The 71811-nt window shown below is 44.4% G+C and overlaps 1 protein-coding gene across 3 annotated transcripts; it reads left to right on the forward strand.

Annotated features, from left to right (window-relative positions):
• Window positions 1-9015: 9015 nt before the first annotated feature.
• EHF (ETS homologous factor) lies at window positions 9016-51260 on the forward strand. Of its 3 annotated transcripts, none has more exons than XM_077863562.1 (9): window positions 9016-9189; window positions 30329-30428; window positions 34232-34477; window positions 36745-36807; window positions 39748-39816; window positions 39934-40002; window positions 45076-45135; window positions 46595-46790; window positions 46880-51260. In XM_077863562.1, the coding sequence occupies exons 2-9, from the start codon at window positions 30332-30334 to the stop codon at window positions 46977-46979; spliced, it is 900 nt and encodes a 299-aa protein (XP_077719688.1). In that variant the 5' UTR covers window positions 9016-9189; window positions 30329-30331; the 3' UTR covers window positions 46980-51260. The 3 variants fall into 3 exon arrangements, with proteins under 3 accessions (XP_077719688.1, XP_077719687.1, XP_077719689.1); XM_077863561.1 differs by having other exon boundaries at window positions 9021-9189; window positions 45073-45135; XM_077863563.1 differs by lacking the exon at window positions 9016-9189 and adding an exon at window positions 31933-32079 and having other exon boundaries at window positions 45073-45135.
• The last annotated feature ends 20551 nt before the right edge of the window (window positions 51261-71811 follow it).

Below are 71811 nucleotides of genomic sequence, written 5' to 3' on the forward strand. Positions count from 1 at the left end.
AAACACGCTGACATCCTGCTTCATTAGAATCTACATTCTGTGATGGCAGGGGTTGTGCCTTCCTGCCCCCCCCCCCCCATATGGCTTCATCCCTATCACTAGCTCAAAGCCTGGTACATGAGAGAAGTTCAATAAACATTTGTTCATTGTCAGCTATTGAATGGTTCCAAATACAGCCCTTCCTCAGTGCAAGGTGGGGTTACATCCCAACAAACCCATTGGAAATGGAAAAAAATCATGAGGTCAGTAATGCACTTGAGAAGTCTGACCTACCAAACATCCTAACTTAGCCTCACCCACCTTAAATGTGCTCAGAACATTTCCATGAGCCCACAGTGGGGGCAAAATCATCTAACAAAAGGCCTATTTTGTAATAAAGTGTGGGACATTTCATGCCATTTCTTGAATACTGTACTGAAAGTTAAAGACAGAACGGTCATGTGGGTACAGAAGTGTTGTGAGTGTATTGGTTGGACTCTTGTGATCCTGTCGTTGATGGGGAGCCGTGGCTGCCCTGCCCAGCATCACTAGACAGGATGGGACCACATATCACTAGCCTGGAAGAGATCCGAATCCAGAATTTGAAGTGTGGTTTCTATTGAATGTGTAGCACTTCTGCATTACCATGAAGTTGAAAAATCATTGAGTCGAACCATGGGAAGTTGGGGACCATCTGTACAAGCAGACTGTCCCTGGAGATTTAAATCCTAGTTTAGCAGTTGTAGGAGACCAAAGGGAGGAAATAGGTTGCATCCCAGCAGGCAAAGATGGGGAAGGGATGGTCCAAGTGGAGGAACAAGCAGGAAGCTGGGGAGCACGTGATGCATGCGCAGGAAAGATGTGGGTCCACCACGTCTGGGATGCACCCCGAGAGGTATAGTCGGGGGCCAGCGGACTTAAGGCATTGGTGGGAACCAAGTGGTGGAGGGCCAGTAAGTGGTGTGCCCTCAGGGAAGCAGGATGTGTCCATCCTGAAGCCCCTGTTTCTCCGATTTCCATCACGTAACATTTTCTGAACACTATTTTTGCCATGTCTTCCTATTTATTCCTTCCTATTTATTCACTTAATAATTTTCATATTGACTTATACCGCTTATACTTTACTAAGTTTGTTCTTGCGTCAAAAACATATAACCCTTAAAATAAAAATTATTATTTGCACTTGAAGTCATCTTGCTTACTACCCTCTCTGTAAGGCAGACTGCTCTCTGAGGAACACCTCCAGGGAGCGGAGATTTCTGCAAGAGGGAAGGATCTAGTGACTTTCTGGGAAGGCTGCAAACACAAAGAATGGGAACGTGTGTCTAAAACTCTGGTACATTCATAACAAAAATGGTAAGAAATATTACCAAGGTGAGTCTGTGGGGCATCTTCCAGTCTGTCTAAGGGCATCAGGATAAAACATGCAGAAATTGCTCTTTCCCTCCTGATCTCATCTCACCCTATTTCCTAGCAGCTCAGCCCTACCGCCTAATGCTGGCTTCCAGCAGCTCTGCGGGGAATGGAGGACTGCAGTAAGAGGAACGAATGATGCACTCTGAGTGAGGCTGTGGGCCGTGTAGCCACCCGTGGTGGGGCTGGACGCCTCTTGATTGTATCCACGTTAACACAATGTTGTGGCTTCCTGGACTTGTCTTACCTGTTTGTTCAAAGAATGTTACCCCCGGCCAAGGCTCAAGTTCGCAGAGCATTGACCCATTCCTTAACCAGCCTATTTTCCCCAGCTGTGCATTCAACTTCCAAGTTAAGGTGACCTGCCACGCTGGAAAGAAAAGGATCAGCAAAAATCAGACATTTGCCAAGGGTACCCCTCCTCCACCACAGCCACACACAATTGTGAGATCTAGAGTTGGACTCCCTGAGGCTTTCTGCTCTGGTGGCTCTGGCAGCCTGGACACCCACAAACTGGTGAGGCTGGGGACTGTGAGCCTTGGGCAGACTTTGATGTCTTTTGAGAAGAAAATCCATCCACAGTAAACTTTGCTGTTGATGGAGAATGTTCCTAGCAAGACTGACGTTCTCATGCAGTCATCTTGTCAGGGGTGGCTCCCGCCCCTCACCCTCCATATCCCCTTCTTTCTACCATAATAGAACCCAACGGCTTCCATGTTTTCCACTGTAAGGAAGTGTGTAGACCGTGGCTGGTTCTTCTCAAAGCAGGGCTGTCCTCTCCGACAGAGCAGTTTTCAGAGGAGCCAACATTGCAGTTTTGGGGTTAAGTTTGCAGAGAAGGAGTTCCTTATTTCAGTTTTACTGTACACCCACCTACAGAATAATTTTTGGTTCTCAGAATTTCAGAGCCATTAACCTCAAACCTTAAATCTGTATTCTCATAAAACTTTCCTGGGGCACTGTCATAAAAGAAACTAGGACTAGTCAAAATATGACTGTTTGGTATATTGTCCTTGTCCAGGAAGACAGATTGACTAATTTCAAGCCCTGAGCTCACATGTAGTTGCTAAGAATGGGGGTGGGGGAGAGATAGGGGAGAAAAACCATAGATATGCCATGATACATGAGGGAAAATTTCATCTGGACTTTCCCCAAATATGGAATTATTTCTGAATAATTATTCAGGGCTTCTTTCTTGACATTCCACCAATGTGCAGGTGCACATGTTTTGAATGGACTGAATGGATAATGTATTTATGCAAATGAGGTTTTTTGCACAGTCCTAATGGATGTGCTTGTCAACTCTCAGATATCATTTCCAGGAGGTGTCTAGATGCATTCTTTCCAGAGGCATGAGCAGACTCAGAATTCCTAATGTCTATCCGGAAGGCACTTAGGAGCAAAATCTAGTTGATTAGCATTCATGTTACCTTGAGACTCTCTCAACTGCTTATGAAAAAAAGGGATGGAAGAAACTAGGAATTGATGGCAATTTGCACCTTCAATTAGATTCCACTCAACTTTCATACTTAATGCTGTCATCATCACTCTTTGATCTGTGCCTCTGCCATTTCTGGATCCAGATGCCTACGGGCTTCTCACTGTGGTATTTAGCCTTCCCTGTGCTATTAAGCCTGGTGGGTGGCAGGATGACCTTTGTGTCAAAAGATTCTCATGATTTCCCAGGCGAGACCAAGTCACAACTTTTCCAATGGGTTTCCCCTCAACTCTTACTCTGAGCGCTTAGCTTTTCAAGTATTTGGTACCGAAGGGCGGGGGCTGAGGACTTTCATAATAAGATCCAGACCTGTTTGCTAATTTCATGCTTCTCCCATCTCAACGTTACTATCTCATCCTTCCAAGAAATAGTCACATTTCCAATTGCTTTTCAGAATGGAGCTTGGTTTTCCAAGCCTACGTTAGGTATTATAGTCCAAATTTCAGCAAGTTGTTAAGCTTCTCTTTTTTGGTAGAGGGTTGTGGTTAGGAGGTCTCGTTTTTGGAATGACGCGGACTTTGGTTCTGAGCTCCAGCCTTTGGCTTCACTGTGTGACCTGGGTCAGATTACTTCTGAGGCTTATGAGGTTTAATTGCCTCATCTGTAAAGTAAGAATAGTAATAGCACCTTTCTGATGGAATTTTGAGGGGATTAAATAAGCAGATGCAAATTAAATTCTTGGCCTAGAGACCAGGACATGGCTAAAGCTTCATAAATGTGAGTAGTCATTATTCCTCTCTGTTCTTCCTATGAGGTTTCCAATATCACCCCCTTCTCCTCTTTTGTCTTTTGAAACATGGAGGGTTAGTGTCCTGACCACTGTATGCAACCTCATGTGTCCCTAAGGGGATCACTTAAGATTGAAGTTTCATTCTTAGAGGAGATAATAAACATTTCCTGAGAGCTCACCAAGTGCCAGACACTCTGCTAATGCTTTGTACAACTTCTCATTTAACTCCCTACAGCTCCCTGAGAAGTCAACATTCCCATAGGACAGATGGGGAAGCTGAGATCTAAGGTTGACATAGATGTTGCAAGGTTGTCCTGGTTCCCAAATCCATGTCCTCTCTATCATACCAGGCTGCTCCTGAGAAAGCTGAGCTATCTTGTTTTATTAGGGTGAGAGAATAGGTTCTGAGCACCCCAAAATGCTGAGCACGTTCCAAAAATGACGTGTTCTCCTAAATACTTAGGCATGTAGATGGCTATTTTACACATTTTCTCCTTGGATCTAAGAGTCTGCTGTCTCTTGTAGTCCCTGGGTGAAAGGGACCAGGCGCCAAGATCTTCACCCAAAGTCAGCTCCATTAGAATGTTCTTTTAGATGATAGGAACCCAGTCTTCTGGCTTATCATTAGTGCAATAATATGGGAGCCCACAAAATATAATGAGAACATGAGGATCAAAAAATTGATTATTTTATCTGCTGTCACCCAACCCTGCAGGTGTTACTTTGGTGGGCATGAGGAGAGACTCCTGAGCTGTGAAGGTGGTTCTGATGCTCCATTGGCTTAGGGCAAGGAAAAGAGTCAGAAGGAGGATCTAGCAGAGAAAGCTGTGTGCTGCCAGTGGATGCCAGGAAGGGCAATGGACTGGGGAGACGTCAGCTGTGTCATCCCCAATCCATACACGACAGCATCTATTCATTCTGTTTTCTGTCTGAGGGCTCCAGGAGCATGGGAAACAAGTTCTTATGCCAAAACAATACATAAAAACACCTGCTATAATTACAAGAAACTTCCCAAGACAAAAAAGAAGACACTGGCTGCAAACAGATTGCCTGGAAGTGGCCAACTTCTACCTGGTCCTCCTTCCTCCCCTGAGACTAAGAAATGTGCCTTCTTGGAGACCCTGATGAGAATACTGTTTCGACACTCAAAGCAGTTTGGTTCGAGAACCAAAGTGCTTATCTCAACATTGAGGTTGGCACTGAGTGTAGAGCTGTTTGTGAGGAAAGATAAGGTAAGAAAGAGCGTGATAACATATAGGTGAAGGAACAGAGCAGGGTGACTTAAGTTAGGCAAGAATGAGTGTTTTGAGAATAATTAAATATGAAGGGGGAGTTCTGAAAACTCATAGTCCGTGCATAGCTAAGACTGGTGACTTATTCGGATGCCCGAAGATGTCTTTCTCTCTTTCTCTTTCTGTGTACACATACATGCGTATATGAAATGGGTCATTTTTTTCCAGAAATGGTAAGCCACCCTCTCCCACTCCAACATGGGGGTTGTCCCCCACCTGAGTGGTTCAATGGTATGTGCCATTGGTGGAGGATTTGCTCAGCATGTAGGCACAGATGTGATGGCAAAAGGCATGATCAGAGGTGCCATGCAAATCTGTTAGGATAGCTGCGAGCATCAGACCTCCCAGAGAGAACTCAGGAGCTACCTTCAGAGTCCGTGCAGCTTCTCCTCAGGATTTTAGAAACATGGCTTTTATTTTTTTTTTAATTTTTATTTATTCATGATAGGCACACAGTGAGAGAGAGAGAGAGGCAGAGACACAGGCAGAGGGAGAAGCAGGCTCCATGCACCGGGAGCCTGACGTGGGATTCGATCCCGGATCTCCAGGATCGCGCCCTGGGCCAAAGGCAGGCGCCAAACCGCTGTGCCACCCAGGGATCCCGAAAACATGGCTTTTAGAGGGGAGTAGGGTAAGAGGCAAGATAATATTTATTAATCCTCGTTCATTATTTGACCCGAGTCACAGTGATCGATGATAATGTTTTACTCTATATAACCTCCCCTCCACCACCAGACAGTTCTCATTCCTGTCAGGCCTACCTACTGTAATATTCTTGTGTGGGTCTCACTAAATAGTTGTCAATCTGCCCTGGAGGTAACTCCATGTCATGAAGAGGGAATGATAGACAGAAACATATACAAACACACACTTGCTTTCAAAAATAAATATAGGGCCTCTAGTTAAAAGGCACTGTGTAAAGTAAGCAAGCATCCTCTTTCTTGCAAAGCAAGCACGTAACTCTCATTAACCTTGTAACCACAGCCTGTGTTGGTATTAAGACTCAGACCCCTTAGGGCTTGATACTTGGCTTAAAGAGATTCTTTGTCTTGGCCTTGATTTAGGAAGTAAGGTCTCTTGGGGTTCTTTGGTTCTATGTCTACTAGAAAAGGTGGAGTCTTCTAGTAGACAACCCAACTGAACTCAGGGTCCCCGGGCTATTACACACCATGTGGTCTAGTTTGCTCTGCCTTCCTTTTCCTCTGTGGGAATGAGCATCAAGACTTGATTCAAGTGTCTTTGTGCGGATCTGGGACAGGGATAGGGCTTTGGCCTGCAGGGAAGACCAAGAAGAGTAATTGGGTCTGTAGAGCTGGGTTTTTTTCCAGTATTATCTTGATCTTGACCTCAGGGCAACCTGCATTGCCCGGGAACACAGAATGGAAGTAATCTGCTAGGATTGGAGGTCTGACATGGTAATGAGACCCTTGCCTGATTCATCCTCAAGAAGGTTGACTTTTAGGAAACAACTGATGTATCCATATAAAGGTTCCGGTGCACTTGATGTTTTTGTGGTTATATTTTTAAATTTCATATCCATGAGAGACATGCTTGAAGTATTTGAGACTCTTGCAACAGAATATCTCAGCACTAAATCCAACTTGTAAAAATAAAATAAAATAAATCCAACTTGTAGTGTTCTCATTTAAAAATTAGGGCTTCCATCCATATCATCTATCTATCTATCAATCTACCTTTCTATCTATCATCTATCATTCTAATTTGATGCAAGTGTTACCTTGTTGAAGTTAACCATAGGGTGAAAGACCTTATACTCTGAAGGAATTTCTCTACAGATTTAACATGCTAAAAAATATAGTTGTGTATCTGTCTTTTGGGGTTTTTTGGAGAGGGGAGGTGTTGTTTTTGTTTTTCTTCTAGAAGGTTCAAGAAAGACCCAGGTTAAGAAAAGAACCAATACTTAACAAGAATCCACTAAGTGCAGACACACTGTTAGGTACTTTATATGCATGAAGACTCCACAAATAAAGTAGCTCATGATTGTGAGGTGACCTCTTTCCATCCCCTTCCACCACCACCATCCCCAATGACTCGTGTTAGGAATGCCTGAATGGCGCAGTCCTTTGGCCTAAATTAGGCAGGGGAAGAGAGGATGAAGGAATGGAGATATAACCAGAAATCTTCAGCTAGAAATGAAAGATACTATAAATTATAAATGGTTGGGACTGGACCAATGAACTTCCTCACTTTTGGGGTTGCCTTTGAAGTATACTACCTCTTGACCACACAAACCCTAGCTGCCACCTGCCTTGCCGCTGCCTCAGGTCAATCTCAGGCAAAATTGCAAAGAAGCCCAAGTTTACTTCTGGGAGTCACAGTGGCATTAATAACAGCCCACACCACCCCACCCCCAACACACATATGCAGGAGAACACACACACACACACACACGCACATGCACACGTACACATGGGCACGCACAAATACCCTGGAGTGGGTGGAGGTGCTACTTTAGATTGCTCTTGATTCATCTCTCAAGCAAAACGTCACCAGTCTGTTCCCTCAGGGCCCTGCTCTCAGATCTGGAGCCGATAGACTAATTGGGGCTAATGTGATAATGCGCAATAATGACATTTACTGTTTTTATCAGACATTTGCATTTTAACAGAGCCCTTGGGAAATACACAGCTTGACAATAGGAGAGGGTGGCAATGTTTGGCGAAGGCTCAGAGGCAAAGGGGCTTTTTGGGGCTGCCTAAATTGCGCTCCCCAAACCTTCCAAACCTCCGAGAGACCTGCTTGAGTTCCAAGACCCTCCCCAATGCACCCCTGCTCTCCCACCAAGTTTTTCCACACATTCAAAAACCTCTGCATTCATGTTACATAAACTAGGAACACAGGCAAGAAAGGAATGTTACCACCACTCACTCACCATTCCACCTGAGTAGGAACAACCACTTGCTTTTTAGTCTATTGAGTCTTTGCCCCCACACACACTTTCTCTTTTATACAAGGAACTTCTTGGTTTTGATCACAAAATCTTTGTTTCTTTGCCAAAACTCAATTTCCCTTTTCTTTCCCACAGAGGGGAGTTCTGATGAGTTAAAGAAGTCTGCTTGGATGCTTAGCTCATGCCAGGCCAGTATCCAGGAAGACCCGAGAAAGAAAGTTAATGGTTAGGGGATGGTATTTTCCTTGCCAGGAGCCATCTCTCACCCACATGGTGGGATGTGTTTGTGACCCAGTGAAGCTGGCCCTTGGCTCAAGGGGGCTGGGGGTTGCAAGAGCACTTGAAATCCATAGATATTCTCTGGGATTCTACTTTGTTCTTGTCCACGCCGTGTTGTTTTATTTCCAGTTTCAGCATCTTGGTCTTTTTCTTTCTAGCTGCTTCCTACAGGGAGTGTCGACATAAAAAAGACCATGTAAGTGTCAAGAAGGAATAAAGAACCTGGATAATCCGCCAACCAGATAGTCAGCCCTTGCATTGTTGAGAGTTGTCTGCTCCACCTGAACTACACTGAGTGGACCCTCCCCCTCAGGACTCTCCCTTCCCAAAGCTCTTATCTGGGGGGACAGATTGGCTCTTTGAAATCCATTGAGATTGCCAAGGGTCACTGTCAAAGAGGCAGTCATGGCACCTGGGGAGAGCCCCTTCAGAACCTGGTACCTGGAACCATGGCCAGGGCACAGATCTTGATGCCAAAGTAGAGTCGACTAACTACAGATTAGTACACGAGACAGGTGTTTAGGAGGTTCCCCACTCCCCGATACCACCATTTCCTCCATATGCGAGCCTCCAGAGCCTCCGTTTAGTTTGCTTTTACGTGTCTTTGGGGAGATGGTGTCTTTGGGGAGCTGGCATGGCACTTTTCACCTGAAACAGCCTCTAAGCTGAAAAGAACAGTCACCACCAAATCAATTCCTCATCCATTAACAGGTCGTCTCTCTGTTCTTGAGACACAGGCATAACCTGGTTAGACCTGTTTTGTTTGAACACTAACGTGTGAGTTGGCCAAATGCAAATGAGCCAATGTTTGTAATCCTTTATTTTATTTTTTTAAAGAGCCCGGCAGCCAATCAGAAGAGGGGGAAGTGACTTAGGGAATTCCCGGTTGGTGGCTTATTGCTTAACATCCTACAAAATGATTTAAAATTATTGTCATATGCATTTATCTTCACTCTGATGAGGGCTCAGACGTGATAACACCCCTGCTTCCCTATCCCCGTGGGAGCTGGTGTGCGCGCTGCCTGCTGCCTCCCCTCCATTAGCCAGAGCTATTGGATTTCCCACCCAGAATCTTTAGGTAAATGAGGTAAGTCCTTATTTTTAAACCTTCTTTTGAATCTGGAATTCAAACACCTGAGTGGAAAGAGAAGCCTGCCTTGAATCAGAGAGATGAAAATAAAACAGACTCCCGGAGGCAGCTGGCAGGAAGTGCAGCTCACCCCACCTGTGCTTACCTCACTGGGTCCTATTAGAATTTTATTTTGGAAGGCAGCTGGGCTTCTTCGGATATGATCTGTGAATTCGCTGCATTCAGTCTGGACTTCCAACCACTGTGAATTTAAAAGCCCCCTGGTTTCCCTCTATCTGTGTGACAAAGCCATTTCCCTGGGTTGAATTCTGAAAGAAGAAAGCAGCTAGGGATAGTTGCCCCTGATAAAACTCAGTGAAAAGTGGGTTAGCTGTTGGGGCTCAGAGCACATGTTCTCGCTTTCTAGCGATGTCTGCTATTGGTAATTTTTCTGACTCACTGGTTGGAGGGAAAGGCAGATTTGACTTTGGTATAATCTCTCGTTGGGAAATGGCTGGAAACAGGCAATGGCGTATGCACCCACACTGGAAAAATGGCCAGGCAGCCCAAGTAGGGAGAGCTGCACACCTAAAAATGGGTCTGTCCAGGAAAAAAAAAATGACAAAGAATTTTGCTATATTGCAACGGGGACAGATTCACCTTTCGTCTGTGCCATCATGAGATACTAAGACCAGACAGGCAGATGTGAATCAGCCCCGTCTAATGCCTTCCAAAGCGGGGGCTCTTTTAATTTCATTTGGACACTGTAGAGAAGTGTTGGCCTCTGTGTGGGTAGAACTGGGAACAGTGTGGAATTAATCTTGTTGGTAAATAATAACATCAGTCAGGAAAGTCACATTTTCCACCATCTCTGTCTTTGAGCAGATTTAGTCTACCCCCAGGGTTGTGGAAGCATGTGTCTGTTTAAGATGAAGTGGATGACTCGGCACCTACAGTCACAGGTGTCTCTGCTAGTTATCTGCACTGACCTCAGTAAAGGGGAGAAAGTGAGGGTTTGGATTGAGAACTTTCCAATGGAAGGACTAATTCAGGAATTGGTTTTGCAGGTATGGGGGTGAGAATGTGTTCAGACAGAGCCTTTCTCTGTGTAAAAGGATGGTCAGGGATCACGAGTGGCCATGTGCTAATGCCACTGAGGTCAGGGGACACGTTGATTTGCAATAGGAAAGATGAAGTCGTTAGGGAGCACTTCATAGGTAAGAGGTGCCACCAGAAAATGTCTCTGAAAAGATCTCAAGAATAGTTTTAACATCTGTCTTTGGAGTTTGTTCAAGGCTTCCCTTGTCCTCTTTTTGAGATCTGGAATTCTGAGGTTATGAAAGAAGTCATCCATCCCATGTTCTTATAACCCACGCTTGTGTGGAATCTATCGTTTCTACACCAACTGCTAATGGCTGATGGCGATAGATTTGAAAATCCACGGGAACCTGAAATGAGGGTCATCGAGGAGTCTGTGATCACTTTTGAAAAAAAACAGCAAATGTAATGGAGACAATCCGTCTCCACATTTCTGAAGTATTTTACAGAGGCATTTTAAAAGAAAAAAACTTGGAGGGAGGACCTGCTGTAGGTTCTCTTGTGTTGCTGTTCAGGGTGGCAGCACTAGTCAGGCCCCTTCTAGGGTGACTGTGGGCAGGGCAATGATTTGATTCAGGCCACATATGTACGGAAGAGCTCAAATTCAATTATCTTTGTGTTAAAAAGCATCTATTTGTTAAATTCAAACATTTTTTTAAATTTCTTTTTCCATTTTTTGATATATTGTGAGTTCTCTCCCCCAAATGGAAATGTCTTGGGTCTTTCAGGACCTCTGAGAAGCCCTAAATTCACACTTATGTTTCTGTGTTTATGCTCCCATTAAATCACCTCTTCCAATGTCTTTTTGACCCCTTGAGAGGCTGAGACAAAAAGGAAACTGAGAGGTTAGTCAATTAGCTAATTGGAAACTGGAAGGAACCGTATCAGGTCCTAAGTCAGCATGTGAGTGCTTTGGGCCAAAGTTCACTTCTAGGACGTCGAATTTAACTTTCTAGAATCTTGTAATGTTTTATGTCCTCCTCTTCCTCCCACTACCTCCCAAGTTAGGGGATTTTAGCACCAAGCTGTATGCTTTAGACCACCTTCCTTGTCTGAAAGTCCAGTGGGAGAGCTCTGCTCAATGGGAGAGCAGCAGGCACAGGCAGAGAGGTTTATAGAAATCATTAAAAAGCCATTCAGTCTGTTTCCCTTTCGCCAGATGGAGGCATCTCTATGCCCTTTCCATCAGATGTGATTTTGAGAGACCTCTGGGAGACGGGGTGGGGTGGGGTGGATACCAAGAATGCCACGGCAGAAACTGCTAAGGAGTTGGAGGAGTGGTGCCATGGTTTTAAGAAACCAAATATGAGCCTGGAACTTGATATTTGGTGACACCTTTTTGCAGCTGTTTCAGCCCATTTCTCTTGTTTGAGATCTTTCTGGCAAAACTGAAATGACAGTCGTTTCTGTTGTGGATGGGGCTCTGATCAGAGGGATGGAGTCCACTGTGAGCTCTGTGTTTCGAGACTATGCATTTTCACCCTGGCTTTGTTACTGGGTAACTGATGGAGTGCAGAGGCTTTCAGCTTGAGTAAACCGAGGCTGCGGTAGGGGACTGTCATCTGAAGACAGAGGGAGGACAGCAGTCATGTCTTGCCAGTGTTCTCTTAAATCTGTTGCTGAATAATTGAAGATATGGGGACTATGATAAACTGTATTTAGTGCTTTCTTGTCTACTTTCTAGTAATATGATTTTTAAATAATATGATTTGCTTTATGGTGTAGGTGATGGGCTCTTGTTAGAAATAGGTGACTATTATGTTTGTTTCAATTCAGGGGGGTTTGATTTTATTTTATTGTTGATTGATTGATTGATTGATTTTTAAGATCTTATTTATTTGACAGAATACAAGCAGGGAGAGCAGCAGGTGGAGGGAGAGGGAGACACAGGCTCCCTGCAGAGCAGGAAGCCTGATGTGGGGCTCGATCCCAGGACTCTGGGATCATGATCTGAGCCAAAGGCAGACACTTAGGTGACTGAGCCACCCAGGTGCCCTCGATGGAATTTTGAAGGACCAAACTATTGGGCTGTGCAGAGACAAATAGTGTAGTGGGGAGAATGGCTCCCACAGTAGCTACTATTAGGATGGGACGTACGTTCAAGCTAAATGGCATTGATATCAGGAAGCTGAGATGCGTTGGAGTGGAAATTTCCATGGATCCCTTAGAGTTATTTGATAAAAAAATCCATTGGGCTTCAGAGGGGGAATAAAAGGAGATTTCTTCAAGAATCTTCCCTGAAGAATTTCAGACTTACATTTTTGAATGATTAGAGCACAGTGTGCACAAGGCAGTACACAGGACCAGCAGTCAGGAGACCTGGTTTTCTAGCCCTGGCAAAGCTGTGTGCACACAGCAGCACATTCCACCTCTCTGGGCTTTAGTTTCTTCATATAGACAAAGGGGTTTGAACCCGATTATCTTTAAGATCTGTTTCTGCCTTCAGATTCTGATGACTGGGAGAAAGCAGGTAAGCCTAGAGGTCAGCAGGTTTAGCTGGAGTCTACAACAGCTGAGTAGGGGTAGGGGCTACCCTCCTAAGGATGAGCCAGGAAAGAAGATCCATAGGAGCCCTTCCATGGCTTTCTTAAGGTCTTTGGAACTTGGCTCAAGGCATATGTCTGGTGGAGATACTAAGACCGGCTTCCTGGAGTCTTTATTAAGGGTATTGGCGTCTGTCCCATGACAACATCTCATCTTTATCAATTTGTCTCATGTGTCCAGAGTTGGTGGGAGTGTAGAAGTGGAAGAAACCAACTGTTTTGTGACCACAGGGAGCAGTCGGGTGTACACAAGCCGGCACTCTAATGACATCTTCTGTAAAACACCCAAAGCATGCTAAAAAGATTTAGGCACCAGTGGAATCTACTCCATTTGTGGGGTACTAATCACCTTGCTTCACTGATTGTCGGTGGATTATTGGGTAGTTGGATGGCTATGGACTCACTTCTCCTCGAGGAAGAACCAAGACGTAATCAGGAGAGCAAGGCTGGCCCAGCCATTGGGCAGCCAACCTGGAGACATGGTGTTGTCAGAGGGCTTCGGCCTGAATCTAGAGCAACCAGAGCTTGCAACAGAGTCAAACAGAGTGGCCCATTTAAAGAGGCTCCAGGGGGTTTAATTGGCCTTGTTTTAAAAGAGACATCCTGGAAAATACTCCTTTGAAAATTGATTTCGCTCACTCCTAACTACACTCTGTCTTTGGTTTGTTTTATGGGCTGGGCCCCTTGTTCTGGTTCATTGGACTCATGTTATCTCTTCTCTTCCAATCTTCCTGCACACCCTGGCCCCTACAGCCTCCTTCCCTGCCTTTCTTAGAAGCATCTTCATCATTATTAAGAGTGTCTGCCTATTTTAAAATATGGCCAGCATAGGTGCGCATATAAAACATGTTTTCTGTGCTTGCATTGGCAGCACATATACTAAAAGAAAAAAAAAACATGTTTTCTAAGGAAAACAAAGCCAAAAATAAAAAGGAACCTACATGCCTACTATAATATTTTGATTATTACATTAATAGACCACCTCATTAACCCCATTATTTTAACATAGCTACTTATTTTTACTTTTGAATGACCTCATCTAAATGTACACTTCTTTTGAAGTTGTTGTGATTGTGATAACCTTAAAATTCATCTTTTCTCACTTCCCCCTCACTCTATGTCATAGACACACAATAAGGAATCTTGGGGGCTGGGCCCTCATTGGCCCAACTATGGATAAGAGAAATTTCCGTCACTCTGTCAGCCCTTTATCAGCTTGATACAAACTTCTTCTAAAAGTCTTTTGGATCTTTTTTGGAATAAAAAGAGGACCTTCTACTTTTTGTACATGACAATGGAGCTTGGAGACCATGGATGTCTTGTAGAGATTATTTTGGGATCCCTCTTGGGAACCTTTGAAAGTACTCCCTCAGTAGGGCGAATGATATATTCTAGTGGATGAGGTTAGTGAGGTCTGGAAGGTGAAGATTATTTCCGGTGCTGCCTTCGTGGGGACTACTCATCAGACTTGTTCTATCTTTGCAGTGGGCTTTAGATTTGGTCCCAAGTTCCGTCAAATATTCACTTAGAAACTCAGACAGCACTTAGCTCTCCTTTGACCCATCTTAACTCCCACCAACTAGAAGGCTGTGGGTTAAACAACGTTGATGAACAGTAGACTTTGGCCGCTGGTGTGTCTGAATGAGCAGGAGGCTGTGAGTTTTTTGTTGCCTGGAAGCAGCTGGAATGTGGTACAGAGAATATCAGGTTTAGTGTCAGAGTACCTGGGTTCTGATTTGACTCTGTCACTGAGTAGCTGAGTGAGTTTGGGTGAGCTATATAAGCTCTAACTGTAAGTTTCCTCATCTGGAAAATGAGGTTAATAGCATCTGCACATGGCTGTTGTCAGGATTAAATTAAACCAAAAAAATCTGAAAACACCTGGACAAATGCTTGTGAGTAAACAATTAGTAATTTATCGAATGGAAATTGAGGGTAAGTCCTCAACATGGGTGTTCTCAGAGAGTCTCAACTGGATCGGATTGGATGAATAATTCTGGAATTTTGTTTTTCAAAGCGATCAACATTGGTTCTGCACTGTGACCTAGGGGAAAATATGCAATAAGGTTTTCACTGGGGAAGGTGGGCAGCAGGGACATGGGATGAACTATGTTAATGAAGGACCTTGAAATTGAGCTTGTCTTGAGCTGGCTTCAAACCACAACTTATAGGAGTTCCAAGGAAGACCTGGTGTGGGCACACAGCATGTTCCTATCCATGTGTCTTGATGCCTGGCATGTCAGGGGCCTCCAGAAGAAACTGATTCCCCTCCAGGCAGGTCACTTGACTAACCACCACATCATATACCATTGCCCACCCCCTAAAACTCTTGATAGTGTCTTCAGATGTATACCGACTACTACCCTAGGCATTCTAGGGTTTTCAAAAAAATTGCCAAGACACCATGGGGTCAGCCTCTTGGTAAATTGTTCAAATGACACTCGTAGTCATGTGGAAGTGGTTTCTAGAAGCTATTTGAGTTGACCAGGCAGTCCTTGCTGTTAATAAAACAGCAAGACTAACCTGGGATCCAAGAGGCTCCTGAAGTCCATGGAAAAAATTCAGGGAGTTTGTGAAATTGGGTGTGTAAAAGAATGATGCTTTTATTCTTAATAATATGGCTAAAATTTAACATTTTCTCTCAATGTAAATGTAGGCAAGACTCTCCAGTAGCATTAGCTGTGACTGTCACCAAGAGAAATTAATAGACATTTTCATATCATGTTACACCAGTTGCCAATGTCTCAAAATATCCATGTTCATCACTACTTTGACCTCATGGAGGTCATTCGACCTGCGCTAGATGTTCTTATTTAATGTGTTAGTCAAGAAGCACATATATTATTATGATGTCACACATTAATTTTAAAAAGTATACTGAGAATTGTATTTCAATATAAATTTCCTTTCTAATCTTGTTATTTTAATTTGTCATTTGAAAGCATTATTTTGAGAAGGGATCCACAGGTCTCACCAGACTGCAAAATGGGTCCATGTATATAAATGAAAGGTTCCTAGCCTTTCTTTGCTTGGGGCCAATGAAATGATTTCTGAATGACATTGGCTAATAGACGGTCTCCGTCAAAACAGAAGCATGTATGTTCTTCCCACACTCATTGCTTTTGCCTGTGGTGGCTCTGGAGTTGCGGAGGGACTTTGGCATAATGAAGATAATGATTGATAATAATTAATAATGATAATAGTAATAACAGCTAGCATTTGTTGGATGCCTGCTGTAAGCCAGGTGTTATTATAGACATGTTCAATGTCATATTTTGTTTAATACTATCAACGACTTCAGGAGGTCATTCATGGCGCAAAGACAAAGATTTCCCCCCGCTCCCCACGGTGATAGAGCATTGCTGCAGGTGAAGGCAAAGGGTGGGACTGACCCCTGGACAGGGCCAGGGTCTTGGGTACACAGTGCTCCACACTTGGAAGGGCCTTGGGCATGGTTTAATGCTCTGCCATTATGGTCTTGAAATTCTCAATAGCTTTTGAAAATGAGGCCTCACGTTTTCCTTTTGCACTGAGCCCTGCAAATTCTGTAGCTTGGTCGGTCTCTAGATGTGATGAAGTTGTTGTGAGATGTGACGACTCCTGATACTGGAAGCTGGGAATCTGCTTGGAGATCCCCCTTACTCATCTAGCTGACCTTTGGTGGAAAGCTTAGGCCTGTCAAAGAGGGATGCTGTAGTTTCTGAGTTGGTGAGTTTTATGATTTTTTTTTTTTTTAATGTCAAAGGTTTCCTTCCTCCAAATCAACTGGAGGAATAGCCGAATAACTGGTTGGAAGGTACCTGATTCCTTGGAAAATCTTTCTGGTAGGGAACTGCTTATCTCGCTGTTGGGTTTTTTCATTTTTTATTTTCCAGGGGGACTTACTACACAGACAGGGAGCTAGGAGAAGCAGAGCAAAGCGTGTTCTGGAAGGGAAAATGAGACCAGGTGTGCCGAGAGTCTATCATTCTTGCAGGGAGGTGATATGAATGAACTTTGTTTTCTTGTCTAATGTCATTTAGTGATTATCTGTGCAAAAAGAAGACCCTGCTTCTTCTAAAGAGGAGATCCTCTAAACTGTGAGGAAATTCAGATAGAAGTTGCCTCTCATGTCCAAAGATGATCATGGAATAAATCTTAGAGGTTCTGTCTGCATTTTGCAGCTATGTTTTTACAAATTGTTCCAGGGTCATGGACGTGGTAAAAGAAGGAGGAACTTTCCTGGATTTATTTATCAAAGTGATGGAATTCAGGCTCCCAATGACACACCCACAGTCTCTCTCTCGTCGGTGTGATGTCTACAACACAGCAGGTCTATCATCAGGATCCATGTGTGATGGCTCAGGCATCAGGTGCTCTGCCAAAGGAGCCATAATTTCCCCTTAACTTCTCAATGTTTTTTTTTTTTTCCTTGTTATTGTTACTGCTCTTTTATCATTGCTAATAAGTCTGAGGTGGCTTCAAGCAGCCAAGCCCAACCCCTGAGTCAATCCAGGGTTTTCAATAAGAAGCCAAACTAAAGTTTTGACAGATGGGTTGGAGTGGCCATGAACTGCTGCTTCTGTAGCATCAGGACTGATGGCCACTAAAGGGGAATTTTATAGTTGGGCACAAGGAAGACTGGTGTGCCTCCTATTCACACTTAGGGAAAAAAAATCTGGGAGCCATCCTTCTTAAAGGATCCCAATTTCTAAAACAAAAGTGTGGTGTTTTAAAAGATATCCTCTTCTGCTTCAGAAATACAAGGATCCGGGACGCCTGGGTGGCTCAGAGGTTGAACGTCCTGCCTTTGTCCCTCAGGGTGGGATCCTGGGTCCGGGGATCCAGGGATCCTTCTTCTCCCTCTGCCTGTGTCTCTGCCTCTATCTCCGTGTCTCTCATGAATAAATAAATAAAATCTTAAAAAAAAAAGAAAGAAATACAAGGATCCATTTTCAGTTACAGAGAATTATTTTGCATATCCTGTCATTTCTTGCCCCCCCCCCACTCCACCCCTGCCAACTCCCCAGTTTATCTATTGTAACATATCCAGTCCATTTACTAGTCCTGTGCCCCTGGGTCAGTGGCTTAACCTCTTGTGCCTCCCCACCTATAAAATAGGGATAATATTAGTATCAATCCAGGGGTTATGGCAAGGATTAAATGAGATCATTTATGTAAAGCCTAGCTCAATTCCTAGCACAATGGGAATGTACGATAAATAGAAACTATCATTGCTGTCATAGTTTTGATTGTTGTTTTGTAATTAGTCTGTGAGATTCCATTTAGTGGCTATTGATCTTTCTTTGCTGGAGCGTCTTGGTTTTTCCTGGAAAGAAACTTGAATCTCGAAAATGGTCAAATCCATTGTTGCAGTCCATCCCATCCCTCCCTGGCTCCAATCCCCACCTCTTACCTCTCTCCACCCTTCCCACATTCCTGCACAGTTGGCCTTATTTATTTTTCAGTCAACTGAGGGTGTTGTTAAATCTTTTATTTTTCTGGCTGCCCGGTTTGGTTCCGAGGCACTCCACTCCCTGCCCTGCTCATGACAAGAATGCTGGGGAATGCTCAGCCAGCCATGTCCCTCCCCTGTCGGAACACCCTGTTCTTAATGCTCCTTGAGAAGCAGCATTTCTGAGGCCTCCCCTGACTGCCGTGACTCCCCCATCAAGCCAATGGTTTGGTGATAATTGAGAGCCAATGGCTGAGAGAAAGCCAAGGGAAGGTGGTAATCTAGGGGAACGTTACACATTGCCCATGTCCCATGCTTTCTTCTCAGGGCTTGAAAAGAGATATTGAGAGGCTTTCCCTGATTGTGCGTGTTGAAGACTGGGTGATGATGCCATTGCTTAATTAGTGTTGTTGTGATCTGTGTTTGAGTGATTTGTTTAGCTCTTTGTGACCCTTTCTGGCTTGAGCTCATCATGTGATATCGACAAACTAATGAGAAAGGGAGTGCAATGATGCTTGAATTAATGCAGAAATCACACCCTGAACATCTCAGGTCCTTTCTACCTGGGACGTGGGACCTCAAGTCACTTGGCAGAACATGAGTGAGTCTACACAGCCCATCTTTGAGGTAGGTATGGCTAGCCTCACTTTTCCTGTGGAAAAACTGGTCCAGGAACCAGAGGTTTTCCAATTCTTCTTGTTGCCCAGGGCTGGACGTAGGAAGCCTGTGGGAGAGGCTGGACTGAGACTCGGCACGCTTGAGTCTCTGCTTTAGGTTACCTGTAGACCACACCTACTCCCTGAGCCATGTTGACTTTCAGAAGTCAACCATTGGGAAGAGTGTGGTTTGGGTTTCGACCGTATCCTGGCAGCCCCTTCTCTGCTCCTGTTAATCTGATTCATGATCTTAACCTGGGCTGACTGGAGGCTGGCCATGTCATTCTGCAGATCTCGGACACCCCTCAGTGCCCTCACACAGCCAGCCAATGGAAAAGTACAGTGTCTTCTGGCTTCTTGGCCCTGCCAGCTCTGGCCGGTCTATTTGATACCTCCTTTTCTTCAGAGGGAGTGGGGAGGCAGCATCCAAACTGAAAGCACAGGTTTTTCTTTGGTTTTTATAGGAAAAACAAATTGGCATGAATGCTCAGTCAAACCAGCTCAGGCTGTTTGGGCAGATGCCTTTCTTTGCTTTTTTCTGTTTATTTTCCAACAAATCAATGCTTAACTGCGTTGTTATTGGAGCAGAGCAACAGGTGCAAAAAAATAACTCTGCTGCCAACTCAAATGAAAAGGTAGGGCTTATACCCTCTGGGAGGTATTCAGAAGATAACAGAAGACCCTGCCAGCAACTGAATTAACAGCTCTGTTTACGGTGGGTTTTATGTTAACAACCTGCTCCTCACCCTCCCACACATAAACACGCCATTGTCTCAGGGAGAGACAATCAACCATCCAGACAACTTACTACTTTATTCTGTCCTGAGTGGAGATTGGTTTTGGCTGAGGTTGCTTTGTGAAACTCGGGGGCATTATCCTGTCTGCCAACTCGATGTCTTAGTAAGGGTTTTCTGTGAAGGCAAGAGCATGGGGTTGCCGGGCAGAAGGGGATAGGTCCTGCTTTCAAACATAGTCACAGTTCTTTCCAAGATTGGTTGTTTCCAAAGGCCAACAGGCTGCCTGGCTCCCTCTGCACTGGCTTCACTAAATCCCCAACAGGAGATGGGGAATGAGCTCAGACGACTCTGGAAAGAGCTATCGTTGTTTTGGAAGCTGTGTCTTTGCTGAATAGTCCATCAGGGCAGGGCAGCATCTGTGTTGCATTCATCATTGTGTCCCCAGCACCTAACAGAGTGCCCAGCTCTAGTACACATTCAATAAATATATGTTAACTGGAGAGGATGAATAAATATTTATATTAGCAAGACAAGCACTTCTTGATGACCATTTCTCTCCACTGAAGGCTAAGACATCAATTTTCTTGAGTATGTGGCTTAAAATCTGGGGTGGTTAAGTCATCTTTTGAAGGCTTAAGATGGGGGTGGGATTGGGTAAGGGGTGACTCAGCCAGCCACGAGATTCTCTGGATGGAAAGGATTGTCGTAAAAATCCTTGGCAAATGCTGTGTTCTGAGGCCAGATTTGTTTGTTCAGCATTCAGAGACTCATACTTGTGAGCAGTTGAGCATTGTTGAATTTCACAATTTGGTGGTACTGAGCAGTAGGAACTGCTTTATTTCAAGTTGATAAATAATTTGGTGACAGTCTCCACAGACGGTTTGGAGCTTGAGTTCTCTGGATTGAATGTGTTGTCTTTGACTTTATAAGGATTTCCATTCATAGATGTTTCCTTCAAAGTTAATATCTCTTGGAGTCAGTTATCTTAGTTTGAAAACCAAGGGAAGGCAAGTAGGTAAAGCTCTCAACCATGAGAGTGCTTAAGGGTTGGTTAAGGGAGGTTCTTTAAAATGAAGATTCTGGTTCACAGGTTTGGGGTGGGACCCCAGAAAACTTGAAGTTTAACCCCTCCAGGTGATGATGATGATACAGGTAGTCTATAGATTGAACTTTGAGAAGCACCTGTATGGCTTCTTCAGCTTGGTTGGAAAATAAGCACCCTAGGAGTAGTCCCTTATGTGCCAGCCTCCACACCGGTGCCTTTCCAAAGACCTACAGAGCCCTATGGTTGTAATAGGAAGTGAGGCCTCTTTTTCTTCCACTATTCACTTCCTCTCTATTTTAGGATTATTTGGTTTTAGAAAAGAGAAAGGGGATTAGCAGGGAGACAGACACTGATGTGGGGAAAATGGTGAATTTGTCACCTTATTGCCAAACAGAGGTCCAGAATGGCCCTGTGGGATGCAGCCAGGTTCCTACTTCAGCTGTCAATGGAGAGGGACAATGGGGCTCTTCCTGGTGTCACCATAGGGGAAGATAGGGGAATAGGGCAACACCCATGCTAAGGAAGAGGACAAGAATAAAATCTCTGAGGCTTTCTGTCATAGGTCTGAATAAACTTATGTCTCCTAACCCTGACTCTACTACAAAGTTTTCTTTAAATTTCAATCCAACGTGAGTGTCAGAGAGATTTCTTAAAGATCCATGGTGTCCATAGATCTGTAGGTGTCAATGGTCTTTAGAGATGGTCTTCAGAGGGCCTGGCACCCACAAAATATATGCAAAGCAATGTATGGATGAATGTGCATTTTTGGTAGGTGAGTTTCAAATAGCTGTATGACCTTTTAAGAGTCGAAGCTTGTCCTATTCTTAGTTTGTCACATCTGAAAGGGACTGATAAGGGCCCTGGAGGTCATGTAAGGCAATCTAGTCTTTTGATCAACTTTGGTGCCAGTCCTCTGCCAGTATCTGCATCTTGTCTGGGTCTGGCACCAAGAATGATAAAGATCAGCATAATATGTATATTTCCAAATGGCTTATAGTCAGTAAAGTGTATCTATAATGGATCAACACTTGGCTTCCCAACACTGCATCATCACTCATGAAAACGCTTGAAAGCCCAGGAATAATACTTCAGATGTTGCCCCTGGGAACATGAAATGTCTATTTCAAAACACATTATGAGGGTATGAAATTACCTGTGATGTAATCCCGAGAGGATCAAATACATTCCCCAAGCTTGATTCACATTTTGATTCATTTGGAAAACACAAATTATTGCCCGCCTTACATTCAGTTAAATTTCACATCTATATGGATTTTCTTTTCTCCTCTTTGGGAATACTTTTTTTTTTTGAAATGACAGTCAGATTGAAATAGGAAGTCAGGAAGCTATTGCAATATCCTTAGGGCAAATGCTGTGAATTCACCTGCTGGTAACTTTGATTAAGGACTGAGAATGGTCTGGATATCACTGTCATCACAGAAGTAATTATTTAAAATGCCTAATTGCTCCTCTGGCTTGAGGAGTAAAAATACCCACAAGGCAGCCAATTCTGTGGCAGTTCAGGGATGATGTGGTTGACCGAATAAAGCTGTTAGGATGAGGGCAGACCGTGACTTTGACTCTCAGTCCTCTGGGGCTGGGGACAGGAAACGCAGGCCAAGCCTTGCTCTCTTGCTCCTGGTGTGTTCTTACCCTCACAACGAAAACCAGCTTTCTGTCCTGAGCTCTAATGTAGAGGAAGAAAATAATTATGGGCCAGTTTATGTCCAAAATATAAAATAAAAATACCTTTATTGAGTCTTAGGTAAAGTATTTATATCACATATGTATGTATGTATGGCATACATGTCCGTACACATGTATTTGTGTGCATATATGTATATATGCATAGGTCTGTTTTAATGGCTGAAGAAGTATCATGGCTCAGCTTTTAAGCCACTAACACATTCCTCCCTGAGCATACTATGAAGTGGCAAAATGAAGGCAGCTTTCTATTCTTTCGTTCTAAAGGATCCCTCTGATATACTGCCAAGAGGCATGGCCTCGGGTTGATCTGACAAAGAGGGAAGAGGGGCTCAATCGGGGTCCCTGGGTGACGGAATGAACCAGAGAGTTTTATAATCTTGGAGAAGCCTGAGAAAGGTGCAAGGCCCCAGATATGACTGTGTATGGAAAGGGGACGGTGGTGAGGATGGGTTGAAGGCAACTTTGTTCTCTGCAAAGCGCCCTCCTCTCCGTAGAAAGTGGCTCAGTTCCCAGGGTGTGTTGCTAGCTCTCTTCTAGCTAAGAATTCAATTCTTGTTGAGCTGTGTGATGTTGAACAAGTTACCTGACCTCTCTGAGCCTTAGACAGGCCATCTGATAAACGACATCATGCCTTACAGAGCTATTGTGCGTATTGCCTGAGATAACGCATTGAAGATACCAGCCCAGAGCTCACACACTTTAAGTGTCCAATAAGCCCTAGCTACCATATAGTATAGTTATTATTTATCTGCTCGTTTGTTTGTTTTTATGGTGTTCAGTCCTAGATCTCGGTAGCACCACCACAGAGCCGAAGACATACCTCCCCTCAGAGCCAAGCTGTGTTGCGTTTGTCAATGCTGGCAGATTTTTCTCTTTATGATTAAGAAGAGAGGGCAGCCGAGGAATCCTTGGCCTTGTCGAGGGCCTTGAGCCTGGGCAAACGTTCTGGGTTCTGGGGGTGCATGGTGCATGGTGTCAGCTCCCTGCCAGAGTCACAGTGGTGCCTCCTTCCCATTGCTTTTCTGTCCCTGCAAGCTCGAATCCCAGTGTTGCAGTAATTGGGCGTTCCTTGTGCAAAGGGACTTCGTAGGATAGAGACTCTCTCTGGCCACCCTCTTCCAGGAGCTCCCATTTCAGATGTGCTGCTTCCCTTTGCACCTGCAAACCGTGTGAAAAGTGCAAGGCTGAGGCAGGAATGCAGAGCCTGTGGGGCTGTGCCCTCCCACTGCTCCTGGCAGCCCCAAGCATGGTGTATCTGCAGGGAGGAAGGATGGCTTTTAGTCCCTGAGTGGACACTGTGTCCTGAGGAGCACAGGACGGCTTCTGCGAGCAGGGGCCAAGAGGTGCGGTTCACAGCTCAGCCTCATAGCATCTCCACACAGCAGCCCCGGAATGGGAGGTGGGGAGGCGGGCGGTCCCGCCTGGACGTGACTGTGCCAGCCAAAGCCAGAATTGCAAAGTGTTGTATAGATAGTAGAAGTTCCAGGCCTTGCTTGAAATGAACTCGGCTGTCAATTTTGTCCTCAGAGATTCAATAAAATCCTAGTAATAACACAATAAATAATAATAATAATAATAATAATAATAACGATAATGATAAAAAAAGCAGCTAATATTCACCAAGTACTCACTATGTATGGAACACTTTTCCAAGGATTTTACAGGCATCGTCTCATTTTGTCTTTCAACAACCCTTTTCATATCATCCCCAGTTTATAAATGAGAAAATTAGGGCCCAGAGAAACTGAATAACTTGTCCAACCTTGCCCCATCTGTAAATTGGCAAAGCCAGGATGTGAACCATGTTTGCCTGATTCTAGAGCCCGGAGCTCCCAAGCATTATACTGTCCTGCCTCTGAAGGGTCTACCCTGACCCCAAGAGTGTCCTTGAAGCCAACGAACACAGTTGAAAGAGAGACTCGGGGACAGACTTTAGAGCTGACATGTGGGGGGCACTCACCGTGTCCGAGCTAATACGTGAGAACTTTACAAACGTCTTCACTTTACTCACACATTAGCTCTATTTCCCCCCACTTTTTGTCAGACGGAGAAACTGAGGCTTTAGAGAAAATAGTGCTTTCCTGAGGTCAACACAGCCTGCCAAGTTTCAGAATCAAGATTTCAACCCTTAGCATCTGAGGCATGAGCTCTTCCTCCTAAGAGCCACTCTCGAGACGTGGAGCAATGAGAAGCTAGGTCTGGTGCTCCTCACACCTTGAATATATACGAGAGATTCAGTCTCTGTGGCTAGGCCCCACCGTCTCCCATGTGTGTCTCTGAGCAGCCGCCAAAATGTGAGACTCTTAAACTTTAGGCCAAGTGTTCCATCGTCACCCTGTTAACCCGTTGGCTACCCCCCTTCCCCGCCCCCTGCCCTACCCTATGCATGGCGGTCAAGCTAGATGGGAACTTAGCCCTTGATGGAAGTCTGGAGGAGGACTGGCCACAAGGAGAGTGGCTTGTCTCTGTGTGAGTGGTGCAGAAATGGTCTAAATTCTTAGGAACTGGGGCACTGTGGTGGTTTGTGTTTTACCATCAGCTTCCCATTAACAAAATGGGGAGCAGAAAGTGGTCTGTCTCGCCCCCCAGAATCCAGACTGTGGCCACTCCAGCACCTTGCAGGTGCTGTCTCTGTAAAACTGCATTGCAGATTGGCCAAACTCTAGTGGCTCATCATTCGTAGGGGAATTGGTGCCTCAGGTCAAATAGGTCCTGACTGGGAGCCTAGCATGAGGCATGCACCTGTACGGTCTACTGGGCAGCGCGCACAGCTCCTCCTCTTCAAATAAAGAACAACTCCTATCTCCAGAAGTGTCAGTCTTAGAAACCACCGAGTGGCTAGGGGATGCCCGGCTGGCTCAGTTGGAAGAGCATGCGATTCTTGGTCTTGGGGTTGTGAGTTTGAGCCCCGTGTTGGGTGTAGAGATTATTGAAAAAAAATCTTTAAAAAAACAGGAAAGAAAGAAAGAAAGAGAGTGAAAGAAAGAAACTGCTATGCATCACCTATCCAGGGTGATGTCCTGGGTGAATGAGGAAGTCGGCTCAGTCCCTGGGGGTGCAGTCAAATACCATTCTCTCTGACTGTTGCTGCCCATGGAGGGAGGGATAGGAGAATGCAGGTGAAAAAAAACTTCTGGATAATGCACATTGCATTTTACTTTGGATTTGAAATAAAATGCACAGATTGTGTGTGTGTGTGTGTGTGTTTGTGTGTGCAGTTTGTAACAGCCCAAGTTACAACTGATGTTGTGTTCCCAGGACACGCAGCACCTAGGACTAGACAAAGGTGCCTGGATTCCCCATGTATTTTCTTCGCCTCCACTTCTGAGGCAATTACTCTTTCTCTGTAGCAAGCACTGCACTGGGGGCTTTAAAGCCCCTTATCTTTTTTAAATCCTCTAGCAAACCTCTGTGGTAGGTACTAAGGCCATGCCTGTTTCCCAGGAGAGGACACAACAGCTCAGAAAAGCTAGCGGACAGCCCAAGGTCACCACGCCAGCATGATCAAAGCCTGGGCTGCGGCCTCCATGGGCTCCCTTTTAACCAGTGTTCTCAACTGGGGGTGATTTGGCCCCAGGGGACATGTGGGGGGTGAGGAGGGGGCTGGAGGGGGATGTGTCTGGCACATGGTGGCCTGAGCCCAGGGATGCAGCTAATATCCTGCAATGCACCTGATGGCCACAGAGCCCTCCCAGCCCAGGATGGCAGTCACGCAGACGCTGAGAAAGTCTGCTTCTCACCCCCCCAACACGGGTGGCTGAGGAGAACCGGCAGGGGGAGGAGGGGGGTCTTTTCTTTGCTTGCTTTTGGCTTGAAAGGTGGAATCATTCCTATTCAGGCTCTTAGTTGGAAGAACTTAACCATGTTGGACAACACCTTTAGAAGCGGTGTTTAAAGAAAGGGGAAGAAACTGATTTCTAATTTGAGGGCATGTATGCCCCTCTGGACTAGACATCTTCAAGGCCATTAGATCATTCATCCTTCAAAGCAGGGCATCGTCACTCCCCTCATGCCCCTCTAAGGCCAGAGAAGAAACTGAGCTTGAGGGACGCCTGGGTGGCTCAGTGGTTGAGCGTCTGCCTTTGGTTCAGGGCGTGATCTGGGGTCCTGGGACCGAGTCCTGCGTCAGGCTCCCCGCATGGAACCTGCTTCTCCCTCTGCCTGTGTCTCTGCCTCTCTCTGTGTGTCTCTCATGAATAAATAAAAAAAATCTTAAAAAAAAAAAAAGAAAACTGAATTTGGAAAGGTATCATGCTCAAGGTCACATGGCTTATAGACAGGGAGTCTGGATTCTAACCCAGACCTCAAAGGTCCCAAAGTCTCTGCCTGTATCTACGCGATACCTTTTCTTAAACAAACAATAAAAACTATGCTGCGGGTAAACTGGGAAGCTTGAGGGGAGCATTAAAAAAATCCCCCAACTTTGTAATTAAAAGGATTGCTTTTTAAACCCCATAAAGTAATCACTCTGTGCCGTAGAAAGTCTACATTAGTGTATATGGGAGTGTGGGTGAGTTGCTTCTAATAATGCTTTTTTACAATTCTCAAGGCACATTTATTATCTATTATCTCATTTGATGTCCTCAAGACTCTTGGGAGGCTGTCGGTGGGGGGCAAATGTCCTCATTTTCCACCTGAGGAACTGGGCCTCGGAGGGAGTAGGGCCTGGGGGGGAGGCTTGCAGCTACACTAGCCCCCCTGGCCTCCTGGGCCCGCCTCTGGGGCACCGGCGGTGGAGACGGTGGAGACGCTGACCTTCTTTCTCACAAGCCTGGGTGAGCTCAAGTGAACTCTGACTCAGTAAGGGTTAAGACACATAAACTCTTTTATGAGTAGTAACCATTTACGGTGCCCTGTAAAAAAGGGCCCCTCGCTGTGCTGGCTGCTTTCCCTAGCAAAGGGGGTGCCAGCAGGGCTGGGGAGCACTGGCCAGCCTCTTGGGGAGGGGGCAGGTAGTGATGGGGCCCGCTGTGGCCTCCTCCTGGTCCTAAAGGCTTTCTCTGGGGGGTTGAGAGCATTCTGGATGCCTTCAGGGGATCCCGGAGAGAAGAGACACCTGCCCCCAGGGAGGGGGCTTGTGGGCGTTGGGTCACAGAGAACTGGCCTGTGTGGTCCTGCGACATTTATTGAATTCCTTGTTGTTACAAGCCAAGCTTTCCACAAGCACGACCTCATTTGCTTCCCTCAGCCCTTTGAGTTTGGGGTTGTTCTCATTTTATAGCTGGGGAAAGTGAGGATCAGAAAATTTTGGGCTTAGAATTTGCTCAACGTCAAAGCGGGGGGCCTCGGATCTGAGCTCGCCTCTCCCCAAATCCAAAGCCAGGGCGCCTAGCCCTCACATCCACCTGCCTTCTAGATTTGTGGGAAGTGGGGAACAGAAACCGCCAACTGGCTGAGGAGTAGCCGGTGGTTGGCCCAGGGCAGGTCTTGCTCCCACTGAATGGCCACTTGGAAACAGCCCTGCAGGCAAATCATTCTGAAAGCATTTCAGGGAAGCCTTCCCCACCCCCCAACCCCAGGCTGAAGGGCCCCCATCCCTCCACCCTCCTCCCTCCTCGGTGCAGCTGGGCTGGGCCCTGAGCTTCAGCTCTTTCAGGGTTAAACAGTAACCTTTCTACTGCTTGTGGTTGAGCAAATGCTGGCGAGGAACAAGCCCAGCCTTGAGCAAACAGGAGACGGGGCCATGCCCCTTCCCTCCCCCAGCCACCCCTCTGGGGACCTGCAGGGTTTGTTTTTTTTTATTTTTATTTATTTTTTTTTTTTTGCCCTGGAGTCCCCCATTGGATTTCTCAGCTGAAGGCGACTGTTTTAGAAAGCTCAGTGGGAAAAAGAGGAGGAAGGTTTGGCTTGGGTTGGTTTTCCTTCTCTGAGAGTGAGAAGCAAAAAGGTTTCTGGTTGGGAATTTAAGAATCGGCGTAGTCACCTTCTTTAAATTTTCGTATGGGGAAACTGAGGCCCAAGGTTGTTTCTGGTTGGGGTGACCAGATGGTGGGGGAGTGACTCTCCTCATCATAACACCTGCCATATAGCCGTGCCTTACTTTGCACCGAGCGCTCCAGGTGTAGAGACTCATTTCATCTCCAACCAACGCACACAGTAGGTGTGGTGATTTGCATTCTGCATATGAGGACACAGGTTAATGACTTGTCTGAGTTAACTAACTAGCTGGTAAGGGGTAGAGCTTGGAATCAAGCCTGGCTTTGAGGCTCACGTACATGGTGCCATTACACAGAACCCAGCTCCGCGCTCTTCCCGGCTCGTGGCCTGCTGTGGTCCTATGGTCCCTTCTCCATCTTCTACTTGGGCTGGATTCAGGCCTAATTATTTGCCAAACAACCATGACAATGTTAATAATCATCACAAATGTTCCTGTTTGGCCTCACTTGATTCCTAGTCACTGCTCTGTCCCGGGTCCTTGGAACATGTACCCAGCGCATGGTAGGGCTGGTACATCTTTGTTGAATAAATCAATACAGGAATGAATTTCTATACCTCTTCTTGTCTCTGAAGCCCCACCTAGAACCAGAGAGGTAGGAGCTGCGTTAGAGGAAGGGCCTTGGAGGGCTGGAACTACTCTGCTTGAGCAGTTTCAAGCCTGGGGACCTTGGTGACACCCAAGGATGCAAGATTTCCCCCAAACAGGCAGAAAAATTGCCATGAGCTGCTGCTATAAGGCTCCCTCCTCTCCCCACCCCAACATTTTAGAAAGAGCAAGTTAGGGCGCCTGGGTGGCTCAGCTGTTGAGGGTCTGCCTTTAGCTCAGGCCGTGATCCCGGGGTCCTGGGATCGAGTCCCACATTGGGCTCCCTACAGGAAGCCTGCTTCTCCCTCTGCCTGTGTCCCTGCCTTTCTCTCTGTGTCTCATGAATAAATAAATGGGATCTTATATATAAAAAAGAAGTACTTAAAAAGTAGAAAGAGCAAGTTATCTTTTCAGGCCCTGGGTTAACACTCAGTCACCTTCTAGAAACAGGTCACTCTTCTTTTGAATGATTGAACAGACTTGTAGGGCTCGAGTGGGAAAGGAGGAGGGTGTCTGGCTTCAGGGTAGGGCACACATAAACGCTGGAGGATGAGGTCAATATTTCTAAAGTGCAACATTTTTATGCATTTACAAACATCCAAACAGTCCCTGGTGAGAAAGGCTCTTCTTCCCCTGTGCCTTTTACTGAGACAAGGAGTCCCTCCCGGGTGGGCTTCCACTCCCGTGGGAGTCTCCAGGGCTCTGATCGGACAGAGAAAGCTCATCAGAATTTTCACCAGGAAGGAAAGAGAGGGGCAGTGTCTCATCAGGGATCCCGACTGGTTCCTGATGTTATCAGGGAGCTAAATACTGGAGGGCCGCTGGGGACACAGGCCTGCCAGCCGAGCTGTGGACGCGGAGCCTGGCAGTGGCTGAGAGCAGGGCCGCTGATGCCTGCCCCGCCAACACCGGACTTCAGATCCGAGCTCCTGCCCAGGGGCCCGGCCAGCCGCCTCCCGCCTGGATCTTTATTGATTACAATTCCACTTTATGCAAAATCTCTTTGGCATTTTCACTTTTGTAAAAAAAAAAAAAAAAGAAAGAAAAAGAAAAGAAAAGAAAAAAAAATCGTGGCTGCTGGCCAGACTCGCCCTGTGAGCAGGTATTGCATTTTCCTCCTGCTTCATTCCTGATCAGAGATTATTCATTTATGAATGGGTGGCTGTAAAAACTTGCCTCATGCATATGAAAGTTGAAACTGGAAATTTTTAATTGCCAGTGAGTTTTGCTTTTACTGAAAGGGCTGTGGTAACATGCTTTGGAGGCGATGGATGGAAGGACAAATTATTATTTTTTTCTTCTTCTTTTTCTTTTCCTTCTTCTTCTTCTTCCCGAACTAACTTTATGATCTGTGGTCTCCAGTGACGTTTGTCCAGAAGGCGCTGACTGAACGAACTCTTTGATCCCCTTACAGATCATGATTCTGGAAGGAAGCGGTGTAATGAATCTCAACCCCAGCAACAACCTCCTTCACCAGCAGCCAGCCTGGACAGATGGCTACTCCACGTGCAGTGGTAAGGGGACCAAGAGGGGTCAGTGTCACTCCCCCTGGAGCTCCCCCCCCCCCCCCCCGCTTTAATTAGGTTTTCCAACTTGATGTTTGAAAAATACAGGTTTTATTCAGCAGGGGTGGGGGGACGAGGTGAAATGGGCAACGCTTCATGCTGGAGGTCCCGAAGGGTTCTTTGGGGCTCGAGACAGAAGCCTGTTCGAGATATTCCATTTTTTCCTCCCAATACTCAAGGCAGCCTGGCAGAGACGGTGGTGGAAGTTCTGCCCAAAGGCAAGGCCACCTGCTGATGCTCTTAACAGTATTTGGCTGGTATATCAGGATAGGATGGCAGAGAAAGGTGTGTGTCTGTGTGAGTGCGCGTGCACATGCGCTTGTGTGCACATGTGTGCTGTGCAGACGCATGGAACTTAGCTCCTTGGCTTCCTTCTTAAGGAAGATGGGGATAGAGCAGCTTATGCTTTCTGTTTCATCTTCCAGTGACCTCTCTTTGTAAAAGGGAGAGATTTGTCAGGAGCCCCCAAGACTCCCTTTGGTGCTTTGATTTGGAGCCACTCCATTAGAGAGGGAGGGCCTGCCGCAGGGGCTTACGGGGGGCAAGGTTTGGAGATGGAGCCCAGGGTGTACTGTAGAAGCACACGGAATCCAGATGTTGACAAATCAGGCCCCATACTCCCCCGTGAAGGTGTCAGGTCCAGGCAGACGGCTGTGCATCAGAGGGCAGTGGGTCAAAGAAGCCCTGGGCCTTCTCCCGCCCCATACTTGCAGCTAATCTGCTTGCAAAGGGCCCTGAAATGAAATGAAAATGGCCCGTCGGTAAGCAGAGTCTGAAAAGCAGGGGCCGGAGGGTAATGGAAGGGTTGCATTTTCCAATGAGCAAGTGCAGCTCCACCCCCTTTCGATTGGGAACCCCAGTCAAACAGGGTTGGGAAGTGTGGTCAGGTGACCTTCCCTTACTTGCTCACCTGTCCGCAAAACTGCCATCCCTTCTGGGCAGTGACATTTTCCGTTGCAAGCCTCAGCTTCCTTGTGAGGACCTCAAAGGAACATTCCAGATAGGGTAGGAAGTTCCTGGAGACTGGAAAGCCTTTGGTATCCCTAGATCAAGGCTGTGTTCCTCCTGCGTGCGCTGGAGAAAACTGGGGCAGTGGGTTTTAGCAGCAAGGAGAATCTGGGCGCCCCTTTCACATCTTAACTTACAGAGGCCCCAAAGAAGGCCCAGCTCCTGGCCATGATTGACGGGGTGAGGGAGGTCAGTTGATTAACAGACAATAGCTGAACTCACAGGATTTTCACATCTTCTCCTAAAACTTCAGCAATCTGAGGAGTCCCCTTGGCAGGTGGAAAGAATCCTCCAGTCAACTTTAGACGAAATCCTCTGGTTTGCCCAAGCTCTAACAGGATACGATTATCAGGAGCTGTCCTTTATTCTGGATCATGTGAAGCTGGGAAAGAAAATAGAAAGGCTTGTTGTTGGGTTATTGAGAGTTATTATTTCTTATTTGCAGACTCAGAGCTATACTGTCATAGCAGTGTAATTATTTTGGAAAAAAAAGACCAAAGCCCCAGGGAGCCACAAAAATACATCCTATCCTTAAACAGCTATTTTTGTGAGACACCAAAAAATGAGAGGGACATGGAAATATCTGTCTAAGGTGCGTGTTTGTATATTTGGGAATATTTCTATGTGATTAAATTTTGGGACTAGATTGTTCCAATCCTCGCCCCTGTTTCCCACCACAACTGGCTTTCCCTCCAGGGCCCAAGCAGAGGGTTTAGGGCTGCTTTTGTCTGGCCATGCTGTGTGAGGAATGAAGCACAAACTGAGACTGGTAGGTGTGACCCATCTTTGTGCCTAATGACCTCCATCCCCTGATGTTAGCGCTCCTGAGGTCTGGAAGCAGGGGGTGGATTCAGAGGGGGTGAGCTACAAGTGGGGTTGGGTTGGAAACATTCCCCCTTCAGCTGCTCTGGGGTGTTGAGGCCAGGTAGGTAATGGCCGTTATAGGAATCAGAACTTTAGAGCTCTCTAGCTCCCGGCCCTTCAACCTGTATCCATGGACCATCATCATCATCATTATCATCATCATCATCACTGTCATGTAGAAGCTTGTTAGGAATGCAGAAACTCAGGCCTCACCCCAGATGTATGGAATTTGAATCTGCATTTGAACAACATTCCCTGGTGATTGACAATCGCAGTAGAGTTTGAGAAGTACTGATCTAGCAGGCCTTTGAAGAAAGGATTCAGGGACAGTTTTCTTTCTTTCTTTTTTTTTTTTTTTCAGGGACAGTTTTCTTGTACTATGTTTTCCCCTGTTGGTCCATCATTCAGTTTGTGGGAGTATCTCTATGTCATTGTTCAATTCGATTTCCTCCGCTTCAGCTTGGTGAGCTACAGTAGTGTCTTCCCCTCATTCCTTGCCCCCCATCTTTCCTGGATGAAAGCACTTCCCTTTGACCTCTGTTTTCAAGGGGACTGGAAGGTCTCAGCCCTGTTACCATGTCCCCAGAGGATGGCTCTCTCTTCTCCCTCCCCTCCCAGGACTTCTGGGCTGACTTTGTGATGTTCTCTTAAGTGAGCACAGGAGAGTCACATAGGTACAAGTTTAGCTCATACCCAGTCCAGCACTATTTATTGGCTTGGATGAACTCGATTGCTTCACTGGTATTTAATACAACCATCTTGTGAGGGCACCACAAACTCTTCTAGATTTCTACAGTATCTCTCCTTCAGCAATAAATTCCAACAGAGAACTAGTGAGAGAGCAACGACGACGGCATAGTCTCTGAGGTAGTTTTTGTAGGAGATGCAAAGATGACTAAGATAGAGTCCATGACCTTGAGTGTACAATTTACAAAGGAGAGTAAGACAAAACCTAGAGATGTGTAAAGAAAAGCAGAACACGACAAAAGCCATTAGAAGAAATAACCAAGCACAACCGTTAGAGATTCCGGGGACATCAGGGGAGGGGTGGGGGTCTGTGATGGCTTTATGGGGAGGCCAGAGTCTGCAGGCTGGTAAGTATTCAACAGGGAGTGATTGGCAGGATACAAACCAGGCTGAAAGAACACCGGAGGAAAAAGGCAGAAGTTGGTAGGTCACTTGAAGAATAGTCACTGAAGAGCCTCAAAGCTTGGCTTGGCCATTTTGCATCAAATTTTGGTGAATAAAGGGGAAGCTCCTGAAGGTAGCTGAGTAGGGAAGTGACGTTGCGGTGGCTGGAATAACCATTGTGGGGCTGGGCTAGAGCCGCACAGTTAGCAGGTGGCTAATCCAGGCCCCTCTGGTGAGAAGCAAAGGCATCATAGAGAAAAGGAATCTTACTCTCAAGCCTCATTTTTTGTTGAGAATGGTCTGAATTTCAGATGATGTATGTGTGTGTGTGTGTGTGTGTGTGTGTGCATGTGTGTAAGAGAGAGTTAAAAATGGGAGAGAGAAAAGAGAGGAAGGGAACCGTGTCGGTGTGGACAACAGGCTAATACGTTGCTGAAACTATAGCGCCGCATTAGCTTGCACGGTGCTTTGCAGGGGGTGAGCTCATGATCTCAGAGCATTCCAGGCCTGTGTCCCCGTGAAGCACCGAGGCTAAGTACTGTACCAGGGAGGACGTCATGATGCAGGGAGGCTAAAGTTTGTGGAGAAGGACCCCGTTTCTGAGAGCCTCCTCCCTAGAGCCTGTCCCATGCTCCCACCAGCACCTTGACTCCCAGCCGCTGTCATTGGCAGCAGCAGGGCGGCCCACGTCTGAGGGTATGTTCCAGAAGAACCATGGGTCACTCACGGGACCACCTCCTATGTTGCAGTCTCCAGCGGGTTCTTCGGAGGCCAGTGGCATGAAATCCATCCTCAGTACTGGACCAAGTACCAGGTGTGGGAGTGGCTCCAGCACCTCCTGGACACCAACCAGCTGGATGCCAGCTGCATCCCTTTCCAGGAGTTCGATGTCAACGGCGAGCACCTCTGCAGCATGAGTTTGCAGGAGTTCACCCGGGCGGCGGGGACGGCAGGGCAGCTCCTCTACAGCAACCTGCAGCACCTCAAGTGGAACGGTGACTATCTCGGCCTCCCCCTCGAGGAGGCTCCTTGTCAGGGACGTCAGAGGATGGTCTCACCTCCAAATTACTGGTTCCCGAGGGAGGGAAGGAGAAGGGGGATGAGAGGACGGGCACAAGTCTAGGGGTCCAGGTGTGTCCAATCCCACAGAAACCCAAAGTAATTTCATTTCTCCTTAGGGTTATTTTTTAAGGAGATGGAGGCTAGCTGGGTCTTGACAGGAGACTTGCTCTCAGAAAACCTTTCCTCCCTCTCCCCGCAAATGGGTTTTGATAGCCTGATCCCCAGCCACTGGCTTGTTAAGATCTTCACGGGGGCTTATTCTTTTCTATAAACTTCTAGACCGAGGTTCTTAAGATGGGACCTACACGTGGTAAGAAGATGCAGAGTTAGGTCTGTGTGTGTTTTGGGGAAGAGGAGGCTGTCAATATCTCAACAGGTTCTTTAAAGGTTCAACACACACACACACACACACACACACAAAGAGAAAGAGAGAGAGATTGAGAGAGAGAAAGGGTTAGAACTAATAATGGTCTGGACATGTATGGGATGTTTCTGCAGGGATTCCTGGAATTAGAGGTGCCCTAGAGCCCCAGACGTGTCTCTCTTGAGGCCCCGCCTGGAACACAGGCAAGCTATCACTTCAAACGCTGCCCATCGGTGATGGTTTATTTGCACATGGTCCATCCTGGCACGTGAGACGCAATAGGGCGGACAGCCCATCCTGCAGAACGTCTCTGACACTGACATAAGGTTCTCCTGACAATGCTGGTAAAAGCAATGAGCTCTTCTGGGAACTGAGGGCACCTTGGAAGGCGGTGGTATTATACAGGAGTAGTGAGCTGGCCTGTCCACGTCAGAACGGGCGTGTCTGTCTTAGCAGAACCTATGTTGGGGCAGGTAGCTGGAACTTTGGGAACCATGAGTTCCAGGGCTAGGAACCAGCTTCAGACCCCGACAGCTCCATCATCACCAGGAGGACCCACGGTCTGGCCCTGAAGCTGGTAGCTGGGGTGGCCTTGTTGGACGACCTCATTCAGCTCCCGGGCACTCCCTTCTTCCCATCCACCTCACAGGGGTGGTTGTTCACTTTTCTTTGATGAGGAGCGACCCAAACAAAGCTCTATAAACAACTCCCAGGAATCTTCAGGAGACGCAGACTTATACTTGAAGACTTAAATATGTTGGCCTTCCTACCTCCACTTAGATCCACTCCTCTAAAGCTTTACCCTGACTGAAGCCTGAGCCCGGGAGACTTGGGAGGCCGAGAGCAAAGGGGCTGTGGCCCCCTTTGTCCGTCTCTGACCTCCCATCACTTTTTTGGCCCTGCTACATGCTGTTGGTGCCTCTGAGCAGATTTCTCTCCTTTGCTTCACTGTTTGCCTTTTTGTGGACGTTCTATTAGCTTATATTCACTGAGTGTTTATTTATACTGGACACTCATAGTGAATTGATTCATTTAATGACCTGATGAAAAAAAATAAACACTGTACCCATCTTACAGATCAGAGACCCGAAGGTCAGAGAGGTTAAAGGTATGACCTCTGCTCCTGATGTATTTATAATCTGTCTGGGGAGGAAAAAACATACTAAACTCATCCACATGTGTGTGTATATATGTTTTTACATTTTTATATGTATTTTATACACATAAAATATATTATATATATATACAGCTGAGAGAGGAGTTGCGAGGCATAAAAAAGAGGGGAATTACTTCATTTATCCAAACATAGCTCATAGATTGGATCTAATCAAAATGGTTTGATTACATTTAAGATCAAAGAAGAATCAAGCTGGTTAAAATGGGTTCTTTCTTCCATATTTCCGTTTCATCTTGTATCATATCTTAGTAGGGGAAAGCGCCTTAGGGGCCATTTATCTGACTTTATCTAGTTCAATCCCCTAAGTTTACAGGTGAGGAAGCCGAGACCCAGAAAGACAAAGTGCCTTGTGGCTACGAGTGGGAAAACTGGCCTTCTGACGGCCTCAGGTCTATTTCCACCATCCTGGATGGCTCCCCTACTACCAGGCCAGATAATTCCATCGGATGTAGATGCCCTGTACCTACTGACTTTCTGGGCCAGGGGCTCCAGGCTCGCGTGTGGAGATGCGGAGAAGGAAGCCCTCTCACATAGGCACACAGAGGTGGACAAGTGGCAGGAACCCACAGAAGCTCTTCCAAGAATCCAGCCGTGTTCCTGTTTAAGCTTTTGGGGCTCCTTGTGGGCCGGCTCTGACCTTCCCAATCTGTCCCCTACAGGCCAGTGCAGCAGCGACCTGTTCCAGTCCACGCACAACGTCATTGTCAAGACGGAACAAAGTGGTGAGTAGCAGCAGACAAAGGGAGCCAACTTGGTAGCAAAGCCCGGGGGAGGGCAGCTGGGAGGGAGTGAGCAGAGTGTGGGAGCAGGCCTCCGGCAAGAAGGCAAGGGATGCTCTTCCCTGGCTGCCTCCGATGGGCCACCCCGCCATGAGTCTTGTTCCTGGCCTTGGGGACCAGTGACTGCCAAGTATTTCTAATCTAGACTGAAGCTCTCCGTGCTTCTGTGTTTCCCACTGCTGGTTGGGGCATCACCCGGGCTCGGGTCCAGGAACTGGGGAAAATGCAGATTTCGAGGAGGGCCTCCTTCTCTCTCTCTCTCTTTTTTTTTTATAGATTTATTTTTTATTGGTGTTCAATTTGCCAACATATAGAATAACACGCAGTGCTCATCCCATCAAGTGAGGGCCTCCTTCTCACATCAAGGGAGTCCTGGCCTTGGGCCGGGCCAACTTAGGAGAAGCAAGGGGGGAGAAGAGAAATGTCCACTGACTCCTCCCTTCATCCCCCCTTGGTGGGAGTGCATTTCACAAAAAGGAGGAAGCCACAGACTTGCTGTTGTAGTTGCTTAGCTCCCGCGGGCTGGAGGTGGGGGGGGGGGAACATCCAAAAGCAGCTGTAGAACCCATGCCCTGCCTCAAGTGCACTTTTAGGCAAATGACACTCTTCTGGGCTCTGAGCAGGGTCTGCAGTTTCATAGTATTTACATTTATTTTTTGTTCTTTGTCCCCAGTCCAATCACCCCTCCTTCCTCTGTCCCAAATCTTTCTCCCTGGGGACCTTCTTTTTTTTTTATTTATTTATTTATTTATGATAGGCACACAGTGAGAGAGAGAGAGGCAGAGACACAGGCAGAGGGAGAAGCAGGCTCCATGCACCGGGAGCCCGATGTGGGACTCGATCCCGGGTCTCCAGGATCGCGCCCTGGGCCAAAGGCAGGCGCCAAACCGCTGCGCCACCCTCCCTGGGGACCTTCTATGGGGCTGTTGGACTTGCAGGGGTGGGGGGAGAAATGTGCCTCAGGGCCTCTCACCCATCAGGGCTCCTTGCATATTGACCTTTGGACTATGACCTCTTGGGCTGGGGAGAACTATGCAAGCCCCTAGAATCCCCTGGCCGTGACCATTCCAGGGTCACTCCCCACATCCCCATCAGTGAGATTGTGAGCCACGTGGGATGGCTGAGTTTGCCACAGGCCTCCCTGTGGGTTGCGTGCCAGCCACCAAGGACAGAATTTGACCCGGGGTGATTGTGAGTTGCTAGGGGCTGAAATTGGCCCCATGCAGTTATTTACTCTTTTATAAGGGGCTGGTCACCATTATTAAAGAAAAAGCAATCGCTGTTAAGCATGTTAATTAGGTTTTCCTAGGCTTGCCCTTCCCCCTGCAGAGGCCAGGGGTTGGGTTCTCCGGATGGCCTGTGTTCCTGGGCCTGATTGCCCTAGAGGCAGACACAGGACTTGGCCCAGAGGTGGTGCTCCACCCCCAGCTCCCCCCGGGACCTGACAGATAGTCCCACTGGAGGAGCCAGCTGGTATTGGAGAGGGCCCAAATAACCTGGTAATTCCTCCTTGACCATCCAGACATTCTTGTGCCGCCAGTTCAGAAAAGCTGAGCCAAGGGGTGGAGAAGAAGGTCCACCCTAGGAGGAGGGGAGAAGAGGCTCATAGAGGGGCCAACACCCCCCCTCCCCAAACCTTTTCTGTTCAGTTTGTTTTCAGAGACAACAACAGGTGTACAAGGTGACCCAACAAGGAGGGAGGGTGTAACCCCATGAGATTGGGGTTGGGGTGCCCAAACACGTAGCTATTAGTTAAAATACCAGCTAAATCCCTATGTCGTAAACAGGAGGACTTAGCCAGTGAGTCAGGTTTTATACTATTTATGCTATAAAAACAAAATGTAACTCGGCCAGTGGCTTACCACCCTGACCCTGAAATTCAGAATGCAGACAGCAGGGGAGCTGAGGGCAGCTTCCATGTGTGAAGAGGGGAAAGCAGGAAGTTCCTGGTGGGGAGAGGTGAGAGCTCCTGCCAGGTCTCAGAGCTCTTGGCCAGGAAAGAAAATGCTTCTGTTGGAGATCAGCCCAGACATGGGGGTTGTGTAGGAGTTGGGCTTCATTTGGGGTAGGTGGACGGGAGTTTCCTTTGAATCTGGAATCTGAAGAGTCAGACATGCTTACACAGCATGTTGCAGGAGTGGGATGAGAGGGGGAGAGGGTGCACGCTTCTTGTCCAACATGAGGCAATGGGGCCCCACTCTTAAAAGTTGTTTGCTTGATTTGGTGACACTCTCTTCTCCTTCTCCTCTGTTTTGTTTTGAGAATTTTATGTCCATCCCATAAGTTAATTGGAGAACTCCTGAAGGGGCAGGGGCTGTCCCCCGACTGAAGGGGGGACTTCGGAATTTCAGCCATGAAGACAACCATGATAAGACTGACTAGACTTTCCTGAAAGAAACCGTAATGCTCCCAGGAAGATATTTCTAGGACAACGCTCATGAATTAGGAATTATTTGTCACTAACAATTTCTTTCTTTTTCGAATATAAAAATATTCTGGTGATTGTACAGTAGAACACAAGGTGATGCCAGGCTCCTGAGCTCCCCCTCCCTCCTCCCTCCACTGTGTGCATCCTGGGAAAATTGCCTGGAAGCCAAAGCATTGGTCTAGGACAGGTCTCACTGCAGTTAACTTCCCTCAGTTCCCTAAAGAGGCAATGGGTGTAGAGTACATGGTGGGGGCCGTAACCAAACCCATTTCCCACAGGACACTGGGAGAAAAAATGAGTTCACAATCTTATAAAGTAACATGTGGTAGAGGCAGAAGCTTGACCTTTCTCTCTGAGGACCACCCACCTCTCTGATGAGCTGTGAGTCAGAAGATGCAAACTCATCACCCAGGGAAAGATGATTGCTGATCATTCCCGTTTTCTATCTTTTGTAGACCCTTCCATCATGAACACCTGGAAAGAAGAGAACTACTTATATGACACCAACTATGGTAGCACAGTAGGTAACTAACTCCCCAACACTTAAGGGCCCTGGACATTCTTCTTCTGTTTTCTAACAGCCACAGAGTCATAGTGTAAGGAGGGGGCTCTTAACGTCCTTCATCATTTCATTGCTGCAGATTTGTTGGACAGCAAGACTTTCTGCCGGGCCCAGATCTCCATGACAAGCACGGGTCACCTTCCTGTGGGTAAGTGACATCCTGACATCAGGGGCTGAGCGTGCCTCGTGCAAGTGCTGACTGAGGATTGATGAGAATTACAACACCCTACGTTTCCACTCCGTTAGAGCCTTTCTCGTGAAAAGATTAGGAAAGAAATGGAGTTAACTGTTTTTTAAAAGATCTGCTTCTGAGCTAATATTTGTGCATTGAAGATGACCGGCAAGGAAACCTCTAGGAAAGGTGTTGGTCTCCTGTGAAACCAAGTGACAACAAAAACTCTTTTTTAGCAAAAACCTACTCTTAGGACATTATCTGATAGAACTATTCAGACTTGGGTATACTTTTGGGGGAAGAAGGCTATGTTTAATTTTCAATACGCTATGTCTGACTCTAGAGAAAGAATACCTAAGACTGGCCTTCAGAGATCAGTGAAACTGCAGTGATGATTGCTGGGTAGTAGGGTAGCTGTCAGAACTTTCTAGAACATTGGTTATCACAGATCAGCTTTTAAGCCTTACCCTGATGGTTCATTAGGACTCTCTGATTAGTCAGACCACCTGCGCTTCATGAAGTATGTTCATGTTAGTTGTGTTCGGTTATAATGGGGTGCACCCCGGGGTTGTCCTTGACGCTTACACAAGATTCCCCTGAGAGGTTGATCCGTCGGAAGTCCAGAGAGGAGCTTTCGGATGGTATTTCACCCCCCACCCTTACGGAGAGGCGCATTGGCACGTGCCCCGTGAGAATGAGCGCACAAGGGTATTGTGGTGTCCCTTGACCTGGATGCGAACTCGTAGATCTGCTTGGGTCTGTGAAATTTGGAGCTTAGACTTGTCATGAGTCAATTGCTCTTTTCCCGGAACTGAAGTTGGGGCATCTTCAGGATTGGGGATTTAAACGAGCGCTTGTGAAAGAACTTGGGATTGTACAGCCTCTCCCCGCCCCCCACCCCGAACCTCACCTTGTCTGTGCTTTCAAGAACCGAAATAACGAGGTTTGAGGTTTTGTTCGGGTCAAACCCCTTGAGTGAAGCGGGGCTGGGATGAAGAATCTGGAATAAAGCCAATTTATTTATCTACATCCCCCGCCCCCAGCGGCCACAGAGTTCCGTGTCACTCTAAGTTGAACTGAGGAAACATATCAGCTACTGGAAAGGCTCTGCAGTGGGTTTGCCGTTCTGGGGGAACTGAGCCAATCGGGGGGGGGGGGGGGAATTTCTGCAGCAGTCATTGCCACCCAGTCAAGACTGAGGCTTTCAGAGAGGAGGAAACCAGGCGATTGCACCCTGACTTCCTCTCACACTTTGTAAGGTGGCGCCTCCCGTGTCTTTCTGGTTGGGTCTCTGGCTTATGGCAAAGGATTACAGCTGAGAATAAACTTGCACCATCCACTTCCTGAGCCTCGGGGGTTGGTAGGTCCTGAGGCACCTGGAAAACATCAAAAGCCATAGTCCCAGCTCTCCTGCTCTCACAGCCCCGCCACCCTTCTCTCTTCTGTATCCTGACTCACTTTCTAGAATCTCGGAATCCCTAGGGGCCAGTTCTGCTTTTCTATTTCCAGTAACAGAGAACTCACGGTGCCCTTACTCCATTTTTGAACAACCCTTAAGAAGGCCTTTCCAGATCTGCATTCTTTACTCCCCTGGATCCCCATCTCCCCCGACCCCCCGGCCTCCTGATCCCGTCCTACGACCCTGACACGGGGAAGCCAGCCAGGACCTTGACCAGAATTATTACTGATAGAACCAACTTGGCATCCGGGGCTGGCAGCTTCTTTGGAGTCATTATTCCTCAGCCACCTCCAGAGGGGTAGTCCATTACAGCCTTGTAGGGGGCCGTTCCTTCCAGAAAGGCCTAGTCTCTTCTGGATGGGACCAGAACACCACCCATCTCAAAAAAAAAAAAAAAAAAAAAAAAAAAAAAAAAAAAAAAAAAAAGGACCTCTGCCATTTGTCTGAGTCTTTAGATTTCTAGTTCCCAGGAAATCGAGTGCAGTTAAGCCTCTCTCTACGTTTTAATGCAAGCTGCAAGCCAGGCGAAGGCAGGGCCCAGCATACACTGATGCCCTCTGCGATAAAGGCTTTGTTTGGACTTCTGTGTCAGCTGCCCAGGTCACAAAGTGGCCGCTGCCAGGGTTCGTGATGGGCCCGATAGTCCCCAAGCCAATCACGCCAGCTCGGGCCCGACGTGTTTATTCGCTGACTTGTCGAGCCTCGAGCTAGGGAGGCTCGCCCTGGTAGGACACGGACATTTGTATATCCCGTAAAGGAATGGCTCACAGCTGAATCACATGCAAATGCTTCTAATCTTTGCTTCTTGCGAAGCGGCTTAGCTGAAGTCATAGTCTGGAACTTGCGTCACCGACCTGTGGCTTGGTGCTCCCCTTGCCCAGACTGGACCTTGGCCGGCCGTGCCTGGGAGCAGAGCGAGAGAAAGCCCGGGCCCCACGACTTCCCCAGAGCAGGCCATTCCTTTACGAGAATGAATCACTTAACCACACGGCTCACTTCAAAGGTTGTGACTTTTATTTTTGGGGCGAGGGGAAGACACAGGGGGAGAGGCCATCGCAGTAAAGTGAGGCTTCAGATCAAAGGACTTTGTGGGTGATTCCGCAGCTGGGCCCCGAGAGGAGGCTGCAAGAAACCCGAGTTTTTCTTTTGCCTTTGGCTGCGTATTCCCCTGTGCTGGGACGGAAACCTTTGTACCGGGGGTGTCGTTGGTTTTCCAGCTGTGTTTCTTTTCTGGAAGCTGGCTGCATAAGTGGCCGACATCTCACAGAGAAAATTCCCCCGCGATCTGTCGGGTCTGGGGTCTTGCAGTCTGGAGGCCAGGGACTCAGGCGAGCCTAAGCCCCGGGAGCAGTTTGCAGATTGTCACGAGCGCACACGCATGTGCACGTTTCTGGGGCAGTGGGTCCATGATCCCGTCTTATTTGCAAAGGTCCCCTAACCCCCAGTGTGACTGATTCTGTGTCAGCTGGGAACCCCTAAACAGTGGTGGGGGCCGATAAGCCCAGCAACGCTTGGGGTTTTCTGAATTCAGTCCTGGCTCTGAAATCATGGGCCGCCATCCCTCCTGGATGCCACTGGAAAAAGAGCTTTGCTTGTGGCCTACTGGGTAAATGCCACTCTTTGTCTGCAGAACAACGTGGCCCTGTCAGAGTGATGTATCACTTGGAAACCGGGGTGGGTGCCAGACCTGTCGCAATATTGTCACATCCTGATGGGATGTCGCAACCTCACCCTGAAACCTACAGGGAGAGAGAGTGGAGTCTCCTTGCGTTTCCTGCGAATTCGCCCTTCCAGGTTTCAGAGAAACCCGAGTCAGGTGCAGGCTCTCCTGCTGACAGTGCCAGGGGACAGATTCTTCACCTGAATAAGAGGTTTCTCCGCGAACCAGCACTTATGAAAACCCTGTCCTCCTGCCCCCGTGGCTTGCAGAGACTGCCGGGAATGCTGAGTCGTGACAAGCTGGGCGCTCTTGTAGCTGAATGTGCCCATGCACGCTGGAAAACAGAATCATCAAGTTGGAATTACTGGTTCCCACTAACGAGAGCACTGGAGATCTGAACCTGATTCTTGGCAGGGAAGGCTTCTTCTGTGAAGTCTGTTAGTGCCATCGTCTCTGGAAATGGCACAGGAGGGTGGTTATGAGCACAGCCTCTGGATGCAAATTGTGTGTGTTCACATGGTGGCTCCACGCTCAGGCTGGGTGCCTCTGGACAAGTCACCCGACCTCTCTGTGCCTCAGCAACTCCACAGACCTTTGGATCATGATAGTACCCACCTCATAAGGTTGTTGAGTGAAGTCCGTGAGTGCATTCCTGTAAAAAGCTTAGCCCAGTGTTTGGTACATAGTAAGTGCTCAGTGAGCAGTAGCTATTCTTCGTAACCACTTGATTTAGGAGCTAATGGTTCTTTTAATGTTTTTGATGAACATTAAATTAATGAACCACTCTTGACAATTAAATGAATGCCATGGATCCCGTCCATCTGCGTGCAGTTTCAGCCAGTCCATAATGCCCTTGAAGGCCACACGGGAGCCAGTGAACCCTAGCTTAGGAAGCCCTGATTACTGTGCACTGAAGAGGTGTGTTACTGGCCCAGTTTCTTAGCAGGATAGACTTGCATTGAGGGACTACTCTGTATTCAAATTGGGAGATTACTCTTAGATTTTGGTGATGACTGATTTTTGGTAACATCTGCCTTGGTCTTCCCAACACCTGACGTACCCATTCTCACACACACACACACACACACACACACACACACACTGCCGGACCATTTATTTTTCTTTTTAAGAAGTTTTATTTCACTTGATCTGCCTCTGACATCTTCTCTTTGGTGATACTCACAAGGGTTACCATAATGAGTCATTTGTTAAACTAATCTGAGTTTCCATAGTCCACTGGTGGCCCTCTGTACTGAGTTCAGGCCAGTCAATGGTCCCTTTGTCAGACTGATTAAAATGTAACTTTGCATGCCAAAAAAGGGCACTCCTCTGGCTTAAAAGCCATTTTTCTTTGTTATAAATGTTTACATTTTGTATTATGTAAAGAAACACACACACATAACTTCTTTCAATGACCTAAATCCTTCAATGGCTCCTATCTCTCTCAGAATAAAAGCTAAAAATCCAAAAAGAGTCCCACAAAACCTTACTGATCTCAGCCTCTACCCCTTGTTCGTAGTCATGCTGGCTTCCTTCTATTCCGTGAAATGTTCCAAACACATACTGACCTCAGGGCCTTTGCGTTTATTATTCTTATTCATAGACGGTTCTTCTGCAAGCTCTCTGCATGGCTAGCTGTCTCTCTCGCATCTACTGGTCTCCTGCTCTGAGAGGTCTTCTGTGAGCACCTTATATTAAATTGCAAATTATTCCCACCTTCCCTCTTCTAGCCCCATTCCTTACCCTGTAAGATTTTTCTTCATAGTACTTAGCCTCTCTGTTTTGTTTTGCTCGTATATCACATATGCAAATAATGCCAGGCAAATAGTAGGTGCTCAATAAATATTGGCTAAATGAGTGGATGAATGAATGGAAATGATGACTGTAGGAAATAGGTGAATTAAGCAGCTCTCATTTTTCCTTTTAGCAGAGTCACCTGAGATGAAAAAGGAGCAAGAGCACCCTGCAAAATCCCACACCAAAAAGCATAGTAAGTTGGCTGGCTGTTGCCCCTTCCTTTTAGGGTGGGTGTCCCTGGAGACCACCAGTTTTTAGGCAAACACCGCCTTGGCCTGTCACCTCCACTTCTTTATCTCAGCCTGTTTAGGATAAGACAGTGGGGGCATCACTCGCTGGCAAAGTAAGCCACTCTGCAGTTTCTTAAAGTGGAGATCCACCAAATATTTCTTCCCTGTGCTGTTCTATTTGTTCTAAAACTGAGACACCCAGTGAATGAGAACTTCTTGTAGGCATGAGGTTAACAATTTCCCTCTCTCCAGAAAAAGGGATGGGAAGAGAAGATAGAAACTACTGAAATGTAGTCTTTTTTTTCTCTTGTTGACCCTTGGCTTCCTACCTTTGCTGAGTTATTGATTCAAGAAATGAGTGTTTACTCTTCATATTCAGCAGTGCCCTTTGGAAGTTGTCTTTCCCCCAATAATAAAACTTTATGAAAATATATGAACCCTCAGAGACATTGAGGGGAGGGCTCAGAAAGAAATCAGGATGGCATAATCTACAAATTATTGGAATTGAACATCGTTACTATTTGCTACTCCATGCCATTCCACAGAATTGAATGAACACAGCACGTCAAATAGAGGGGAGGTGTTGTGTAGCACAGGGCTAGTAGGAGTGAAATAGGATTTGGTTGCTAATCTGATTAGACTAGCTGCTTCACTTTCAAATTGCCCCCCTTAACTCCTACCAGATCCCGTCCCAATATATTTTAGGACTTAATGTTCTAGAGTCCTGTTGTTGTGCATTGGACTGAAGTACAGTCACTGGGTAAGAGTGGTTTACTTGGGGGACCCCTGGGTGGCTCAGTGGTTGAGTGTTTGCATTTGGCTCAGGGCGTGATCCCGGGGTCCAGGGATCGAGTCCTGAATCCAGCTCCCCAGCAGGGACTCTCCCTCCCCCTATATCTCTGTGTCTCTCATGAATAAATAAATAAAATCTTTTTTTTTTTTTTTTTTTTTTAAGAGTGGTGTACTTGGGCTGAGGTACTAAATGAAAGTGGTTGAAATTTGCTCTTCAGGGAAATGGCAGATTACAAGGAATCCTGAGCAATTTGTCAACAGTAATTAAAAGAGACACCCCCTGGCATAGGAGGTCTGCGACCTATTCCTTAATCTTAGCTTTGCCACTAGCTAATTGGGTGATCTTGGTTAGATCACTTAAATTCTCCGTGTCTCAGTTTCCTGATGTATAAACTAAAAAAGTATGCTATTTCATTCTCAAAAAGCCTATTTTTTAATTTTTAATTTTTAAATTTTTTTAAAAGCTTATTTTTTTTAGATTTGATGAGTCTGTGATCTGACTTTGCTGGTGGAGAGGGGAAAAATGAATTCGTTCTCCTTGAGGGAAGATGTTGCTACTTAAGGCTTCCTCTGTGCCTTCTTTGCTGTGACTTAGGCCATTCATAAATTCCTTTTCCAACTTGTCCTCAGATCCACGAGGAACTCACTTGTGGGAATTTATCCGCGACATCCTCCTGAACCCAGACAAGAACCCAGGGTTAATCAAGTGGGAAGACCGGTCTGAGGGCATCTTCAGGTTCTTGAAATCAGAGGCTGTGGCTCAGCTATGGGGCAAAAAGAAAAACAACAACAGCATGACCTATGAAAAACTCAGCCGGGCGATGAGGTGAGGAGTTTCCAGTCCCGACCACGACCACTTATTGCCCTGGCAGTCTTAGTCTGACCAGCCACCTTATGCACTGTCCTTTGTTACAGATATTACTACAAAAGGGAAATTCTGGAACGTGTAGATGGACGAAGGCTGGTATATAAATTTGGGAAGAATGCACGTGGCTGGCGAGAAAATGAAAACTGAACCTGCCAACCCTTTGAACATGAACCAAAACATTCCCCAAATGATAGCAAGTCAAGAACTCCTGGACATAAGTATCCCAAGGACTACTTTTCTCTGATATTTATGTACCTTGAGAGGGAAAAACATCCACTTCTAATGGGAAGAAGGAACACTACAGTTGATGAAATTATTTTGTTACTTTGAAGTATGTTCTATATGGGGAACAAACGTACACAGTTTTCTGTGAAATATGATGCTGTACGTGGTCATGATTTGTTTTTGCCTCTATTGTGAAGTTCCTTTCCACAGCAAGAAGAGCAGGATTCGTAGCCTTGTGCTTCTTGCTAAAAGAAAGAAAAAAAAATTAGAGGGCATTAAATGTTTTTATATGCAAAATGATTAGGAAAAGGTGATGTGTCCTCTGCGCATGAGCGTTCACGTGGCCTCATCAAGACAGGTGGGTTTGGTTGCTAGGATGAACTCAAGGTCTGAGATTGATAGGATGAACCCGAGGATGCTGGGAAGTTTAACCTGACCTTTGGGAGCCGGTGAGTGGAGCATGAAGACTTCCAAAATCCAAGTGGACTATAATCACTGCATAATCACAATGACTTGCAATGCTTAAATCAGCAAGAATAATGGTGAGGGCTTTCTACTCATTCAAGAATGATTTACCTGATGCCAAGGCTGTCTCTCTCCTTCCCTCTTCAATGGTTGGGGGAAAAAAAACTTCAATTGCCATCTCTGCTCACTTATAGGTATTTAAGAGAGGGTCTAGCCTTGGTTGTTTTTATCCCAATTGTACCAAAATAAATGGGAAGAAGGAGGCGGTGATGAGTTTGCTCTTGTATTCCTATTGCCCATGTAATTATTTGTTGTGCATTATTTGGCGGTCTTGTGCATTGTAGGATGTTTAGCATTATCCATGACCTTTACTTATGGGATGCCAGTTGCACTCTCGTCCCCAAAGTTGTGACATTTTCAGACACTGTCAGATATCCATTGAGAGGCAAAGTTGTCCTTGACTGAGAACCCCTGAGGTAGTCCCTCAAGATGAAGATGGTGATTTGCTCTCGTAACAAAAATACGTGTAGATCTTTTAGTCCCTAGAGTGAAGTAAAAGCAAGATTTCAAAGTCAACCGATTTTTAAGTTTTAAAATGTTAGGGACAATGGGAATTTCAGAAATGGGACATCTAGAGGGAATTTTCAGGAGACCAGATAAAAGCCAAAGTCAGAGAAGTTAAGCATAGTAACATAGCAAGAACTATAATAGAAGGCGTTTCACTAGAATGACAAAGCAGAGTAAAAAATACATTGCAAAAGGAAATGCTGAGAAAAGAATGAGAGAGAGACAGAGAGACAGAGAGACTGTGTGTGCTCCAGGGAAAATGTTTGCAGATGTTAATTCTTAAAGGCTTTCCTCTTTTGAATAATCTCTTTCCTGTCTTATCTAGACTCTCCAAAGTGAATGGTGTATTACCTAGATTTGTGTCCCGAGGATATATATATATATTTTTTTCTAAGACAGAAAAGAAAGTAAGATGGAAGAGGAACAGAGAGCTTAGCTCAGGGGCTATGATCAGTAAGAAGTTGGGGATTTCTTCAGTGGAATGGAATTGTTCTGGGGTACCTGGAGATATCGCTGGACCCTGTAGTCTGGGAGGAACGGGAGCCTGTAGACACTTTGAAAATGAGTTTAAATACCCAGATTCCTTTTGCACTTTTTTTGGCTCCCCTTATCCTAGCTTTCTCCCCTCTTTTTGCCCCTGTATCTTTTGAGTAATAATATGGGGATAAGGACAACTAATCTCATTGACTAATGGAGCACCTACCCTGGTGTCTTAGCCAGTGAAGGAGGGCGATTCATAGTCAAAGGTTGGAAAGTGTCTGTAATGTATTCAGGAAGTTGGAAGTAGGAATTAAGAATTGTCCTGGTTATAATGAGAACCGTTATGGATGGTGACCTTGGGGCGCCAATGTACTGAGATGATCTTCTGAAGGTATAACTAAGTCATTTTTATTTCTGCCTGGCCTGGTCACCGCCACATAGGTATTGTTTAGTGTCGTCAAGTAACAGTTACTGAGGGAACTGAGAGAAATAACAACGAGCAACACAGACCTGAGACATGCCTGCATAAAAGACACACCTTGCTTTCCAAGCAGAGCTGAAGAACTCTGAGGCTTTCCCAGCATTTTATTATGTTTCACCCAGAACAAATTAAACATCCAAATATCCGAATTGGTGCAAATGCATGAATGTTTGCATGTCTGTGTGCATCTGCATTGTGTGGAGTTTTTAGGGACACCTGCTGATTCGCTCCTGCTCTTTCTTCCCCGGCTTTTCCTTTTCATCATCTAAGGGGCCTAGATCCTGCCCTGAGTTCACCCACTTCCAAACCTGCAAGTTTCTCATAGTCCTCCAAACTGGCCTTGGCTCTTTTTGCACCCTCCCCATGGAAGAGCAATTTCTGCTAGGTAGTAAGTAAATCTGGGGAGTACCGATTGGAACAGCTCTGCAGATAATTAACAGATTGTGCTATTTGTTGAAAGTGACGGTTTCTTGGCACCCAGTTCCTGCTTAAATAGGCTAGAGTATTAAGTTTTCAGCATATCTCTCTATTGTCTTGGCTTGAGTTGATGCATTTTCTATGTGCTGTTCGTGACTTGGAGAACCCTAGGTAACTGAGCCATGCCAACTTGGGGTGTGAACAGAATACTTCCCACCACGGTGTTGCAAGGGAGAGCAAAATCCCAGAGATAAGCCAGCATCAGGTGAAGCCCCCCTTCTCATGGAGACTCACAGCTTCTCACTCAAGAAGCTTATCTGTGCTGGTTGCTCACATGGTCTCTACACCTGGTCTCCTTGAGCTCTTAAGGGTGAGGCTTTAATTTGCCATTTTCATGGGAATCTGAGGCAGGAAATGTGTTGCTAAGACTTTGCCAGACTCACACCAATCTGAGGCTCCTGGATGTTTGACTTGACGAAATTGGAACAAGGCCCTGGATGCCAGAGACATACACCTATAGCTTCTTGAACTTGCCTTCTGAACAGGGCAGACCAGGTGATGAGTTTTTCTTTGAACATGCTGGTCCTTCTTCAAAGTTATTGCCTTGCTAGACTATAAGCTCTTTGAAGGCAGGGACCATATCTTATCCATATTAGTTTCCCAGCACCTAGCATGGGCTAGGTCCTTGGTAAATATTGTTGACTAATGAATGAATGTCTTCTGGAAGCCTTCTTCATATCCATAATTAAGATGTAGATCATTTCTTCATTGGAATAAGAGCACAATGGCCAAAACGTCAAGGACATATTATCTATTATATGAGGATTCTATTGTGAGACTTTTTCCTTTTCCTTCCTACTTGTCCTGAAATGAAACCAGACAGGTTGTTTGGTTCTACAAGCCAATATATGTTGGATGAGAATTCTGTTGCCTAAATGGGAGCTGTGAGATTTATCTGGTACAAGAAGCCAGTGATGGAACTTTGACCTGTTTTAACCAATGAAGGTTATGAATGTGTTTATATGATGTAAATTGCTATTTAAGTGTAAAGCAGTTCTAAGTTTTAGTATTTTGGTGTTGATTTATATACATATTTGTCTTTCTGGAAAAAAAAAAGGGTTCTTTTGATAAGGTTAATCATGCACATTAGATCTTAATTTTGCAAGTGTGCTGTTTTTCAAATGTATGAAATAGAGGGAAAGGTAAAATAGTAAGAGGGAAAGGCAGTTATATATCTTCTTTTATCGTTAAAAAAAGCATTTGTTGAGTGCCTACTGTGCCTACTCCACAGCATGGAGCCATATATGTGAGGAGCTTCTTTAATTATACAGAATGTAAGAGATGTTCCACGCGACCCTAATGCATGGACACATACGGTATGAAAGAAGGAACAGCACAGCAGTCACGATATCAGAACTGAATTAACCTCAGCTTTGGTTCTCAGGATTCCTTTTCTGGAATAGAAGCTAGAGCACTTAATAAAAACCCACCGAGACTGTGCCTTAGGAACCACTGAAATGTATGAGCCTTCACAAGTTTAGCCTAACTGGGATTAATCTTTCTGTAGCTATCTACATAATCCTTGCTTTTCTTCCCACTTGGCTTCTGGGTCAACAGAATTTGTGGGAAACAATCCTACTGCCACTATTTTTTTTTTTAATCTGAAATCTTACCCTTTATGTGAAATTCAAACTATTTTGTTTTGTGAAAGAATTATATTTTTCAAAGTATGGGTTTTTTTTTTTGTTTGTTTGATGGGTCCCAGGACACACTAATAAAAACCCTAGAGACCAGGCTGTAATTGTGTTTCATGCTTCAACAAACCATCCAAAACTGGGCTCTGAGGAGATGCACTTGGCCTATAGCGACAGAATGCACGCACTTCTTGCATATATTTATTCCATAAGCATTTATTGAGCATCTGCTACGTGTCAGGCACTATCCTAGACACTAAGCTATGATAAGAATGAAAGAGACAAAGTACTCTCATGAAGTTTATGTTTCACTGGATGGAAGCAGATAAGAAACAAAACACTAACAAGCAAATATTAGATGTGTAGTAAAGAAATGTAGAGCAAAGAGGAGTAGAGGGTGCTGGGGTATGTAGGGATATATGCAAGTTTCAGCAGGCGTAAGGAGGAAACATTTCAGTGAAGGCCCAAAGGATGTAAGGAAAAGAGCCAAGCAGGTAACAGGGAGTAAGACTTTACTGAAGGGACCAGCAAGTGCAAAGTTCCTGAGGTTCTTCACATGTGTTCTTGACATGTCCAAGGTGCAGGAAGGAAGTCTACTCACCAGAGCAGAATAAGCAACAGTAGGAAATGATGTAAAAGAGGCACTGGTAGGTGAGATGACATAGAACATGGAGAATGTTATGAAGGCTCCAGGTTTTCTTTTGAGTGAAGTGGGGAGCCATAGAGAAGTGACATGCTCTCACTTCTGGTCTAAAAGAACCCTGTTCCGGCTGTAGTGTTGAGAACGAATTGCAGGGAGGCATTCAACGACGAGGATACATTCTTACTGAAGGATGAACAAAAGAAGGTAGAAGAGCTCACACTCACGTTCAGGCTCCCCATACAATACTTAACAAATATTTCAAGGCAGTAGGTAGGCTCTATGAATTCATAACATATTTCTCCTGTGGCCCAGAAAGTCTCAGTCATTCGATTCTTAACTTCATAAACAAGAATATGAAAATAATAATAGGTGATCATTTGGGAAAGACCCACTTGATGCCAGGAACTGTGATACGTGATTTATCTACGTTATTACATTTAATCCTCCCACAAGTCTTTGATATATAGATAGGATCTCCAATTTTCAAATGAAGGAAACCAAGGGCAGAAAGGTTAAGTGGCTTTCTTAGGGACACACAGCTAGAAATAAGCAGTAAAGCTGTCATGTTCACCCAGAAGCCCATATTCTTTTTTTCTCATTCCCTTGAAGCCCATATTCTTTTTTTTTTTTTTTTTTTTTTTTAATTCATGAGAGACACACACACACAGAGAAGCAGAGGCAGAAGCAGAGGGAGAAGCAGGTTCTATGCCTGGAGCATGTTGTAGGACTCGATTCTAGGACTCTGGGTTCACAACCAGAGCCAAAGAGAGATACTCAACCACTGAGCCACCCAGGCACCCTCAAAGCCCATATTCTTAATTCTAATATTCTCAAGTTCATCAAAATGCTAGCGTTGCACCATACATGCACACACGGTTTCATGGTTAAATATATTGGAGTGATACTGAGTTAAGCAATGTCTTATGGAGTTATTTACTGCAGGAATTCTGAGAGCCTTTATGAAGATGGTGTGCACTATGCATCTATAAGAGAGGGAAAAGTCTTCCTAACTTTCCAAAACATGTGTAAAATGGACCTTTTTTTTTTTTTTTTTTATCAAGGCAGACTTGATGACATCAGCACCCTTTAGATTCCCAGGGAAATGAAGATATGTAGAGATTACTTTTCTGACTTAGAAGAAACTGTATTTTCATGTTTGGGCCAAATTCATATGCTGATAATATTCAAGCGCATCACACTTGGCCAACTTTGAATATATTCCTTTTTTTTTTTCTCATTGAGAAGAAATTCCTTCCCTGCCCTGGGCATTATTTGCATGGATGCATTTCTCAGCAATCACAGCAAACTTGCCAAGTGACTCTTCTTTGGGAACTTGTGAACCCTCCTGGATTTTAGCTATTTAGACCCGTCCCAAACTACAGGCACTAGCCCCATGTGGCTACCTCAAGTTTCAATGAGTTAAATATAGAAATTGAAAATTTAGTTCCTTAATCACATTATCCACATTCCAAGTGCTGGCCAGCCACAAAGGGCTAGTGGTTACCCTACCGGACAGTGCAGTTGTAGAACATTTTCATAATCAGAGAAAGATCTATCAGACAGCAGAGAACGACTTGAGCAGCTTCATTTTGTGTGCTCAAGAACGTGACTGTGAGGAGGAGGTGAGGGTGAAAAGGGGAGTGAGCAAAATTAACCCAAGCTGAAATTAGATCCGGTGAGCCTTAGAAACCAAAGGTGACCCTGAATTGTAGAGAACAATAAAAATAAAGATCCAAAGCAAATATCTCTGTGTTTGCTGGAATGGTGACAATATCTGCGAGTGCAAACAAGTTTGACGCTGTCAGTGGAGTCTCGGAGTAGGAGGATTTTATTATTCTTATCTCCAAACCCCACACATACCCTACAGTCATTAATATGAGTGTTCCAAGGATGTGGCTTTCTGGTTGAGAATACTGGCATTGTGGGAAGATCACTGAAATTGGTGGGGAAATGAAAAGTCCTTAAGTAGGAACGGTTGGCACCCCCACTGTCTGCTACAAATGACACTAATGCCATTTTCTTCCTTTTTTCCAAGACTCACTTCTCGAATCATTAGTTGACCCATTGGCTTTTTCCTTATAAATCAAATCTCTTCTATTAACTAGCATGATCTGGCCTCTGTTCATATCAAGTCACTGAAAATCCTCCGTTGAAGGTCATGGACAAACTCACTGCTGCCTCAGGGACTTTGCTTTAGCTTTTCTCTCTGCCTAAAATGTGCTTTTGAGCCTCATGTGGCTGGCAACTTCCAGTCATGCAGATTTCAGTTCAAAATTTGCCTTTCCTAATCACACTTAGAGCTAGAAGATCATTTGGTGCGAACCCCTGTCCTAAGGACAAAGAGAGCTTAATGCATAGACCCAAAGTCAAGGCTTTTAGCTAGGAGGTGAATCATGAATCCTTGCAATCCCATGTTATGGGTTCTTATAATCACAGGAATCTTCCATCTCCAACATGGGGACCTCCTCAAGGAAGCTCCTTTTCCTCTGCCTTCATGGTGATGTCATGCAACTTTCTTATGCTGATTCTTTGAATCCAGTCAATATCATTTCCTGCCTGGAGCCCAGCCAGGTCTGGGAGGAAAAAAATCCACACATCCTAGATGTTAGTGGAAGAGCAGATGAGACCAAGTTAGAGCTGCTAAGGAACCATAAATGCAAAGGTTCCTGGCACTGCTGAGGAAGGAGCACAGGAGAGGAGAGAATCTAGTGAAAGATCCAAGGAATCATCAGCTTTCTGACCTCTCAGCTTCATTATGTGTGTGTGTGTGTGTGTGTGTGCACGCACCTTCCTCACTCTTACTCTGTGTCTCTTTCAGAGTTCTCATTTTTTTCCCATACCTTTCCTTCCTCTTCCTCAACAGTCCCTTTCAGACTCCTTCCCGCTCCAAACCTGTCTTTCCAGGTTGCTGAAAGACAGAGGGCTGACAAGAGGACAGTCCTGGACCAGGAATAGTGCCACCTCTCTGAAAGCCTCAGTGGTGACAATAACAAATGGTATTTACCTAAGAGTTATTAACACATCAACTGTTCTCCCCTTGACTGTTTAGTCATGTCATTCAGCATTAATGGACTTTTCCAATGGCAAACAGAAAGAGAAGAAGGAAAACAAACAGTGTATTCACACTTGATAGAGTCAGTGATCCCTGCCAAAGCTGTGAAAACAGAGGTGATCTCTTAAGTTTGACCTGAGGACACGTCTCACCTGAATGGGGATACATAGGATCCCGAGTCCATGTTGGATTTTCCACTGAGGTTGCCTGTGAAAGGGAAAGCAAGAAGTAAAGGATGGGCAGAGGAAAAAGTACTTCACCTGTTTCCAAGTCCATAATGATTACAGCCAAGGTGTACCAGGTGCTGCCACAGAACACAAGACAGACTAAAGATAAAATCAAATGACAGGTCCAGGTTCACACTGTAGATAGTATGAGAGCTCATTTTGCTTCCAGTTCTATTCTACTGTGCTGTCTCCATCAATGTCCATGTTTTCTTTAGGAAGGCACTGGGACTAGAAAACAGGCCAGCAGAGTAAAAAGCACACATAGGCTTTTGAGTGGGAGCAACCCCAGCTCCAAACCTCATTTATTCTCCTATAAGCTGGGTGACTTTGGCCAACTGACTTAACCTCTCACTTTACAGCCCAACTTCCTTATGAACAAGTAGGAGTTCCTAAGCTGGAGCTTATGCTTTATGGGGAAGACAGCCAAATAACTGGATATTACATTGCAATGTGATATGTGATCAATGATAAGAAAATACAAGAAGATGAGTCCTGGGATCCCATCATGGCTTCATCACCAATTAGCCATGGCCCTTTGGAAAATTTCTTAAACCCTCTTGCTCTGGTTACTTCATTTGTAAATTAGCAGGTTGGACTAGATCATCTCCGGAGTCATTTCAAATAGAAAGTTCCAGGAATTTATGAAAATAAGTTTGAGTCTAGTCCAAATATTATTTAAATGTTTATGATTCTGCCCTGGGATGGGTGGGGTTGCTATAGTGAACATGGAGGTGTCTCTGGTGGTTTTATAGGACAATGGAAGTGGGAAGGGAGTGGAGACAGCAGAGTCTGGATCCCTGGACATATGTAGGCAGTTTCAGCAGAAGCCATCCTTCCAGATCTAAGAGCTGTGTCTCCACCTAGTGAGGCTGCTCCCTGGGGAAATGGCTCATCAGTGACAGTGATGGCTGATATTTATTTAGTACTTACTGTGTCAGGCAAAGTACCATACGCTTTGCTTATATATTCTCATTTAATCCTATGATGTAGGTAATATCATTATTCTCATCTTTCCCTTGGGATGAGGATAGTGAGGACCAGAAGGATTACATCATTGGCCAAGTGGCAGAATTAAGACTTGAACCCAGCTCCTAAGCAATGATGTTTCTATCACATGAATTCTTAAGCTACTAAAGGAAGATACTAAAGGAAGCACTACTAAAGGAAGTGAAGTTTCAACTGTTGAGTAGGCTTTCTTAGAAACAGGAAGTGGGATTTTGCCAAAAGTACAAAAAACAAACAGGTCCCTGAGGCATTAAGTGCAATTTGAGATTCAAAACTCACAAGAGATATAGTCTTTTCTTGAGTCTGATTGGTCCTAATAATGCTAACGGTGGAATGACAGATTGAACTCCCAGGGAGCTCCTGTAGGAGATACGCATTCCATGTCTACAAACGTTGGTGGTCTCAGAGAATGTGTGTGTGCTGTGTGAGTGGTGCCAAGTAAGGGATACAGGAGGGATCCCTGGGTGGCTCAGCGGTTTAGCGCCTGCCTTTGGCCCAGGGCATGATCCTGGAGACCCGGGATCAAGTCCAACATCGGGCTCCCTGCATGGAGCCTGCTTCTCCCTCTGCCTGTGTCTCTGCCTTTCTCTCTCTGTATCTCTCATGAATAAATAAATAAAATATTAAAAAAAAAAGTAAGGGATATAGGATACAGGGTGATGGAGAAGAGAATGGTCATTTCTGGTGCCGACCACCTGCAAAGCCTTCACAAGAGTGGGATATAATTGGCCATTGAAGGAGAGAAAGTATTTTCATTTTTAATATAACTTTAAAAATGTCTAATATAACTTTTAAAAATGTCTAACAGAACTTTAAAAATGATGTTTAATCATATATATTCTTACTACATATAGTAAGAAAGGCATATATTATATATTAGATATATACTAAGATATATATCAGATAACACACACACACATACATATAAAGAAAGTTAAAAAAAACTCCTCAAATTCCAACCTCAAAATAACCAGTGTACACATTTGGTAGACACTATTTCGGGTCTCTAGAATAATAAAAAGATAAATGGATTGAGAGCTGGGAACTAGGAGGGTGGAGGATATGGGAACAAGACTTTTCATTGTAAAACTCTATATCTGAATCATATTCATATATTAGCTACTGAATAAAAAAATAGGTGCGTAGACAGAATTTTATAAAAATGTGATCTTAAGTATTATTTAACAATAAAAAAACATTCAATTTGACTTGAACTCAGTTTGAAGCAAAAGAAATGAAAAGGATCTCTGAATTCAAATAAATGTTTCTTTAATATGAAATATTTAGCTCAAAAAGATACTCCTAAGTTGATGACAATAAAGTAAGAATATTGACCTTGGAGGAATTATGTTTTCTAAAGGTACAGGTTTCCATTCTAGTTTTTAGATTTTTTTTCTTTTTCTGTTTTTAAATTTAAATTCAATTAACCAACATAGTAATCATTAGTTTTGGATGTAGTTTTCAATAATTCATCAGCTGTGTATAACATCCAGGGCTCTTCCCATATTAGATGGAATTGATTGACTCCTTGTTCTGAAAGATGATAAAATTCACATGTGTTTTCCCTCATATTTCCCTTCCCCCACTTACTCATTTGATTAATATTTTTGCATTTTCATATCACTGAAGTTTAAATACTTTTATGCTTTTTGATAAAATAAAAACCCAGACTCCAAAGTTGTTTAGTCTTAGATCTAAATTTAAGTGTGTTAAATGTTTGCTATCAGTTTTCTACCTTGGTTATCCATTTTGTATTTATTTCTTTATTTAGATTCACCTCTCAGATGTCTGGATTTCATAATGTAATGGATTCCTTTGAATCCCTCTTGTGTATGCATTCTTCTCTCTTTCTAGAGGTTCTCGACTTCCACTGGGGATCCATGTAGTTCTGAGGAAACTAGCTCCTCGTTGAACTCCAGGTATGGAGCACATGACCCAGGCTGAGCAAATCAGAGTATTCTATATCCTTGATGAGGATTATCTCTATGACATAACCTGCTGCACTCAGAGTGAGTCTCAGGAGATTTTTCTGGGAAAGTTTGGATTGGAACTCTCTTCCTCAGGATTGTGTGATGTGAGGATGTGAATCACAGAATTACTGCAACTATGTCTTTCCTTCCATAAAGGAAAAGTTAGCCTGAGGATAAAGTCACTACATTGAGGAGGGGTTGCACAAACCAAATTTCAGAGAACTGACACTAGATCCCTGATGATACTATGGACATTGGATTGGGCTGTACGTGATGCCCTCCTACCACTGGACTTCTGTTATAGGAGCATAAGTTTTTCTTTTAGATTTCTGAGTTTTCTCTTGATTGCAAAATGAAGAGTACTAGTTAAGGCAATTGTGATGATAGATGGTGACAGGAACTAATGGCAAGAGCATTCCTATAAAGGTAAAGGCATGAACAAAGCTTCAGAGGCCAGAGAACAGACAGCATGTGGCTTAGTCTTTTTTTTTTTAAAGATTTTATTTATTTATTCATGAGAGACATAGAGAGAGAGGGGGGAAGAAACACAGGCAGAGGGAGAAGCAGGCTCCACTCAGGGGGCCTGATGTGGGATTCGATCCTGGGTCTCCAGGATCACACCCCAGACTGCAGGCAAAGCTAAATTGCTGCGCCACCAGAGCTGCCCCTGACTTAGTCTTTAGAAGCTTAGTTTTTCTCAGGTTGCAAGGGATCTTATTCTTGTTAAAGAGGAGTAGAACCTTGGAGTGAAAACTTGCCGATCACAGTATATTTCCTTATAGGAAGATCTTTCTTTTAAAAAAAGATTTATTTATTTTAGAGAAAGAGAGAGACAAAGAGTGATCACAAGTAGAGGGAGAGGCAAAGGGAGACTGAGAGAGAGAGAGAATCCCTAAGCAGACTCCCCACTGAGCATGTATCCCTACATGCGGCTCTGTCCTAGGGCCCTGAGACCATGACCTGAGCTGAAATTGAGTCAGACTCTTAACTGACTGAGCCACCCAGGGAACCCTCCTTATAGGAAAATCTTACCTGGTGCTGGGAAAATGTAAAGAAGCCAAGAAGAACTTGATGGGGGAGCTGGGAAATGAGGGAAAGGAATTGTCCTGGCAAATAGATGAAGCTCATTTCATTCTCTTGTGGAATGTTTTAAGGCATTGGTTACAATTCATTTCTGGGACAAGTAGAGACAAAATCCTGAGTAAGAACAAACTTAACTCATACCAATGAAGGTGTTGACTTTTTATCAGAAAGTCTGATGGTAGTTTGTCTATCTACAGGACAAAGCCTTGTTTTCTAACCTCCTGAAAGAGTCCATCTTTGGAGCCATTGATCTCTGATCTGGTTGAAACTATGAGCCAGAACAACCATAGGACTTGGATGACTGTGCAAGATCCCTCTTGCCCCTAAACTGACCTGCACAAGCAGATTGCCTTTGGGAATATTTGACTTAGGGAATTTCAACAACAATCTCTGATTCTTAGAGAGGCTGTATATTGTAGGACTTAAATACTTGGCTCCAGGGCCAGATTGCTTGAGTTTGAATCCTGGCACAAGCATGATCCTAAAATCCAATTTAACCTAAAAGGTAACTCTATGCAGTATTAGTATTTCCATTGTACAGATTAAAAAATGAAGTTCAGAGATTTTGTGATGTTACCAAATTCATAAAGTTAGTAGCAGAGATAGGATTTAAATCAGGTCAATCTGGCTTCAAAGTCCTTATTTTTATCCCTCAGCTACCTTTTATCACTTCTGTTAGGAGATGGCACTCATAAGCTCACTGTTGTAGGAAGAACACCTTTTTCTGACTTTTCTAGAGCAGGGAATAGGAGCCTAAAATGTTGGGTTATTTCCCAAGCAGATACAAGAGGTAGGGAAATAATTGCCAGTATCTCCATTTTCTGCCTCTGTCACCTCTATTATAGCCCATACACTCTTGCCAGGAAACTCCATGTAATATGCAGCTCCAGTCATGCAACCACTGGGCATTAACATCTTCAAAATCTTCCCAATATTGGAGCACTTGGGTGGTTTAGTAGGCTAAGCATCTGCCTTTAGCTCAGATCATGATCCCTCGTGTCTGGGATTAAGCCCTGTATTGGGCTCCCTGTGCAAAGGGGAGCCTGCTTCTCCTCTTCCTCTGCCCCTCTGCACCTATGGCCACTTGGGCTTCGCATTCCCTCTCTTAAATAAATAAAATCTTGAAAAAAAATCTTCCTGTCATTTACCAATCAAACCCTAGCTGCATGTTTCCATTCTTACCCTTCATAAAAATAAAATAAAATTATGGTCTAACTCTCCAAATTTTAAATAACACTGTAGACTTCTATTTTCAACTATAATATAGTAGTTTATAGCAGGAGGATTAGAGAAGTTGAAGGACACTGAGACCTGATAAACCAATCAGGACTTGAGGAGACAAAGTCCCAAGGAAGAGGGAATCATACGAGGTGAGTTGTCATTTTGAGTGACTTTCTAATTTCAGGTCATTTTTCAAGTTTGGATTTGAGACAAAAAGCCTAGGTAGGAGGCACTACTGAGAGTCAGAGAAACCATCGAGGTTTTAATAGTCTTGTAGGACTGGTGAGACAAAAAAACAGATGCTTAAGGAATTAGAATAACAATGAGAAGACAGGGCTGGAGAACTAATCCCAACACTCCATAGGGCTCCCCACCCATCAGGATTTGCCAAATTCTGAAACTGCTTATGGTAAGAGATGAATAAACCTAGACTCTGAAAAGCAGAAGAAAATGCTGTTAGTGTTAGCCCTAATGCTAAAGGGTTAAGGATTAGGATTCAGGACCAAGCAGGTAGAAAAATCTTCAATAAACATCTGAGGCTTTTATTGGGAACTCCAGATGGTGGAGATAAATCCAAAGTGGTAACTCCTCACCGTAATTGCAAATATACTTCAAATCAGCTAAGTACTTAATTAGCAGAAGTTGATAGACCCTAATCTGTCTGGTTTACGAAAGAAAGAGTGAATCTTTTCAAGGAGAAGATAACATTATTCAACATCTTGATGGTTTTTCATACATATTTCTTTTTTTTTAAAAGACATATTTCAAAAAATATTACTAGGACCAAATAACAAAAATCCAGGAAAAAAATCTAGGCAATAGAAAATATGTATGGAGTCAGTAAATAGGTCTAAAAGTTGTATAATTGGAGTGCCAGAATGAGAGGAGAGAGAATGAACCAAAGCAATGTTGAAGAGGTAACGGGTGAGAATTTTCCAAAATGCATGAAACCCACAGAGTCAGTGATTCCTGTAAACTCTGAGAAGAAGGAAGCAGAAGAAAACCACACCTAGGCTTTCACTGCTACATCTGAAAAACAAGAAACAAAGACAAGAGACAAAGAAAATTTTAAATGTAAGCAGAGAGAAAAAAATTAGTTCCATCACTTTTCTTAAGAAATAATGGAACCCAGAAGACTTCAGAGTGGAATGACTTCTATGAAGTTCTGAAAAAATTTTCCAAATTAAAATTCTATACCCATCAAAAATATCCTTCAAGTGTTAAGGCCAAATAATGACGTTAAACAAACCAGAATAAATAAAATGAGCTACTAGCAGACCTACAGTAAAATTAATACTAAAAGGAGGTCTGGGGGAAGAAGAAAAACTATCCTAGTCTGGAAAGGACATGAAAAGACCATCTGGTCTTTTCCTATATCTGGGAGCACAAAAATCCCTGCTCTTGGGGATGCCTGGAGCCCAGTGGTAATTGGTATAAAGTCTGCACATTGCCCAACACCAGGTGACCACGTAATAAATGAAAGGGATATTTGCACTGTCACTAGATTGCATCTAAAATCTTTGCCTTTCTGCTCTTGTTGAATGAATGACAACAAAAATATCTTTGTTCAGATAAATAAAGCCTTAGAATTCTACAGTGTCTAAGTTGGGAGTATAATAGTCTGGTTCAGGGATTGAGGATTGTATCACCTTGTGGTAGCCAACCTCTAAGATGGCCTCCCAGTGATCCCCACTCCCTGGAACTCACATCTTTGCATATTCGACTCCTTCAATTGACCAGGTTTGGTCTGTGGGAGCAATAGAAAATGGCAGATTAATGGTACGTCACTTCTAATGTCAGACTACAGAAGATATCAAGCCTTCCCTCCTGGGCATTCTCTTTCTTTGTCTTTTGAACTCCTTGCTCTAAAAGAAGTCAGCTGCCCTGTTGTGAGCAGCTTCACAGAAAGGCCTGCATGGTGAGGAGCTGAGGTCTCTAGACCATGGCCACCTTGATGAGCTTGGGAGTGAATCCTTGGGCCCCAGTCAAGATTTTCAGATGATGTAGTTTGACTACAATGTCATGAGAGACTGTGAGCCAGACCTACCCCACTAAGCAGCTCTTAGACTTCTGATCCTCAGAAACCACGTGACAATATAAATGTTTCTAATTTTAAGATGCTAAGTTTTAGATTAATACAGCAATAAATACTAATACACCCTTATATATGCTTAATAAATATTTGTGGAGTAATTTAATGCACCTGTATTTGGTTTCTCATCCTAAGTTCAATGTATTAAGTAACTTTCTCAAGATACCACACTTGCCTCTTCCATACCAGTGAATCATCTTTCTGCTTCTTGGTCATGGCATTTCCTCAGGTCTTTCTACTGCTTTTGCTGCTTTCAGCCTGATGGCAAGATGGTTAGACTGTGGGTGGGTCCTTTGACTTGGGTTGGTTCTTATCCACTGCAATGACTGGCCCTGTTTTCCTTAAGAGAGAATAATCCTGACCTTTTTATGCATCCAGAAGCTATGGGAATTATTTCCCTCTGGGCTTGTTTTCATTACAAATTTCAACACATTAACAGAAATCTTATATCTGAGCTCTTGAAGGAAGCACCATTTTAAAATGACTCCATTCTGATCTTCATATTCCTTTCCAGAGGGTAGGCTGGGGTTGAAGAGGCACTTGTGGGAACCAAAAAAAGGCCTTTTCAAGTCATCCCATTACACCAGGACCTGGGAAAAATCAAGGCAGAGGTTGGTAATGAATCCTAGGGTCAAACCAGATCAAGGAAAAAGTACAGCCTGTTAAGAAAACCTATGTGAGAAGCCTCTGGTGTTTTTCCTGCTTCAATGAGAACCAGGATAGAGATTCCCAGGGTTCAGTACTCCAAGCTGCTGTGCTGTCATGATTTGCCATACTGAGAAGAGTTTGGAAATTTCCTGTATGTGTGTGTGATTGTGTGTGTACGATTGTGCATACAGTGGACCGTTAAGTTCCTCCAGGGCAGGTAAGAGTCATATTGTGTATTCCATGTCAGTACCACACAGTTCTAGGGACAGGGTAAATGTTGAGTGAAGGCAATGATGTGCATCTTTCAGCTTCAGAGACTACATATGCTTGTTTTAAGACATGTTTTCTTTATTCATTTTAACCCTTAAAAATTTCTTCCTCATTCTGCAAAAACAAAAGAAAACATACCACAAAAAACAAAATTAAAACTCAGATTGCTGATCTAATAGCTAGCAGTTGTTTCTCTTCTTCTGTATGTCTTTTACCATCTGAGGCTATTTTTATCTATGACTTCATTTTTTTTCTCTCAGCCTTGTTGAGTTGGGATCAGAACTCCATTTTACACAGGAGGAGATACACTCAGAAGATTCTTCACCAAAGCCACATACATCAGAAAGGGTAGAGATAAGATATGAACTGAGGATTTCAAAGCCCCATACACGTTCCACTACCCACACGCCGATGACACAGTCTTTTAGCCACCATCTTTGGCAACCATCTTGAATTAAGGGGTGATTATGTTAGGGCTCCTTGGAGAAGGTGAGGCTCTGGGTCTCCCCATCATTTTTGACAGATGGGTTCTACTTTTGTTGATTTTACACTTTGGACTTTCCTATAATATTCATTTAAGCAAAGCTTTCCAAAGTGAATGAAGTCCACTTGGAATGAACAGGTCCACCGACCTTAATGATTAGGTAACCTCTAAGGTCCCTACTATAAAAACCCACTCCAGATCCTTCCCTCTGAACCATCAGCCTTCAGTCTTGGGGGTTCCTGGTAAGGAAGAATGAGTATGGATCCAGACTTCCTTTGGCTCAATGCAGCATTTGCTGCCCTCCTGCTATGCTCAGTTTCAGGGCTCAGTCCTATGGGAAATGGGAAAACTGGGCAACCTTAAAGTGAGATTATTTAGCAGGTCATGACTCCCACTAGCAAGCTAAAAGCCAGTATATCCTGGTGACTAAAAGCACAGGCTTTGGACTCCTATATATTTAGCTTAAGTCCTATTTTCCATTGATTGCAGCTTTTTGACTGTGAGCAAGTTCCTTAATCTTGTTTTTTCATCTGTGCTCATTGGTAAAACAGAGAGAGTAGTGATACGTGTTTCATCAGTTGTTGGAAAGACGAAATGAGACCATGTATGTAAAGTACCAGCAGCTACACTTATTGAGCACTTACTATATGCCATGAGTTCTGCTAAGTGTTTTCAGATGAGTTGCCTTATTGCAGCTTCACAACAACTTTGTGAGGTGGGAATACTTGGCCCATGACTGGCCCCTTGAGAAGCAATCAGTCAGTGGGAGTTGTCATTATATGGTTATTACTTTACAGTGACACGGTGTTAGGTCAGCAGTGCCAGGTGACTATAGTGAGTTCCCACACGCGATGGTGCTGACTGTACCTTCCCACGTGCTGCCTCTGCCCAATTCTCTGGCTGGGGTGGACCATGCTGCCACAGAGCTCAAGGGTTTTTCTCTGTTGGCTCTTCCTCATGGGTTTTCTCCTCTAGGTCTCCACCAGCTAGCCTTGATAGACACAAATGCAAAAAAGAATTTTCAGAAAATTAGATTTTAAATCAGAAAAGTAACTGAAGTCCCAGTTCTCCCACTTTCCAGATGGAAAACAATGTGTGTCATTCACCATTGATGTGGGAGGCCTTTGGCAAATTATAAAATCTCTCCAAGCCCTACTTTCCATATCTGACAAAACTGGATAGGGAATGAAATGATCATTGAGCATTTACTACATGCCAGGAGATCCATATAAGCTATCTCAATTGCTCATATGGACACCCTATAATTATGGCCACCATCGTACAGATGATAAAACTGAGACTCAGGGGAGTTCAGATTCATGCAAGATCATACTGTCATTAGGCGACAGAAGTGGAACTTGAATGCAGGTTTTCTAAAACCAAGTCACGTGTTCTTTCTGCCGTACCAATGAACAATTCCACAGGCTGTCCTAGAACTGCTTCCCATCTCCACTTGGGGTGATGGAAGGATAAAATCTCCTCTTTCCTTCAGAGGTAAACATCTCTTTGTAAACTACTCACTACACTGGACCTTGCAGCCGTTCAATGGAGTTTCAAGGTTATGATACCTCCCTCTGAGGGCAGCTTAACACTCTATATCTCTTGCAGGCAATTTGGAATAATATGAGCCTTTGTTTTGTTTTGTTTTGTTTCATGAGGTTGTTTCTTCTCTGAAACTACAAGCGTGGACACCAATGTGGCTTTGGTCTCTGTAAACAAACACAGTGACACAGCCACGTGACTCACCCAACAGTCACTTCCAAAGCCTGGGCATGGCATGGCCCGACCCCTTGTCCTGTCTCCTGGGAAACGGGCTCTTAGAACATGCCTGGGAGGACTCATTCATGTGTCCGTCACCTGAGCTGTGCCGTCGTGGTAGAGTAGATCTGAAGAGGTGAGGAGCGAAGTATGAAAGCAAGAATTCATGGCTTTGCTGGGAAAGAAAGAGGTCTCCTTTTCACTTGGAGAAATTGGTCATTAGACAACCAGTTGAGTTAGAACCTGTTGAGAGCCAGGTGCTTGGAATACAGAAAGGGATAGGAACTTAGAGACAAAACCGAGGTTGGAACACATTGCCTGACCAGCACAAGTAGTAGAATATTCAGCATTATGACTGTTTAGGAAAATCTGGAATTCTGTGATAGGCTCAAGACAGGGGACTCAGCCATTAATTCTACATCTTTTGGTAAACGGAAATGAAGTTCTTGGGATTGAAAGCCCCTCCTTTCCAAATCTCCTCTCCTAAATATGGGCACCTTGGGTTTTTTTGTTCTTGGCCTAAAGTTTTGATCTAGTATTGAAATATGTCAACAGTTAACATGTAAATATCCTGGGGAGGAATGATGCGTGAGACCAAGACACACTTTACCCACTGTGCTCTTTCAGTTGATTAGAAAGAGAGAGTGGTATGATTGTATTGAGAAGGATTGTAATCTCGGGTAGGATTCCGGGGGAGAATCACAGGAGGCTATGCTTGATTAGCACTGTCCTTCTTGGGCTGGAATGAGACATCATAGGACAGATGCTTTGTAGGGACATTTGTTGGCTCTACAAGCTAAGGAAAGTGCATTTCCTTACTCATTCAGTGAAGAATGTGAAAAGCTTTCAAGCATAAAAGAAGCATCTAGGAGTAAATCGAAAAATAATCAATTTTTTTCACCATTAAAATGACTCTAATAGAGAATTTAGGAAGCCAGAAAAATAAAGTAAAAAGAATAACCCATAGCTTTGCCTCAAATGTGTGTTATATACGTTAACACATGTTAACATTTTGGCATATTTCCTTTGTAGCATTTTTTCTATGCATTACTTCTTTTGAACATGGTTGAGGTTAAATAATAGTAATTTTTTATCTTGCTTTTTTATCATTGTTATACCATGAGAACATTCCATAGTATTGTTACAAACTTTCTGTTAATCCTAAAATTGCTAATATATCTCAAGTATTGAGTATGTGTTAGATACCATGCTAAATACTTTGCATTTACAATCTCATTTAATCCCCATACAAGCCCTATTTAGCGGGTAGTATTACTGTGTTCCTATTACAAAAGCTGACACTGAATCTTAGAGATGTTAGGTCACATGATCATAGCCGCACAGCTACAAACGAAAGAGCTGGCATATAAACCCTGCTGAACACGCACTGTTTTTTTTTTTTTTTTTTAAAGGATGTCATTATATCATAGTTTAACCGACAGTGTTTTTTCTTACTTAATGATACATAAAATAATGGAACATCTTATGATCAATTAGCATAGATGAAATTTAGTAGTATCATACCAGCATTACTCATTATACCTCTACAAATCTCTACACCCTTGCCCAATCAATTTTGCAAAAATATCTCATTGTATATTTTTGTCCATGTGTGACCTGCCATCGTCAGCAATGATCATTCTGAATTCCCAAAGGGTTGGTAGAGGTGTGGAATTAGTGAAATTAAACACTATGTGTGAAGTACAGGAGACAAATCCCTAGGATACCAGCACAGCAATTCATGTGGGAGAAATTGAGCTCTGTGTTGGTGAACGAATTTTCCTAGCCAAGGCCCATCTATGTCCTCCATGGTGCTCTATCTTGATTGGATTATTCCCCTGTCCCTGAGCATTTCTGTTATTTTAATGTCAAAGTGATGATGGGGGAAGAATTCTAGGGATGGGGGAAGAAAGGGCAGAAGGGAAATTTCACTTTTTCCCTGGTACATTGTTTCTTGTACACGGTCATCTTAAATTCTAGAAACATAGGCAGGTATACATGATAAATGGTTTATTGATATTACATATTATACCTTTGCATCTTTCTGTCCCCTCATTATCAATGCATAGTCCAAAGTTCTGGTGAAACTTGCAGTGAGCACAGTGCCCTTAATGCATTTCCACCAACCCCTACACATGCATCTGTGTGATGTGCTGTCTCACATAATTTGTGCTTAGATTTTCAGAATAAACTGTGCAATTAATATACTCCCAGAAGGAGAAATCTAGAGCGTTTAGTCTGTAAAAAAAAAAAAAAGTCACTCTATATTATGCTATAATACATCCTGTATTACAATTTTTATCACAGTCCACTTGGCTTGATAGGAACATCTGTATAATAAACATCTCTTTGCCACATGAATTCCTAAATGAATATAAAATGTCTGACTTTGTAGTCAGGTAAGGATAGCTTTCATGAAGAGCTAATCAGACTCTGCAGTTTATGGAACACAATTGTTTTTTTTTTTTTAATTTATTTATGATAGTCACAGAGAGAGAGAGAGAGAGAGAGAGAGAGAGGTAGAGACACAGGCAGAGGGAGAAGCAGGCTCCATGCACCAGGAGCCTGACGTGGGATTTGATCCCGGGTCTCCAGGATCACGCCCTGGGCCAAAGGCAGGCACCAAACCACTGCGTCACCCAGGGATCCCTGGAACACAATTGTTATTGGTCCCCTAAGCACCTCTTTCTGGTTTTACTTACTTATTTATCGTGTTTTCTTTTCGTCCCCACTTTCATGGGCAGCCATTCTAGTCTAAGTAACGTGTTTGTTGTTGTGGTACATATTTAGGTCTTTTTTGAATATGTGTTTTTCAGATATATGTTTTTGTCTGCATTTTTTCAATGTTATGTAAATTGTATTCAATTATATATCTCATTCTCTCTCTCTTCTTTTTAAATCTCGGTATAGCATTTTTAAAAATCCTCTCCATGTTACCGTATTTACACTTAATCCATTGCTTCTCATTGCCACACAATGCCCCGGGTAAGTCTCTCCCACAATTTAACTCTTTCCTCTTTTGCTGATGGATCTGTTGGGTGTGCCCAAGTCTCTGCCACCACTGCAATCACACGGTAGTTATGTTATCGTACCTGGGCTTTTATAGAATTGGGTAGAGTTCATGTGAGATATGAGATAGAGCGGAATTGCTGGAAGAAGCTCCTACCCATGGTGCACAAAGGTTCTTATGGCTCCTCCTGGTCCTCACAAGACTGCCAATGTCCAGCTTTGGAGATAAATATTTGGTTTAAAGAGCTATCTTGTCTTAAATTGCGCTTCCTGGTCACTAATAATTTTGAGTCTTTCAAATACTAAGTTACCCTTTACGTTTCCTCGCTGTAAACTGCCTTTTTATACCCCCTGCCTATTTTTCCATTAGGGCTACTGTGTTATAATGAATTTCCTTGAACGTTTTGTTGGTTTTGGTTTCAGAGACGGCAAGTTCTATTACTTACCTATTATTTTTGTTCATGGTGTCCTATGAACAAAAGTTCTTAATTCTGTTATAGTCAAATCCATCTCTCTTTTTATTTTACCATAGAATTTGTACACTGGAAGTTTTATTACCTGCCATGCTTCTCCAACTGCTAGGTTACAAAGATATTGTGCATTTTATTCTATTTATTTTATAGTTTTATTGCTCACATTTGGTTCTTTAGACCAACCAGGATCTGCCCCTGTTATGAAGTTGGACAGGAATCTAGCTTTAATTTTCTTCCCATAACAATCTGTTTTCTGGTGTCCCAATGCTATTTATTAAACAAGTGACTTTCTCTATGAATCTGTCAATAAATCTATTTTCTGTCTATCTATCTATTATCTGTCTTTATCTGGCACTAATTTCTCTTCCATTGCCTGATTTGTCTGTTTCTTAACACTTTTATTCTGAACACTGCTTTTATTACTGGTCTTCTGATATGTCTTAAAATTAATGATGTTTTGATTAGTTGTGAGCCAACATAAATATTAGATGATCAAGTTCCTGAAAAACAGTCCAACTGGCATTGTACTTGGAATTGCATTAATTTTACAGGTCCTTACCTGAAGCCCAGGAGTGTTTTTGGCTGTTGGTGACCTTGTGACCGTTGGTAATGGGCTGGATGCCGTGCTTGGCATTAGGGGAAGGGTTGGTGATGCGAGCGCATCTGGTGAAGCCTGCCCTTCAAGGTATTCCTCAGGCTCCTGGAAATCCTCACCAATAGGGATGACTCATGGTTTCGTGAAAAGCTGCTGATCTCATTAGTTTCAGAAAAGATTGCATGGCTGGGCAGGGCCTCTCAGTAGATGTAGTCCTGACCGGGTGCCCCGGGAGCAACACCTCTCACTTCTCCTAAGATGGTGAAATAGCCAGAAACTGATTCCCATCCAAACCCTGGAAACCACCGTGGGTGAGGTCATTCCACACATGCCAAGACTTTTGTGAGATTGCTATCTGCATCGTCCACTAAAATCACTTTTCCACCAAACGTTTTTGATGATTGATGGAAGCAAAATTTCTCCAGTTGTAACTGTCATTGCTTTTATGAAGGACTATGTACCGTATCACACATAGACACACAGGTCCAAATATTCAGGTAGACAAAAAGCCTAATTATATCATATTCAGGAAAAGATTGCCCCTTTGAACAATAGCAAAGATGGAAAAAGAAAAAGAAATCTTAGAACAACTACAGAATATATTCACATACCCATACTGTATTCACATACACATACTGTTAAAAATCTTTTTTTTTTTTTTTTTTTTTTTTTTTTTTATAAAGTATTTTTTTTTTTTTTAATTTTTTTATTTATTTATGATAGTCACAGAGAGAGAGAGAGAGGCAGAGACACAGGCAGAGGGAGAAGCAGGCTCCATGCACCGGGAGCCTGACGTGGGATTCGATCCCGGGTCTCCAGGATCGCGCCCTGGGCCAAAGGCAGGCGCCAAACCGCTGCGCCACCCAGGGATCCCCATACTGTTAAAAATCTTGATGTTACGTTTGCTTCTGAATTTTTTAAATAATTGTGGCTATTTCAAGCATAAAGAAATGTGTAGAGTGGTGGTTCTTGTTTGTTTGTTTATTTTAGAAATATAAGATTACAACAAGTAACAGTTGGACACTCTCCAGTCCTATTTTCTTCCTTCACTCCAGGAAGATAAGTACTCTCCTGAATTCCCATGCTTAATTTTTTGCTCTTGCTATCTATGTGTCTATCCCTAATATGGAAGTAGAAGTTTTGCACATTTAAAAACTTTAGGTAGATGGCCTTATGCTATCTGCCATCCTGTAACTTATATTTTATCAATATTGATAAATGGTGCTCACTCATCTTCATTTTAAGTGGTGAATAGTATTCCATTATATACATAGATCACAACTTATTCATTCTTCTACTGATAGATATTTAAAGAATTTCAACAAAAAGATAGTGATAAACATTCTTGCACATGTCTCCTTAAGTACGTGTTAGGATTTCTCCAGCATGATATACTGGAGAGTAAGAGCGCCTTCTGTGTTCCTTTTTTTTTTTTTTTTTAAACTTTTTTTATTTTATTTTATTTTATTTTATTTATGATAAGCACACAGTGAGAGAGAGAGAGGGGCAGAGACACAGACAGAGGGAGAAGCAGGCTCCATGCACCAGGAGCCCGACGTGGGACTTGATCCCAGGTCTCCAGGATCGCGCACCTGGGCCAAAGGCAGGCGCCAAACCGCTGCGCCACCCAGGGATCCCCCGCCTTCTGTGTTCCTAGATAATTCCAAAATGTTCTCCAAGGCAATGATACCAGGTTAGCTTCCTATCAGCAGGCATGAGTGGTACCACTGTTCCATGTCCTTAAAATAATTGGCATTGCCACAATTCTGAATTTTTATAAATATTATAGTTGTGAAAGGGTATCTCATTATTATCATTTGCATTCCACAAATGTTAATGAGGTTAAACCATTTTCATATATTTATTGTCTTTCCAGTTGTTCGTACCTGAAAATTGCCTGTTAATATCCTTGGTTCATTTCACTGAATTGATTGTTTTTCTTACTGCTCTGTAAGAAATGGATATGGACCATTTTGGCTACATACATTGCATGTTTCTACACTTAGGACATGTCTTAACTTTTTCAAAAAATAAAGGCAATTTTTTAAAAGCAGCTTTAGGTTCACAGCAAACTTCACAGGAAAGACTAGAGATGTGCTATCTACTCCCCAGCCCTCATC

Source organism: Canis aureus, chromosome 21 (assembly GCF_053574225.1).
Source record: "Canis aureus isolate CA01 chromosome 21, VMU_Caureus_v.1.0, whole genome shotgun sequence".
NCBI classification, from domain to species: domain Eukaryota; kingdom Metazoa; phylum Chordata; class Mammalia; order Carnivora; family Canidae; genus Canis; species Canis aureus.

Bases quoted from the DNA above. Each gene is read 5' to 3' on its own strand.
- EHF (XM_077863561.1), top strand. From the start codon at position 30,332: ATGATTCTGGAAGGAAGCGGTGTAATGAATCTCAACCCCAGCAACAAC. The intron at 30,429-34,231 runs GTAAGGGGACCA...CCTATGTTGCAG, and splicing joins TGGCTACTCCACGTGCAGTG to TCTCCAGCGGGTTCTTCGGA. The intron at 34,478-36,744 runs GTGACTATCTCG...TGTCCCCTACAG, and splicing joins GCAGCACCTCAAGTGGAACG to GCCAGTGCAGCAGCGACCTG.